This window comes from Scyliorhinus canicula, chromosome 7 (genome assembly GCF_902713615.1).
Source record: "Scyliorhinus canicula chromosome 7, sScyCan1.1, whole genome shotgun sequence".
Lineage (NCBI taxonomy): Eukaryota > Metazoa > Chordata > Chondrichthyes > Carcharhiniformes > Scyliorhinidae > Scyliorhinus > Scyliorhinus canicula.
The window spans coordinates 168267208-168339296 of NC_052152.1; the positions used below are offsets into that span (position 1 = coordinate 168267208).

Consider the following 72089-nt stretch of genomic DNA (forward strand, 5'->3'; position numbering starts at 1 on the left):
AACATGTAATTACAGCAATTATCCAGTGAACAAAAATGTGTATCACATTCATTCAAGTAGTCTGTTGTTCATTCCAATCAGGTGTGTAAAGGGAAACAGAATTAACAAAATAAAACTATGAAGACTGGGTGGCTGGGAGAACTATGAGTTCTGTGAACGCATTTGTATATTCATGAAGGCCTGCTTTCTCAGCCTTGCCCTTTGCCTGAGCTGTGATGATCCTCAGGCTAAATCACCATCAGTCAGCTCTTCCCCTCAAAAGAGAAAGCAGCCTATGGTCAGGTGGAACTATGGCAACTTTACCTTTTACTAGTGTATTCAACTTGCACAAATACTTACATTTGTGACACCCCTTCAATAATTCCTTTTGCTATTGTCTATATTCTGTTTTTTATATAGTGCCTTCCTACTTAGAAACAATGTGTAAGGGTACAGGTCAAGATGCTGACTCACAATGCCTATTTAGGGAGCGAGTGCAGATACAATGGGTTAAATGGGAATGGCTTCCTCACACTTCATAACACTTTTATGATTCTGTTGTACTTTTTCATATATTTTAAACCAACTTTTGCCTGAAAGCAGTTTCCATTGTTTCTTGTTTCTTGGTAATTTGAAATGTTTTTACTTGGTCCTCGGTGAAAACAACTGAATGCTTCCCAGTTCTGTCTTAATAAGTACAATAAGGAAAATACTGAGCAATTACAATCTCTCTAAGTTTATGTATATCAGTTTTTAATCCACTAATTCTCTGAGGTTAGAAAAAACTGAGTTTTTAAAATTGCACTGCTGCTCCACCAAGATCCAATTATCCTAATGTACTCAGATATTGAATCAGCTTCACAATGAAATATTCAGCCATGATATTTCTAGTCTTGTCACAGCTATAACAAAATCTACAATTAAAGCCTCAAGGATGGCGTTTTATGGTCTCCGCACATCTGTAACAAAAACCACTGACATGAAACTAAAATGTTCATTATTCTTTCAAATATGACCCGACAGCAGGACTTTTTTAATTCTTTCAATGGACGTGGGTGTCACAAGCTAGGCTAGTATGTATTGCCCATCCTGATTGCCCTTGCGAAGGTGGTGGTGAGCTGCCTTCCTGAACCGCTGCAGTCCATGTGGTGTACGTACACCCACAGTGCTCATAGGGAGGGAGTTCCAGGACCTTGACCCATCGACAGTGAGGGAATGGTGATATATTCCCAAGTCTTATGGGCCAGGGTTTAGAGAACCCCAAAGTGTATCATGCAGTTCACCTGACCCACAATTTCTAGTAGATTGTGGTATGGGGGGCACACGGCCCACCCTACAGGTGTGGTACAGCAGAAATAGGAAAGTATTTTTTAAAGCAAAACAATGTTTATCTATGAACTCAAGTTAACTTTTTTTAAACATACAGTGAACATCTTAGCAACCATCAATTCAAATACAACCCCCAAAGAATTCAAAACTAAATAATCCTCAATAACTTTCCAAACAACATCCAAAAGACAAAAGAAACATCTTTTAACAGAAGCACATCAGGATTACATTCACAAGTGAGAACATTTATAATTACAAATTCACCAAATGATCAGGAGATAGTCTTTTCATGGCAAAGAGATCAACAGTACACCTGCTTTGTCTGGCTTCAGCTCCAACACTGAAAACAAAATTAAAACACACCCTGAAGCAAACAGCCTAAAACTAAAGTAAAAAGCTGGCAGAGAGCCCAGCTCCACCCACACTCTGACATCACTGATAAACACCCATTTCTTAAAGGTACATTTCTTAAACACCCATTTATTCAAGATACTCTCACATGACACCTCCACCCAAGAAAAAATAAATAAACCATCATCTTCAAAATGGTTTCATTTTTTACCTTTTCACAATCCTTTAAGAAATGCACACAGTAAATATACTTTTTTGTTTCAAAAAACAGCACACACAAACAGGCATAATAATATAGTCCATTTTTTTCGTTCTTCTTCCTCCAACTGGAATCCTTCACAATTGACGGTCTCTTTGAACAAGAAGGTCTCTGCATGATCCATCCATTTCTCGATGCCTCGGCATTTCTCTTTAAAGTCAGATACTTCCGTTCAATCTGACCACAGAGTCCCTTGTAATTCTCCAACACAGGAGCATTGGTTATCACAGCTTTCAGGCTGTCAAATGCCTGTTGAAAGTCCGCTGTCCACTGAAATTTTTGATGTTTCTTCAGCAAGTCCATCAGTAGAGCAATCATGCTACAAGACATTTGCACAAATGTTCAATCAAATCCACTTATGCTGAGAAATTGCATTATTTCCCTTTGTAATGAGGGTATTGGAAACTCAATAACTGTTGTCTTCATACCCCGTGTGACCATTCGACCCGGTCCAATTGTATGGCCAAGGAAAGTGACTTGGGCTTTTCCAAATTCACTTTGGCTCGTTTTATCACCAAACCCGCCTCCTGAACCCGATATAATAACTCGATCAGATGTTTTAAATGTTCTTTCCATGTCTGGCTGAAAATTACCAGATCGTCGATGTATTTTGCACAATTGGGTAATCCTAAAATGACCTTGTTAGTTAACTGCTGAAATGTGACTGGGGCGTTTTTCATGCCAAATGGCATACCTTTGAATTGGTATATACCATCTGGAGTCACAAAAGCTGAAAACTCCTTTATCCTTTCAGATAAAGGTACCTGCCAGTAACCTTTAAGTAAATCCAGTTTGAAAATAAATGCTGATTGTCCCACTTTCTCAATGCAATCCTCCAAATGTGGGATAGGATAAGAGCCCATTCTTGTAACTGCATTAACCTTTCTATAGTCTACACACAACCATTGAGTACCGTCTGGTTTAGGTACCATCACTATGGGTGAGCTCCATTGGCTGCAACCCACTTCAATTATGCCATTTTTAAGCATACAATCTCTTTGTTAACCTGTGCCAATTTTAAAGGGTTAAGTCTATATGGATGTTGTTTGATTGGAACAGTATTTCCCATAGGGGCTGGTTTAGCTCACTAGGATAAATCGCTGGCTTTTAAAGCAGACCAAGCAGGCCAGCAGCACAGTTCGTTTCCCATACCAACCTCCCCGGACAGGCGCCGGAATGTGGCGATTAGGGGCTTTTCACAGTAACTTCATTGAAGCCTACTCATGACAATAAGCGATTTTCATTTTCATTTCATCCACATCATGTCTAGCCATTTTAGTACTTCCCAATTTATCTCTACAAACCTGCCTATGTGACATCAATAACTATTTCTGGTCAGTCCTTTTTTTTCCTCTGGAAGGTAACTCAACAATTTATCCCAATTTTTAAGAATATCCTTGTTTTCCAATTTAATATGAGGTATGTCAAACTCCAAGTCATCTGGAATTGATTCGTCACTTTGAGTTAGAATCATTAAAACCTCCTCTTTTTTCTCTCCTTCCCTTTCAAAGTACCTTTTAAGCATATTCACATGACACACTCGATGAGTCTTCCTTCTATCTGGATTTCTTTTTTAATCTGAGGCACACTCTCCTTATTATCTCCAATCAGATCATCTTTACCTTTACCACTTGAGTATTTCTCATGTCCCCAGTTTCTGTCCCTCACAGGCTGAAACTGATATCAGAAACCAAGATTATGAACTAATTCATAATCATCTGCCATTTCTGCTGCTAATCTCACAGTTTTAACTCTCTGCTCTTCCACCTGCGTTCTCACTACATCAGGAAGTGAATTTTTAAACTCCTCCAAAAGTATAATTTCTCTGTGAGCTTTATACATTTGGTCTATTTTTAAAGCCCTTATCCACCTATCAAAATTATTCTGTTTTATCTTTTCAAACTCCATGTATGTTTGACCAAATTCTTTCCTTAAATTTTTAAACCTTTGTCTGTAGGCTTTAGGCACTAGTTCATATGCACCTAAGATCGATCTTTTCACCTTCTCATATGTCCCAGATACCTCCTCCGATAGTGATGCAAACACTTCACTAGCCCTACCTGTCAGTTTTGTTTGAACAGTATTACCCACATGTCCTGTGGCCATTTTATTTGTTTCGCTACCTTCTCAAATGAAAAGAAAAAGGTTTCTACCTCCTTCTCATCAAAGCTTGGCACTGCATGGGCATATTTAAATAGATCCCCACCAAGCCTTCGACTTTGACGCTCTTTCTCATTATCCTCATCACTATCCTCCAACTGTACGTTTCCCTTTACATCCGCTAATTTTAACTGACTGTCATTTTTCATGGCCATTTTCTGAAGTTCAAACACTCTCTCTTTATCTTTTTCCCTGATCAGTATCCCCCTTTCTCTTTCTTTTTGTTCGCTCGGGCTATTCTTTCTTTTCTCCTTTCTTCTGTCTCCTTTTCTTTTTCCTCTCTATCTCTTCCGTATTCAAGCTGCTTTACTTCTTTCTCATGTTTCATTTGTTTAAGTTGTAACTGAAATTTTGCCATTTCCAATGAGTCAAACTCTAACTTGAGGACGAGCCCTCAATTTGTTATGGGCCAGGGTTTAGAGAATCCCAAAGTGTATGATGGAGTTTACCTGACCCACAACTTTTAATAGATTGTGGTATGGGGAGCACACGGCCCACTATACAGGTGTGGTGCAGCAGAAATCGAAATTTTTAAAGCAAAACAATGTTTATTCTATGAACTCAAGTTAACTTTGCTAAAACATACAGTGAATATCTAAGCCACCATTGGTTTAAATACAACCCCCAAAGAATACAACACTAAGTAATCTGTAATAACTTCCCAAACAACATCCAGAAGACAAAATAAACACCTTTTAACAGAAGCACATCAGGTTGACATTCACTACTGAGAACATTTATAATTCTGAATTCACCAAATGATCAAGAGATAGTCTTTTCATGGCAAAGAGATCAACAGTACACCTGCTTTGGCTGGCTTCAGCTCCAACACTGAGAACAAAACTAAAACACACCCTGCAGCAAACAGCCTAAAACTAAAGTAAAAACCTGACAGGCAGCCCAGCTCCACCCACACTCTGACATCACTAATAAATACCCATTTCTTGAAGGTACTCTCACATGACACAAGGCAGGCTCGTGAGTGACCTGAAGAGGAGGAGGTGGTGTTCCCATGCAGATGTTGCCCTTGTCCTTCTGGATGTTAGAGGTCACAGGTTTGGAAGGTGCTGTTGAAGGAGCCTTGGTGAATTGTTACAGAGCACCTTATAGATGGTACACAATGCTGCCGCGGTGCCTAGGTGGTAGAGGGAGTGAATGTTGAAGGTGGCAGATGGGGCAGCAATCAAAAAAGCTGTTTTTTCTTGGATGGTGGCAAATCTTGAGTTTTGTTGGAGCTGAAGTCATCCATGCAAGTGGACAATATTCCATCACAACCCCTGACTTGTGTATTGTAGATGCTTTGGGGAGTCCAGAAGTGACAACTGCATTTTCATGGATTGGGATCTTACTCCGCTCCCCCGCAACGTGTTTTACTGCCGGTGGGATAAGCCTGTCCCACCACTGTTAATGGAGTTTCAAATCGCATTTGTTTGCGCCCTTCAGCACCGGGGAGCCTGTGGCGGAATTTGCCATCGGCTGGTCTGGAAGATCCCACTGGCAGGAACAGCTGCAAAATCCCACCTTTGATGTCTTACAAACCTTTCAAAGTGGTTATTATTTAAATTAAGCAAGGGTGTTAACCCACAATCACCAACCATTAATCACGCAGGATGGATTCTTAGTAAAAGTGAAATGATGTAACATAATCTTTCCATGAATATTTTATTGAAAAATACAAACTAAAGAAACAAGTTTATTTCTGAAGTGTGCATCGAATTAGCATGGAACAGGTGGACAAAGTCCTTAGCTCACATATGTTCATGGAGTGGCGGGGGGGCAGTTAGTAAGAGACAGTGGAAGGGTGAAGGGGTGAGGGGATGTGTGGGAAGGTGGGTGGGTGTTGGTTGATAGTTCCCTCAGTTCATCTTCCTAAATTCATGACATTGTCCATTCAGCTGCTCGACCAAGCCAATTAATCTATGATACGTTACAAAATAATTTTGATATTCAGCCTGGTCATCACCAGTAAGACCCACTACCCTTATGAAGACCAGTAAACCTCTAAATGGTCAGGTTCCCATTGGCAAGCTGGATGTCACTGCAGTATAAGGAGAGGTCATTCTTATTCTAGAGTCACCCTGCCAATCATTTGACTTGGAAGGGTCAGAATGCTAGTTAACTCCCAAGGACCTTTACAGCCATTTTATTCAAATTGTAAGGGTGACATTGTTCTGGAGAGAAGCACAAAATAGCCTCAGCAGTCCAGTGGCGAAAATCAGGCACAGGATTAAATGGGCTATCAATTAACCATAATCTCATTTTCTCACTATTGGCACACCAATTTCATATCTTGTGAGCTGGCTTTTACCAGCATTGTGGGATCTGGCTGGGAGTCACCTAACTTGCACATCTTTGAACTGTGTGAGGAAACTGGAACACCCAGAAGAAACACACACAGACATGAGGAGAGTGTGCAAATTCCACACAGTCAGCCAAGGTTGGAATCGAACTCTGGTCCCCGGCGCTGTGAGGCAGCAGTGCTAGTCATTGTGCCATCATGCTGTATTATAGTAAGGAAAGGTAGGGTAGTGGAGTGCCCATCATCACCTCACTGTCTTTTCAGCATTTCATCAGTAGTGGGGAAGCTGAACCATAAGCCTATTGAGCCACTAAAATGAAAATTCAAGGGCCCTTCCTGCCACTGCTCCCGTGTTTTACCAACATAGGCAGACTAAAAGCCTTTATTACAAGGGATTTGAGTACAGGAGTAGAGATGTCTTCCTGCATTTCTATATAGCCTTAGTGAGACCACACCTGATAAATGTGGACCGTTTTGGTCGCTTTAGTTAAGGAAGGATATACTCGCCATAAAGAGAGTGCAGCAGAGGTTCACCAGACTAATGTCTGGGATTCTAGGATTGTCCTATGAGGAGAGAGTGAGGAGACTAGACCTATCTTTTCCAGAGTTTAGAAGAACGAGGTGATTTCATTGAAGTGTGCAAAAATCTTAAATGGGGTAGATGTAGAAAGGATGTTTCCCTTGCTTGGTGGGGAGATTGGCTCTAGAACCAGGGGGCATCGTCTTATTTTGGACTGCAATGAGGAGGAATTTCTTCAGCCAGAGAGTGGTGAATCTTGGGAATTCTCCAGCCCAAAGGGTTGTGGATGCTCTATCACTTGGTGGCATTTGTCACGCTCCCCCACAACCTGTTTCATGGTGGCGTGGGTGGCCTCTCATTGGCCGGAAGTGGGATCTTCTGGTCCTGCCGCTGACAACAGGGTTTCCCATTGTATGCAACCCCCCAACATCGGGATTCGCTGTCGATGGGACCGCTGAATCCGTCCAGTAGGAATAGCCAGAAAATTCCTGCTATTGGATATGTTTAACGCAAAAGTCAATGGATTTCTAGATACTGATGACATCAGGGATATGGGATAGTGTAGGAAGATAGCATTGAGGATCATCCATGAGGGGCATGGTAGCACAGTGGTTAGCACAGTTGCTTCACAGCTCCAGGGTCCCAGGTTCGATTTCCGGCTTGGGTCTCTGTCTGTGCAGAGTCTGCATGTTCTCCCTGTGTCTGCGGGGTTTCTTCCGTGTGCTCCGGTTTCCTCCCACAGTTCAAAGATATGCAGGTTAGGTGGATTGGCCATGCTGAATTGCGTTCAGTTTAGGTGGAGTTACTGGGTTACAGGGAAAGGGTGGAGGTGTCGGCTTAAGTGGGGTGCTCTTTCCAAGAGCCGATGCAGACGCGATAGGCCGAGTGGCCTCCTTCTGCACTGTAAATTCTATGATTTAATTCAATGCAGCGCAAACAACAATTAAAAAGATACTCAACTGAAAGCTAATAGGTGAGGAACTAAGGAGTGTAGTGGCAATGGACTTTAAGAAAGTACATTATATAAGGCCATAAGATATAGGAGCAGTAACTGGCCATTCAGCCCATGGAATCTGCTCCGCCATTCGATCATGGCTGATATGTTCCTCATCCCCATTCTTCTGCCTTCTCCCCACAACCCCAACCCCTTTATTAATCAAGAAATCTCCTTATTAATCATGAACATCAGATTTGTGCTTGAGGTGCTGTTACCTACAGGACTACAGACCAAGAGATGCCAGATTTTCTGATATCAATCAAAGATATGGGCATTGTATTTATCACTTTAATGGACAAATACTTAAGTGCAAGAACATTCACTGAACATTACATACAGCCTTATAACTTTACAATTCAATACATATACAACAACATATGGAATCATTTGATTTGTGCTATATATAAATAAAGGATCACAAATCTGTTACAGTGAAAATATTTGCGATTGCAATATCCATTAAATCATTATACTTTACAAAGAAACATATCTAATACTCCCAAAATATACTTAATTTCCGGTTTACACTGACAGCATGAATAATTACAGACATGACTCTGAAGCTTGTTAATTGGCATTCTAGTCTCAACCAAATTCACAAAACTACTTAAAAGCTGTAGGAATATTTTGTTGTATGCGTGTGATTCACTTGCATTTAAAACACAGTTGCATACTATGCACAGTGCTGACAAAAGAATGACAATAATTTATAACAAGTTCAATAAATTAACCTATAGTATGTTTACGTAATATTAACATTCACAGAAAGTGCATTGTGATGTTCTCTCAAAGTCTTAGTCCTAATAAATATGCAGAGCTGCAACGTATGCTTGAGGACATTTCTATATAAACAATAACAAATCACGCACATCAGCATAATTATTTTGAAAGACCCACAACAGAAAGTCATTTTGTGAATTACCAGGATTGGATTCAGAAGTCTGGGCACAATAGAAAAAGATAAATATTAAACCAATATATTTGTTCAATTTTGCATTTTTGTACTGCTGCATACTTTTATTTTTAATCTAAATAATGTAATGTTCTTGGCTTATGTTGAGCAAAAAGGGTAACAATTGAAAATTACTATGATTTATTAATCATTTAGTCACATGAACAAATGGCACTTTATTTTCTTCATGATTGTCATAAAGCTACCATAAATAAGGATCTAAAAAATGCTGTAAATGTTGCAGAAGTTATCTATTTATTTCACATCACCTAACTTGACATTACCAAGGGCAGCACGGTGGCCTAGTGGTTAGCACAACCGCCTCACGGCGCTGAGGTCCCAGGTTCGATCCAGGCTCTGGGTCACTGTCCGTGTGGAGTTTGCACATTCTCCCCGTGTCTGCGTGGGTTTCGCCCCCACAACCCAAAAATGTGCAGAGTAGGTGGATTGGCCACGCTAAATTGCCCCTTCATTGGAAAAAATAATTGGGTAATCTAAATTTTTTTTTAAAACTTGACATTACCCGATTCTAACATTTCTGCTGCCACTCAGGGAAGAAACATAGCAATATAATTATTGTGGTGTTATATTTTTTCCTGTTGGAGCAGTTGCTGCTCCCCTTAACAAATATTTAAAGTGGCAAAGCTTCAGGAGATTTCTGGAACTTTTCTTGAATTCATCCAATGACATGGTAATTCAACATGCTCTGTGAATAAGAAGCTGAATCTTTACACCAGAATGGCTAACATGACAGACGTGTTTCAGAGATTTGACTACTAACAGACTGTGTGAGGGTAAAGAGTGGTGGAAATGTAATTGATAGCTCAAGTGTAAACTCAAGTAATAAATCAAGTTTACTATTTTGCTACAAATTATCTTTTGCACTCATTCAGCTAATTGCTTTTAATATGACAGCTTTAATTTCCAGACATGAAATCAAAGTTTTTAACTTATAATTTAAAGCATGAGAAATTGAGTGACATAACTGTCCCATAAAACCTTCAAATATTTTATTTTAAAACTGTCAAGGAATTAACATTTCATTTGAGAGTATTTTATCACGCGTAAGCAATGGACATTAATAGATCATTTTTAAACCAAATGATTGCCAAATAGGTATTTAACTTTCTCTTACAAGTTTTATAAGATGATCATTACCGCTTCAGGCAACACTGAATGTGTTAGTATCACAACAGGTATTATCAAAATTTAACTTCTTGTTAGAAATTGGGTAGCCATTAATATCCTCTTGCTCTGTTAGATCATGATCAGGACTTTCATGTGACATATCTTTCATTACACTGTAGTAAACAGGCACATTATAGGCAGATGGTTTCTCTGCCCGTGTCTGTTTGCATTTGCAAAGTTTTTTGAAGGCAGCACGAAATTTCTGAGACATTAGGTTGTAAATGACAGGGTTGACGGCGCTATTCAAGTAAATGCTCATCCTGCAGAACAATAGAAACCAGGTGTTCAAGTAGGGCGTGTTCATGAAAGAGTTGACGACCACCAAGGTTCTGTAGGGCATCCAGAGCAGGGCAAAAAGGATGACCACCACTGCCAACATTTTAGTGACCTGGAGAACAATGCATAACAAACAGAATTAATGGATTCATTTTTAATTCTTCAACCTGTAAACTAATGTCCCTGAGGATTCTCTGATAAATCATCATCCCGAAAGAGACAGCTTCCTGCGGACAATAAACCTTTATTGATGAGAGAGGCACTTTTCCTCCATTCCAAGAAAAGAGGGAAACATAACTGGGGACTTACATACACACCAAACAATCCAAACCATGTTTATTCCAATCATTTGCATTCCTAATATGCATGCAGAACAAGAGAAATAATGACAGAATTTTAATTTGTTTAGGAAACTTTCAGGATGTTTCAAAGTGTTTCACTGTCACTGTTATTTTGTAGGTAAACGTGACATCAATTTGTGCAGAGATGACCCCACAGGTTGTAATGAGGCGAGTGACCAGTTAATGTTTTTGTCGTATTGGTTGATGGCAGAGTTTTGACCAGTGCACTGGGGATAACTCCTCTCTTTTATACAAAAATAGTACGATGATAATTTCTATGCCCAACCAACAGGCTAACAGAGCCTTAATTTATTGTCTGATATGGACGATAGTACCTCTAATAATGCAGTGGTTCCTCAGTGTGAATTTGGTTCTGTGCTCAGTTTATGGCGTGGGAATTCAATCCACAATCTTTTGACCCCTAGGCAATAACACTTTCAGTGAGCAAATCTGGCACTGAGGATCATAGACAGTCTGCTCGGGACCATATCCTGAATATCGTTAAATCATTTGGGAATGTGTGTGTAGCAGACGAGAGAAAAGACAACTGAGTCAGGATTATACTAAAACCATGTACAAGTCAGAAACATTGGCTATCCATGGTAACACACGGAAACATTGTTTCTTAATTGTTATTTACCATAGGGAAAATAAACAGATATTAATGTCTGGAATTAAGAGAGTAAAGTACAAATATCCGACGTTGAGTCAGTTATACTGCTGTAAGTTAAATGAAGCAGGAAATTATTTAGAAAGAAAATGTTTCCAAATCGCAAAACTATAAAATTAATGACTGGATAAAAACAAACAAATAGATCTATCTGAAACATCAATACCAGGAATGGTAATATTGCTCCATAAACAACAATCAAAGAAAGATAGAAAGAATTTGCTTTTATACAAAAATCTTTGACAACCTGAGAATGTCTCAAGGTGCATTACACTTTTGGTCTCGCCACTGTTGTAATTATAGGAATTGTGGCCGCCAATTTGCATACAGCAAGATTCAAAGCAAAGATACTATGACTAGATAATTAAATTTAGCAATATTGATTGAAGGATAAATTTTGGCCATGCCACTGAAAAGGAATCCTAAGCTTTTCTTCAAAATAATGCCACTGAATATTTTATGTACATCTGACTGGGCAAATGGGTCCTCATTTTAACATTTCATCTAAACGACAGCAGTTCCGACAGTGCAACATTGCCACACTGGTGTGTCAGCCTACAATTTGGTGCTCATGTCTCTGGAATGGGACAAATGTGCAGGCCTGAATTTCTGTATGGGTGGGGGCTTGACACCTGACATCCAGAGAATCGGCAGTGAACATATCCCTGTCGACTCCGACAGGCCGTTGCCATTTCACGTTCAAAGGAGCACTGATTGGCAGCAAGTGGGACTTGACCCCAACTTGGAAATAAGTACCGCCTTGGAGGGCTGTCAGTCAATCAGATGGGCCGACAGCTCTCCAGCCCATTCGGACTTAGTATTGCAGCGATCAGTAGAGGCAGTGCAGCGCCATGCCCAGAACTAATTGCAGGGAGCCGGTGGGAGGTAAGTGGCAGAGGTCTGGGGAGAGGAGTGTAGGGGCTTCGCTGGAGGGTCAGTGGGAGGCTAAGTGGATAACGGGGATAGGCTGAGGGGAGGGCGGTAGGGAGGTCTGGAAATTTGAGGGCATCGCAGGAGAAGGGGGCTTCCAATGAGATGCAACTCCCTGCCCCTCCCTCTGCCCCCCCAGGCTCAAAACCCACCAGGAGAGCATAAAATCCTGGCCACAATCGTTTGACCTAGAAGAAAGAGTAATACCCCTGCGTCAAGATTGGCACTCAAAGTAACTGGAACGTCTGTATCTGTGATCTACAGCAGATTCAGTAGTTCTGCAACAAATAAATAGCATAATATGACCAATGTCCAGTTTTTTCAGCATATCAATAGGTAATCTGACGTTATGATCTTTGGATACTTCAATCATAGGCTGCAACCCAGAGTCAGTCATCAGAGCACGAAGGATTAAGTGGGAAGAATAGGACACCTGAAAAAAAATCCATATTGTGTTTTTAAAACAACCAGGTAACTTTATGGTTATGGCTAACTTGAAGAAACTAAGATGATTTACATTTCCACTGACATGACGACAATGAAGGAATGAAAAAGTTTGATTCAACAACATGGCAGCAGGTTCTTCTATTGGACTTGATAGAATTCTCCGCAATTTTCCTGTATGTTTTATCGATGAATTGATACATGATGGTGTGCACTGGGTAGAAATTTGTCTTGGGTGAATGTAATCTCACCTTCAATGGCAAAGACAATTGGCTGCCGTTTAAAATAGGTTAACAGTTTGTTAGCTCCCACTTGACACTATTGTCAAAAATGAATTACCATACTGTCTTGTTACTGCAAACTCTTGCGCTACTAATCATTTTAAATGATCTACTACATTTAACTAATTGTGGTTTTAGATTGTGCAAACTTTTTAACTTAATTAAGCCCTAAAGGAAGGAAAATCTATTAATATACAATGATTTATAAATGATTTGTTAAATGTATCTGGATATAGAGTGCTTACCAAGCAAAGTTTTATAAAGGCTGTTTAAAACATAAAGCCTTTATGGAATACTTAAAAAGACTTCAGGCATCATCATATTAACCTAACATTAATATTTATCAAGTTATATGAAAGCTTGTTTTGTGATTTCACTGAAACATTTCATCTTTGCCAAAATTAAACACATGGGCTAAATTGAATAATGCCATGCTATTGATATTGTAGCATAAAATTACAGTGTATTACATAAAAGACTTGTATAAATGGCTAATACTATTTTCCTTTTGTGCATTTATAACAGACCGTGACAAATTACTGAAAAGCTTTGTCATTCCATTCTTTAAAATATTGAGATTGTTGAGATGCTCGCTTTTTACTTGAAGTAAATATGGACCAGAGAGATTTTTGAAAATGTTTATTTTCCTTGGATACTAATGATGGTAAAAATGAAACTCATAATTTCCTCTGTATGAATGAAAACAGCCCAATTTGTAAATACTTTTTTCTGTATTTGCTCGTATCAGGCCTCATCTTAGTGAACCTATGTCACTTTATTGCCTCAATATCTTTCCTGTAGCATGGAGCCCAGAATTGCCACTGGAATCCAATTAGGCTGAAAGGTTTTATATGGATTCACTATGACACCTTACCTTTTATATTCTATACCCCTTGTCATAAAAACCCAATATTCCAATTGTTTATTTTTTCACCTTATGCACATGAGATGCTGCTTCAAGGTTTTGTGAGCCTGAATCATCCATTCTCTCTACTGTTCCACACCTTCCAGTTTTCTACTTTTCAAAGTATAATTCATTTTTTAGGCAAGTGTAGCACCTGACATTTATCGGCATTGAATTTCATCAGCTATATATTTTGCCCATTCTACCAACTTAACAATATGCCATTGTAGCTTCCTTTGGTCCTCAATATTATTTACTGTGCCTTTAATTTACAGATCATGTGCAAATGCGTATAACAATCTCTCAAGCCCTTTTATCAATGATTTGAAGAGGGCCAAACTATCAGGGAGGCTCAGTTTGAGGAAATGATATATGTGATGTAATTTCACTGGGTAGTTATTTTAATGCAGTGTAATTTAGAAACAATTTAGTGTGATCAGGGAAAAGAACTTTTGCAGGGTATTGAGTGGAAAGTAGAATGTGACCAGGAAAAAATAAACAAGTATTGAACTAAAAAATACAACATTCACAATATTTTGATGAACACAGTTAGAGACACGCAATTTAATTAGACACAAATATATTTGCATCTTAGCACATTTGTTTTTGAAATACAGGAGCAGGCAATATGAGGTTTTATTTCATTTAACATTTCTTTTTCATTTGACATTAACTTTGTATGAAGTTTTGCTTGATGAGATATTTCCTTAAATCTTAACTTTAGTCAGAAAAAGCTTTGACATATATTTCAGATACATATTTTCAATGAATAATCTTTCCCATATTTAACAGAGTGAAATCTTGGGCGGGATTCTCCGACCCCCCCGGCCGGGTCGGAGAATCGCCGGGGGCCGGCGTCAATCCCGCTCCCACCGTGTCCCGGCGATTCTCCGGCCCGCGATGGGCTGAAGTCCCGCCGCTGTCGACCCTCTCCTCTGGCGTGGATCAAACTACCTACCTTACCGGCGGGTGCAGGCGGCGCGAGCGGGCTCCGGGGTCCTGGGGGGGCGCGGGGCGAGCTGGCCCCGGGGGGTGCCCCCACAGTGGCCTGGCCCGAGATCTGGGCCCACCAATCGGCGGGCAGGCCCGTGCCGTGGGGGCACTCTTTTCCTTCCGCCTTCGCCATGATCTTCACCGTGGTGGAAATGACCCCCTCCCCTGTGCATGCGCAGGGATGACGTCAGCAGCCACTGACGCTCCGGCGCATGCGCGTACTTATGCCAGCCGGCGAAGTCCTTTCGGCCCCAGCTGGTGTAGCACCAAAGGCTGTCCACACCAGACGGCGGAGTGCCAACCACTCCGGCGCGGGCCTAGCCCCTCAAGGTGAGGGCTTGGTCCCTAAATGTGCGGAGACTTCCGTGCCTTTGGGGCGGCCCGACGCCGGAGTGGTTCACGCAACTCCATCACGCCGGGGCCCCCGCCCTGCCGGGTAGGGGAGAATCCCGGCCCTTATCTCTGAAGGTGAACCCTCCAAAGTGAATATGTAAATTACAAACAATGGAGAGTTCCCAAATTTTGGTCTTACCTCTTTAAAACTGCATTGTAATCAGCAGAGGGTTAAACATATGCAATATTTTTAACGTAATGATTTTAATATTTCTGTGCTTTCAATTGACGGCATACAGGAGACTGTATTTAATGCTGCCCACCTTGACCGGAGGTAGTTTAGGATGTAAGGGGCACACTTAATCAGGTGAGAGGGTGCAGGCTGGGGATTCCACCACTTTTTCAATTCTACCCAATTAAGTCTGGGGCTGGGAAGGCTCATGAACCAACAGTTGAACCCTTTAAATGAGCAATAAATGCCCATTTAAGGGCCTCACCCCAACATTGCTGACAATTTGTTCAGTGCCTGATCAAGTTACCTAGCACCAGGAAGGCAGGGGCCCGTTGAAAAGCAGTCCCAGCCTTTACCTCCAAAGCCTCTCCCATGATCCCCACACGACCAGCCATCCTCACTTACCTTTGGCCTGGGGTCCCTCTCTGATGCTGAGCCTTTGGAGGGTGAATTAGGAGTTGCAGGTCCTGTTCCCGGTTGCGCTGATGGTAATGGAGCGTTGCCAGTCTCTGACAGGCAGCTCTCAGATAGTTTGGGGGTGAGGGTGTGGTGTTGTAGGGGCCCTGCAGTGTGTGAGGTGCTTGCTCCCAGGTGCATAATCCCAAGTAATGCCAAGGGTGCAATTTTTCCCAAATTGCAGATTTCTGGATCGGGCTAGAAAAGCTGTGAGAAACCTATTGGCTTTACAGATGCCTTTTCTCATCTGATTAAACAGCATTCTGCAATTTCAAAGTGCTGGTGAGTATCACACAGCCAGATTGGGGGGAGGGGGGTCTAAACAGGCCAGTAAGACCGGCATTCTGGAAGGGATCCCCGATCTCAAAGTTAGATTAAAGTCTCCCCTCTCCCCAGTGATATTGGGATCACCCCAAGGAGATTGAGACCCCTCCCCCAGGAGATCGGGACTCCGCGAAAGACAAGGGGAACCTCCCCCTCACTAGCACCGCCCAGTCCTACCCCCTCCACAGTCTCCACCCCCCCCCCCACCCTAATGCATGCAAACCCCCCCCTCTCAACATCCATCTCATCCCTCCCCACACATAAGGGGAACACCCAATGGGGCATCGTAGAGAGCCCACCCCTGTTAGTGCCAACATGGCTGGTCCAGGGGCACTGCCAGGATGCCAGGTTATGTACCTCACCAGGGTCCATGGCAAATGGATCTGCCAAATCCCATCCCTAATACTGGCTACTTAATGCTGCTGAGCATTCCATAATGGAGACAACGCAGTGTTCCTGTTGGTTCTCCCTCTAGCAGGCAACACCCCTATCACAAATATTAAATTCCTCCCTGTGACATTGATTCATGTCATACCAGATATTGGTGGAAGTTATACAATGAGGTAAGGTCTCAAACAAATCTGAACTCCACACAAATTGAGGCGGATAATTGGAAAGTTAGTTGTTGAAGTGTAGATTTTGTTGGTTCCATTACTACTTCTTGTTATTGACTATAAATTTGATGTTGTTTGGTGGTGAGTAATGTGTTGTGCATAGCTTCTTCAGTTCACATTGTCATTCATTGGAATCCATCTCACTTCCTCGCAAATGCCTGAGGCAGAACCAGACTGTTGATAACTTTGGTGTCATATTCAATCCAAAAATGAGCTTCTAACTAAATGCAGCACAGAACAGGCCCTTCGGCCCACGATGTTGTACCGAACTTTTGTCCTAGGTTAATCATATAATTTTGGACACTAAGGGCAATTTAAGGACTTCCTATCCATTCCATCACACCTGATCATTTCCTCCCACCTCTATTACATCACCTGACTATTTCAGCTCAGCTGTTTCTTAAACATTCATCTATACCTTTGTTACCTCTAGATTTGACTATCCATTGCAGTTCTGGCTGGCCTCTCACATCCCATCCTTCATGAACATGAGGTAATTCAAAGTTGTGATGCCCATATCCTTAATTGCACTACATTCTGCGCACCCAAAACCCCTGTGCTCGCTGGCCTACATTGGATCCCAGTAAAGGAACGCCTTGATCTTAAAATTCTCATCCATTTCCAAATCCCCCCGTGGCCTCACCTCTCCCTATCTGTGTAATTTCCTTCAGCTCAACAAAGAATGACAGCGCAGAAAAAACAGCAAAGCATAGGCGAAAGAGCGAGACTGAGAGCAGAGCCAGGAGATAAAAGAGTGCAAGAAATAGTGTGATGAGAGTGGAGCCAGGACAATAAAAGAGCGGAGGGCAGAGCTGGGAGCATAAAATAGCACGAGAAAGAGAGAGACTGAGCGGAGCCGGGAGGATAAAATAATGTGAGAAAGAGCAAGACTGAGAGCAGAATGCTAGTTTGTAGTTTGGAGCTCCTGAGATGACATCAGGATTCAAAAGTGATACAGGCCAGCTGATTGGGTGAGTACGGTCGGGGAAGTTTTTATTACTTTTGTCGCTTATAATTTGTAAGTTTTGTGGCCTATAGTTTGTAAGGGCTGTTATATTCTGTTGTAAAAAGAACCAGAGAAGAAGGTCCGAGAGTAACTGATATTATTTGATTTTAAGTATCTTCAAAAGTTTTAATTAAAGAGCTAAATCATGGCAGCAGAGCTCAAAGCCATGGTGTGCTCATCCTGCTCTATGTGGGAAGCCGGGGACATTTCCAGTACACAGGGCGAGCATGTGTGCAGTAAGTGTCTCTAGCAGCAGCTGCCTGGGTTTTGGAGCTGGAACAATGGCTGGGGACACTGCGGAGCACCTGCGAGTTGCAGAGTATAGTGGACAGTAAATATAGAGAGGTGGTCCCTGGCGGGCTAAGACACCAAAGGCAGGAAGTCAATGCGTCACCACAAGGCAGAGCAAAACAAAACAGGCAAGCAGTGCGGGAACCTACTGTAGCTATTCTCCTGCACAACAGATATTCCACTTTGGATACCATTGGGGGGAATGGCCTCTCTGGGGAAAGCAGCTTCTGCCAAATTTGTTACACTGGATATTCACTTCCCAAACCTGGTTACCCTGCAACCATGTCTCCGGTGGCTCTGCTACACATGTGAGGCGTAAGAAGTGTGGAAATTCAATGGTTATAGAGGACTCAATTGTAAGGGAAATAGTGAAGTGTTTCTATGGCCGGATGAGACTCCAGGATGATATAATAATAATCTTTATTTTCACAAGTAGGCTTATATTAACACTGCAATGAAGTTACCGTGAAAAGCCCCTAGTCGCCACATTCCGGCGCCTGTTAGGGTACACAGAGGGATAATTCAGAATGTCCAAATTACCCAACAGCAGGTCTTTCGGGAGTTGTGGGAGGAAACCGGAGCACCCAGAGGAAACCGATGCAGACACACGGAGAACATGCAGACTCCTCACAGACAGTGACCCAAGCCAGGAATCGAACCTGGGACTCTAGCGCTGTGAAGCAACAGTGCTAACCACTATGCTACTGTGCCACTCTATGTTGCTTCCCTAGTGCTAGGGTGAAGGATGTCTCTGAGCTGTTACATTCTGGAGGGGGAGGATGAACAGTCAGTAGCCGTGGTACACATTGGAACAAATGGCATAGGTTAAAAAAAAAGGGATGAGGTTCTAAAAGCAGAGAATAGAGAATTAGGAAGTAAGTTGAAAAGTAGTACCTCAAAGGTAGGGATCTCAGGATTAATACCAGTGTTAATCAGATTAGAAGATTAGAAATAGCAGGGTGTTTTCGCGTGAATACGAAGTTGAGAGATGGTGCGAGGGGGAGGGCTTCAGATTCCTGGGACAGGTTCTGGGAGAGCTGGGACGAGTGCAAATTGAACAGGTTACACCTGGGAAGGACCAGGACTGATGTCCTAGGAGGAGTCATTGCTAGAGTGATTGGGAGGGTTCAAACTAAAATAGCAGGGGAATGGGAACCTATTCAGGAATCAGAGGACGGGAAAACATGGACAAGGTCAAAAAACAGAAAGGGGAATAAGAAAAGTGATAGGCCAGAATCAAACAAGGCCTAAGAGAAAAATGATGGGAATGGGACAAGTAATGTTCCAAAGACAAGTCTTTGGGCTTTGTGCCTTATTGCGTGGAGCATTCACAGTCATGTAGATAAATTAATCGTGCAAATAGATGTAAACGGTTATGATATAGTTGGGACTACAGAGACATGGCTGCAGGGTGACCAGGGTTGGGAAGTGATTGTGGTGAATGTAACTCTGTAATTCACGCTGTGATATATATATGAGACCGTACGATTGTAAGCGTAGTTGCGTTGCCCGACCACGAGGGGGAGTAGCTCTGGGAATGCTTAGGAGTTTGTACAGGGCTCCACCCTTGGCTCCGCCCATGGCTCCTCCCTCTGGACTGCTGTACAAATATCGATGCCCAGAGCCAGCCGACCAGTTCATCGAGAGTTCAACGTGTAACAGGCTGGCTCTGTAGTAAGTAGATTAAAACCACTGTTCATATCTCAAAGCACGTGTCTAGTGAATTGATGGTCTCATCAATTTAATCTACTTAAGAAACAGTCAGGATCAATCATGGAATCAGCCCTCAAGCCTGAGCGACTGGAACTCGACCCACAGGATGCAGAGGCGAAATAAATTTTTTCTCATTGGCTCCGGTGTTTTAAAGCCTACCTGGCGGAAGCAAGCACAGCCGAAAAAACGGAGGAGCAGAAACTGAGCCTACTGCACGCGAGGGTGAGCCACAGAATCTCTACTCAACTAAACTGTGCCGGTTCGTATACTGAAGCCCTAGCGCTACTCGACAAAATGTATGTGAGGCCTGTTAATGAAGTCTATGCACAACACGTGTTCACTACTCGCCGCCAACGGCCTACGGAATCGCTCGCAGAATTCCTGAGAGAGCTTAAAACTTTATCTAGTGACTGTAATTACCAGGCGGTTACCGCGGCAGAACATAGAGAACTTGCTGTACACAATGCTTTTGTTGCGGGCCTTAGGTCAAATTACGTGCGCCAGCGACTGCTGGAAAAGGGGGCCTTAAATCTTGAAGCGACTGTTGAACTTGCTACCACTATGGAGGTCTCCTTCCGCAGCCTCACCTCGTTCCCCGCGGACCCCGCGACCCCGTAATGGGCCCCCGACCAGCGACTCCCCCAGGCCTGCGCCGCAAGGCCACCCAGCCACAATGCTGCCCCAGCCTGCCATTTTTGCGGCCAGAATCAGCACTCGCGGCAGCACTGCCCGGCCCGCAACGCGACCTGCAGCAGATGCGGGCGAAAAGGACACTATGCCAGAGTGTGTCTGGCGAAGAAAGCCCCAGCCTCTAACCCTCCCACAGCTCAAAGCACTCGTTCCACCCCAGCCTCTAACCCTCCCACGGCTCAAAGCACTCGTTCCCTGAATTCACAGGGCCGCAGGCCCCGAAATGCTGCAGCCTGTATGCCGACTCCGTCCCACCCGACATGTGCGACTCATGGGGGCGGCCATCTTGGCAATCCTCCTCCATGCGGCCGGCCATGTGCGACTCATGGGGGCAGCCATCTTGGCAATCCTCCTCCATGCGGCCGGCCATGTGCGATTCATGGGGACGGCCATCTTGGGATCCATCCCCTTCAAACTCTGAAACTCACCTCGACGACTACGAACTCAAAGGGCAGTCATCATGGGGCCACTCCAGCACAGCTGATCGAGCCGCCGACTACCCGCAACTCAGCGCAGTCACTCTGGAGCAATCGCGCCCGAAGCATCTGCGAAACTCGATGGCGATGGTCAAAATTAACGGGTACAGCATGCCGTGCCTTTTCGACCCCGGGAGCACTGAGAGCTTCGTACACCCAGATCTGGTAAGACGCTGTTCACTCCCCGTTTTCCCCGCGCGGCAAACTATCTCCCTCGCTTCGGGCTCCCACTCTGTCCAGATCCAAGGGCGCACCGCCGCGACGCTCACAATCCAAGGCGCTAGCTATGCCAAATTCCAGCATCCTGCCCGATCTCTGCGCCCCACTCTTATTGGGCCTAGATTTTCAGTGTAACCTCAAGAGTCTCACCCTTATTTTCGGCGGGCCCCTACCCCCACTCACTATCTGCAGCCTAGCCATGCTGCGAATCTCCCCCCCTCCTCTCTTTGCCAATCTCACCCAGGACTGTAAACCCGTAGCCACTCGCAGCAGGCGGTACAGCCTACAGGATAGGGTGTTCATCAGATCAGAGGTCCGAAGGCGTCTCAGTGAGGGGATTATAGAGGCCAGCAATAGTCCCTGGAGAGCTCAGGTGGTGGTCGTCAAGACCGGGGAAAAATTCCGCATGGTCGCAGACTATAGTCAGACCATTAATAGGTTTACGCTCCTCGACGCATACCCCCTCCCCAGGATTGCAGACATGGTAAATCAGATCGCCCAGTATCGGCTCTTTTCCACGGTGGATCTGAAGTCTGCATACCACCAGCTCCCAATCTGCCCAGAGGACCGCCACTACACGGCATTCGAGGCCGATGGCCGCCTCTTCCATTTCCTCCGGGTTCCCTTCGGCGTCACTAATAAGGTTTCGGTGTTCCAACGAGCAATGGACCGAATGGTGGACCAGTACGGGCTGCGGGCCACGTTCCCGTACTTGGATAACATTACCATCTGCGGCTATGACCAGCAGGACCACGACGCCAACCTCTACCGTTTTCTCCAGACGGCTCAGAAACTAAACCTCACCTATAACAAGGAGAAATGCGTTTTCCGCACGACCTCGGCTATGTTGTGGAAAACGGAGTCCTGGGTCCCGACCCGGACCGGATGCGGCCCCTCTTAGAACTCCCTCTCCCTCATTGTCCCAAGGCCCTCAAACGGTGCTTGAGATTCTTTTCGTATTACGCCCAGTGGGTCCCTCAATATGCGGACAAAGCCCGCCCACTCTTTAAGGCCACACTATTTCCCCTGTCAGCTGAGGCACGCCAGGCCTTCAACTGCATCAAGGAGGACATCGCTAAAGCGGTCATGCGGGCGGTGGATGAATCCACCCCCTTTCAGGTTGAGACCAACGTCTCAGAGGTAGCTCTTGCAGCCACTTTAAATCAGGCAGGGAGACCAGTCGCATTCTTCTCCCGAACCCTCTCTGCTTCGGAACTTCGACACTCGGCTGTCGAAAAAGAAGCACAAGCCACTGTGGAGGCTATTCGTCACTGGAGGCGCTACCTCGCAGGTAGGAGGTTCACCCTCATCACCGACCAAAGATCGGTTGCCTTCATGTTTGACAACTCGCAAAGGGGCAAAATTAAAAACGGTAACATTCTGCGGTGGAGGATCGAGCTTTCCGCCTATAGCTACAATATTAAGTATCGACCGGAGAAGCTCAATGAGCCCCCAGATGCCCTATCCCGCGGGACGTGCGCCAGCGCGCAGAACGACCGCCTGAAAGTCATCCACAACGACCTCTATCACCCGGGGGTCACCCGGCTCGCCCACTACATCAAAGCCCGAAATCTGCCTTTCTCCACTGAGGAGGTAAAAGCTGTCACCAGAGACTGCCCAATCTGCGCGGAGTGCAAACCGCACTTCTATAGACCAGACAGGGCCCATCTGGTCAAGGCTTCTAGGCCCTTTGAACACCTCACGATCGATTTCAAAGGGCCGCTCCCCTCAACTAATAGGAATGTTTACTTCCTAAACGTCATAGATGAGTTCTCCCGCTTCCCCTTTGCTATCCCGTGCCCCGATATGACCTCACATACAGTCATTAGGGCCCTGCATAGTATCTTCACCCTGTTTAGTTTCCCCAGCTACGTACACAGCGACCGGGGTTCGTCCTTCATGAGCGACGAGCTGCGTCAGTACCTGCTCGACAAGGGCATCGCCTCGAGCAGGACTACCAGCTACAACCCCAGGGGGAACGGGCAGGTGGAGAGGGAGAATGCGACGGTCTGGAAGACCGTCCTACTGACCCTCCAGTCCAGGAATCTCCCAGTCTCCCATTGGCGGGATGTCCTCCAGGACGCGCTCCACGCTATTAGGTCACTCTTATGCACCGCGACCAACCAGACCCCTCACGAGAGGCTCTTTATCTTTTCCAGGGGCACTACCACGGGGATCTCACTCCCGGAAAGGCTGAAGATATCGGGCCCTGTACTCCTGAGGAAGCACATCAGGACGCACAAAACTGACCCCCTTGTAGAGAAGGTGCGCCTGCTTCACGCAAACCCCCAGTACGCCTTTGTAGAGTTCCCTGACGGCCGTCAGGACACCGTATCCCTCCGGGACCTAGCACCCGCTGGATCCAGCATCCCCACTATCACTGCAGAGGCACCCCTCACTCTACACCCCACCCAGCTGCCCCCTCGCACTCCTGAGCCCACTAGCTCGCTACATTTGTTTTGCGCACCCGCACCGGCTAACCCCCAGCGTCCCTAGTCCCCAGTCGAACCAGACGGGTATGGAGCTGGGACAGAATCACCCCCGGAGTCCGCCATCGTACCCCAACCCACAACACCCATCCAGCCACCACAAGAGGCTGCAACCCCGGTGCTCCGCTGATCGCAGGCGGACGACTCGACCACCAGACAGACTCAATTTATGAACCACCACCCCCGCCGGACTTGATTTTTTTGTAGGGGGTGAATGTGGTGAATGTAACTCTGTATTCACACTGTGATATATATATGAGACCGTACAATTGTAAGCGCAGTTGCGTTGCCCGACCACTAGGGGGAGTAGCTCTGGGAATGCTTAGGAGTTTGTACAGGGCTCCACCCTTGGCTCCGCCCATGGCTCCTCCCCCTGGACTGCTGTATAAATATCGATACCCAGAGCCAGCCGACCAGTTCATCGAGAGTTCAACGTGTAACAGGCTAGCTCTGTAGTAAGTAGATTAAAACCACTGTTCATATCTCAAAGCACGTGTCTAGTGAATTGATGGTCTCATCAGTGATCATCCAGGGTATTCGGTATTTCGGAAGGACAGACAAAAAGGGAAAAGTGGTGCAGTTGCATTGCTGGTTAAAGAGGAAATTAACACAATAGTGAAGAAAGACATTAGCTCCGATGATGTGAAATCTGTATGGGTAGAGCTGAGAAACACGATGGGGAAGAAAATATTAGTGGGGGTTGTATATAGACCCCAAAACTGTAATGGTGATGTTGGGAATGGCAGTAAACAAGAAATTAGAGATGCATGCGATAATGGAACATCTGTAATTATGGGCATCTTTAATCTGCATATTGATTAGGCAAATCAAATTAGTAACAATACCATAGGGGGAGGAATTCCTGGACTGCATAAGGGTTGGTTTTACGGACCAATCAGTTAAGTAACCAGCTGGAGAACAGGACATCCTCGACTGGGTATTATGGAATGAGAACAGAATCATTGGCAATTTAGTTGTGCGAGGCCCCTTGGGGATGAGTGACCATAATTCTTCATCAATATGGAGAGTGATGTAGTTGATTCTGAGACTGAGGTCCTGAATCTAAATAAAGGAAACTACAATGGCATGAGGCGCGGGTTTGCTGTGATGGATTGGGGAATGTTACTTAATGGGATGACGGTGGCTGGGAATGGCAAATATTCAAAGAGCTCATGGTTGTTCATTCCTACCTGGTGCAAAAATAAAACAGGAAAGGTGGCAAAACCATATTCACAAGGGAAATATGGATTATATAAGATCCAAAGAAGAGGAAATCAAATTGGCCATAAAAAAGGCAGACCTGAGAACTGGGAGCAGTTTAAAATTCAGCAAAGGAGGACAAAGGGGTTGATTAAGAAGGGGAAAATAGAGTATGAGAGTAACCTTGTGGGGAACATCAAAATTGACTGTAAAAGCTTCTATAGGTATATGAAGAGAAAAGGACTGGCTACCACAGAAAGCAGTTGGGGCCAAAACATTACATGTTTTCAAGAAGGAGATAGATATAGTGCTTGGGGCTAAAGGAATCAAAGGATAAGGGTGGAAAATAGGAATAGGTTACTGAGTTGGATGAAGAATCATAATTATTACAAATGGCGGAGCAGGCTTGAAGGGCTGAATGGCCTACTCCTGCTCCCATTTTCTATGTTTCTATTTTAACTCTTTCTCCAACTTATCTGAGTTCGTCTCATTCTGATTTCTTAAACATCCCCGATTTAATTGCTCTATACTTAGTTGCCATGACTTCAGTTATTAAAGCTCTAAGCCAGGGGTCAGCAATCTTTTTCACCTAAAGATCCTTTCTAACAATTTGTGTAAAATAAATCTATTCGGAGGCACAAGGTGAGAATTTGGCATCGGTAAAGCAAATACATGGCAGATTGCCAAGTGTCCCTATAGAATATATGTTTTATCAATGTCAGCAGTTAAAATAGATCTAATTTTGAATTATAATTTTTTTTGGCATTGCGTGCATCTTTAACATTTTTTTTTCTGTATTTCCAATACATGCATGTTTAGTATGTATGCATCAATTTGCATATTAATTAATGGAAAAAAACAGCATATTTCCACTTTGAATTTTAAAAGTCAGAAATCCTATGATAAATTCTATGAAAATGTACTTATTAAACTGAAAAAATGCAGTGTAGATCTTGGGCGCAATTCTCCCAACGGGAGACTAAGTGCCGACGCCGGAGTGAAAACCGGAGTTTTTCACTCCGGCGTCGGAGGCCACTCCTCGCCCCCTATTCTCCCACCCCCAGGGGGCAAGGAGCGGCACCACGTCAATTTTGCGCGCCGGGCCTTGGCGCCCGCGTCAAAGCGGTGCCGCGTTAATGACGCGGCCGGCGGTGCTTAAATGACGTCACCCGCGCATGCGCGGTTGCCGTCCTCCCCACGGGCGCCCCACAAGACATGGAGGATTTATCTTGCGGGGCGGCGGAGGAAAAAGAGTGCGTTCTTTAGAGATGCCGGCCCACCGATTGGTGGGCACCGATCGTGGGCCAGACCCTCCTGAGCACCCCCCTGGTGCTCGATCCTCCCTCCCCCCCCCCCCCCCCCCCACAGGCTGCACATGCAGCGTTCGCGCGCTGTTCACGCCGGCAGCGACCAGGTGTGGTTGACGCTGGCATGAATCGGTCGGATTGGGAAGGCCGCTCGGCCCATCCCGGCCAGAGAATCGCCGCTCGACCGTTAGAAACGGCGAGCGGCGATTCTCCGAGCAGCCTGTCGTAAAACTCGGCACGCCATTTTAGGGGGGTAGGAGAATCCCGTGCGGGTCCCAGGGCGGCGTGGGGGTCGGAGAATCGCGCCCCTTGTAGCAAATAGATTTTTTTAACAATAATTTTATCAGCAAATTCGTCTTCAAAACAAATCTGAACTTAAAATGCATAGAATGAGGACAATGTTTTCAACAATTGAATCTCCTGATAAAAAAGATTCCAATGGCACATTCATAGAATAGAATTTACAGTGCAGAAGGAGGCCATTCAGCCCATCGAGTCTGCACCGGCTCTTGGAAAGAGCACCCCACCCAAGGTCAACACCTCCACCCTATCCCCATAACCCAGTAACCCCACCCAACACTAAGGGCAATTTATCATGGCCAATCCACCTAGCCTGCACATCTTTGGACTGTGGGAGGAAACCAGAGCACCCGGAGGAAACCCACGCACACACGGGGAGGATGTACAGACTCCGCACAGACAGTGACCCAAGCCAGAATCGAACCTGGGATCCTGGAGCTGTGGAGCCATTGTGCTATCCTCAATGTTACCATGCTTCCCTATGTGTGGGGGTTGGTTAAGTTCCAATTAATGTGCTTAGAGAGGGCTAAACCTGTTCCTCAAACAAAAGGCATTGGACAGGATTCTCCGTTGCCCAACATCGATATCGTAATCGGTTATTGGGCGGAGAATCCACTCCGATGCCCAAATCAGGGCCCCTCAGCCATGCTCCACCCCCTCCAAAATGGCGTCATCGTGTTGCACAACGCACGCCTTTGCAACAACGTTGCCGCTTCATCGGCAGGCCTTCCTGCGTTGCTCTGTAGGTATACCACTTGAATGGAGCACATGGATGTCATTTGTTGACATAATCATTTGAAATTATCAAGTGCAGCAGAATGATTCGTCTTTTGTATTCACAATAAAAGTGTGTCTCTCACTTTATGTTTTGCCTTTTTTTTTGGCTTTTCTCATGATAATTCAAACTAACTGGATAATGTTGGGAGCCCATGTGGGCTGATACAGAGCTATTGGGGGGTGGGGGGGGGGGCTTCAGGCACCACAGGTTGCCAATCTCTGTCCTAAGTTCTCAAAATACCTCTCTAAACCTTTGCACCGTCAGATCAAAAAGAGTCAGCATGGATTTGTGGAGGGTCGATTATGTCTGACTCATTCAAATTTTGAGGATGCCATGAACTTGGTGAATGGGGAGAGTCCATTGATGTTGTATAGGAGATAGGGTGGAAGTGAGGGCTTAAGTGGATCGGTGCAGACTCGATGGGCCGAATGGCCTCCTTCTGCACTGTATGTTCTATGTATATGTTATTATATTGAATATTATTATTATATTGTATATATTAATTTCCATTTGGTAGATAAAAGTTGGCAATTTATTAAGAGACAGGTGACAAAAGCAGGGGAAAAAGGCAACATTATTTGAGGGTTGGGATGTGACAAGCAGTGTTCCCCATGGATCTGTACTGGGCTCTCAGCTTTCCACCAAATACAGCAATGTCTCGGATGAAGAAATAGAGAGTTGTATCTCCAAGTTTGCATTTGACAATAAATTAAGAAAACAGTAAAGGTGGTAGAGGAGTTTTGGACAGACACGAGTGAGTGCGCAAATCTGTGGTCAATGAAATTCAGTGAAATAATCCATTTTGGATCTGTGGAAGAAATATTGAAATATATCCCTAATGCCAAGAATCTAAGAGCTGTGGAGAAGCAAAGGGATTTCAATGTTCAAATATACAAATCTCTAAAAGCTAGTGCACACTTACAAAACCGATGGATTAAGCTAATTGAACGTTGTTGTTTTTTCAGGGAGATGTGGGGGGGAAGGGAGACATGCAAAAACCAACATGGTTTATCTATCAGAAAATATAACTCACCATTCAGAGGATGTGGCAGACTCGGGCAGCAGGGTAGCATGGTGGTTAGCATAAATGCTTCACAGCTCCAGGGTCCCAGGTTCGATTCCCGGCTGGGTCACTGTCTGTGTGGAGTCTGCACGTCCTCCCCCTGTGTGCGTGGGTTTCCTCCGGGTGCTCCGGTTTCCTCCCACAGTCCAAAGATGTGCGGGTTAGGTGGATTGGCCATGCTAAATTGCCCGTAGTGTCCTAATAAAAGTAAGGTACGGGGTGGTTGTTGGGTTACGGGTGTAGGGTGGATACGTGGGTTTGAGTAGGGCGATCATGGCTCGGCACAACATTGAGGGCCGAAGGGCCTGTTCTGTGCTGTACTGTTCTATGAACTGTTCTATTCTATGAACTTAAATTCCAATTTTAAATCAAAATCTAGTTAATAACAGGTGAAGAAAACTTGAAATACTGAATCAAAAATAATGGGAAAATATTTTCTTGTTCCTTGCTTTTCTTTCTGGGTCACCAGTCCATGGGTAGTGCGTGACCTTCAATATCTTGGCCAAGTAATCATTGTTCATGTGTGAACATTGACATTCTTTGCTTGCAGAGGGCATCACACTCTTATCTGATACTCATATGTGACTCCCAACAATAGTCACCAGACGCCAATCAGGAGGAGGGCACAACGACTTCTAGGCTCACTCACCAGTGGATGTTAAGGCCAACTATAAACTTGCTTTACTGCCTGAAATAGAATAACTTAGCACAGATCTCAGATCAAATGTGAAATCTTCCTGATCTTTATGGCTCAGCTACCCAATAAATGCTATAGACAACCAAGAATACCTGGTATTTCTAAGGATAAATTGAATTTTCAGGTGGCATTAAAGACATAAATAAAACAAAAGACCAAATGAATTACTGTAAGTGAAACTGCATTGAAAAATGTCCGGCTTTTATAGCAATGAAACCAAGTTGCGTGCATGGTAATTTACCAAGTAATGTTGAAGCATTCTGTGTCCAATATAAATCTTACAGTATGTCCCTAAATATTTATCATTTGCTGATGTTCTTGTGACAACTTTCTATTTCCTATTATTTGCTCCAGGAATCCTGTTACTTGGATACTACAACATAGTACATGCTTTTTGTTACTGTAAAATGTTTGGTTGCATAGAAATGGGTAGTATAATACTGAGTGAGCGGTATCAAAATGCAGGAGGAGTACATCATTTCAACTCAATATTTCGAGAGGCTTCATATCACCACCTGCTGTAACCTTCAGGAATTCTGTTCTCTGGCATTTTAAATTACAAAACATAAACTTGCATTGTGTAGAAACAAGGTACTTGTTTATTTAATGCTATTCAAGAGGGGTGTGCCTTTGTGATCTTGAGCACTGTGTACTTTCAAATGTGGAACAATAATAATAATATTCTAATAATAATAAGCATTATTGTCACAAGTGGGTTTACATTAACACTGCAATGAAGTTACTGTGAAAAGCCCCTAGTCACCACATTCCGGCGCCTGTTCGGGTACACAGAGGGATAATTCAGAATGTCCAAATTACCTAACAGCACGTCTATTTTGGGACTTGTGGGAGGAAACCGGAGCACCAGGAGGAAACCCACGCAGAAACTGGAAGAACGTGCAGACTTCACACAGACAGTGACCCAAGCCGGGAATCAAACCTAGGACTCTGGAGCTGTGCAACAATAGTGCTACCCACTGGGCTACGGTGCTGCCACAATATTGCAAAAATGAATGTTTGATCGAAAAAGAATTGCACAAGAGTCGGCAAAAAAATAAATCAAATGGTGACTACCATGTTGAACTATTAATTTTAGCATTAATGCAATTTTATTGCAGGAAACAATCCTGCCTTGCTGTCGAAAATAAAAACAGACGTGTGCTGGAAATTAGGTCTGCTCCTCGAACTGAAACGCTAACTCTTATTCCTCTCTGCACAGATGCAGACCGATCTACTGAGAATTCGCAGCATCTTTACTTCAGATTTCCAGTATTTTGCTTCTGCCCTGATTTCCGGGACTGCTCTAGTTGGTTTATCAAGGTGTGCAGCTAGCTCCCCGCAAGGTGCGGAAGTGCTGTTTATTCAAACACACCCCTGTCACCCAGTGAGAAGCACCAGAATTGTCAAAGGCTGTACCTTTCCCAGATCTCTGGGCAAGATGAACATGCATAATGTATGGAGTCTGGCACCGAGCAATGAAAGACGATGAAAGAAGCGGGTCCAGTGACGGAAGATGGCAATTCATGGACGGTTTTTACCTGCTTTCGTGAGGACTGCGCGCCTTTGTTGCGGCGACAGGGCATCTTGGAGGCGCTGGCACGCCCCTTGTGAATGGAGTTGTTGGCCATGTCCTGCGGTGTGCTGGGAATCGGATTCAGGAACAGTATCCGAGCAATGAGCCCATACAGAACTGTGGCCAAGAATAAAGGGATCACGTAGAATATAGTGAAGTCCAGGAAGTAGATGGGCAAGTAATGGTTCCTGGACACTTTGTAGTCACAAACTACCTGAATGCCATTGGCGTGTTGGATCTGCTTGATGTCCAGCAAAAAGAACCACATGACGCAGTACACAGAGGTGAAGGCCCAGACAAAGGCGATGATTTTCTTGGCTCTGGACACGGTGCAGATGAACTGAGCTTTGATGGGGTGGCAAATGGCGATGTAGCGCTCGATGGTAAAGGCGGTGATGGAGCAGGAGGACGCGTTGATGCCCAGGTATTGAAGGTAAGTGATGAAAAGGCAGCCCACGTACCCATAGACCCATGAGGCGACCACGCTCTCTGTGATGTTGGGCAGGCCAGCCGCCAGGAGGACGATCAGGTCGGCAATAGCCAGGCTCACCAGGTAGCAGTTGGTGGGCGTCCTCATGTGTCTGGTCTTCAGCACCACCAGCACGACCATGACGTTTCCAGCTATCCCCACCCCACAGATCAACAGCACCAAGAGGATAGTCACTACCTGATACTCCAGAGGATTCTGAGGCATCCTCCTCACCTCCTCAGTACTGTTCAGCGAATTGTTGAATAACTCAACCACACTTGTTATGTTCTCCATGTTCACCGCCTTGCTCTTGCCTGCCGTTCCTTAGGTTTGGGGTTTCATTGCGCCACTGATCCCTACGTTTAAAATAAAAATAAACAGCAACAGCCCAACTTAACGGAGAACGTTAGACAATTTCAAACAACTTTTCAGCAGAATAGGAAAGATAAAAGCCTGAGCTGAAAGTTTCTTTTTTTAATCTCTCCCTAACGGAGGTTGACGAACTGGCTTATTTGTGACTGACGCTTCCCTTTTGCACTGGTTTATTCGCCGCAATGTTCCCAAACAAGTGACCCCTGAGACCATTTGGAAGGACAGCGTGTTGGAACTAAGAGGCTGGATTACAATGTTGGGGCTCCTCATTGCGGAAATGTCGACTGACATCCCGACACTTTTGAACTTATGTAATGTTTTAAATGATACTTGAAAATTGGGCATCTGATGTGCTAAGTGTCATTTTACCAAGATGGACATTTTAAATTTAATTAACCCGTTCACCAATTCCTAACCCAGTTCCACTTGAGAATGAGACACCGTCGGTTCAAGTTACCCTCTTACAAGCCATTTGCTCAAATCTTTCCTATTTTCAAAATAGGGAGCACTGCTGTATACATCTTCCTGCTTTTAATCTAGACCCCCCCCCCCCCCCCCCCCATGGGGATAAAATAAGTCGAGAAATGTTGTTCAATTCTGATTATTTCCCCAGTTTGAAATTTCCCCGTGTGTGAAGACCAGCGCATTGCACACTACTGGTGGACTAATGATCAGTAACCTGTCAAAGGATTTACTAAGTTGTACCTTAAACTATTTTAAATGTCTTGTTAACCGTGAAAGGAAACAGGCAAAATAGTGATTTCCACTGAAAGTGTCACTTACTTCGCGAGGAGCCAATATTCATCCGCTGTCTGGACTCAGTTACCTTGCTAGCCAAGAGTGGTTTGCGATGGCCGGGTTGAACTAAAGTGACAAGAGGCTGTCATCCCTCCTTAGCTACCGTCTGAATGCCGTCTGGAGAGTGCCGAGCTGCCCAAAGAGCAACTGCAATGACTGAGGAGCGGAGGCGATTGCAACTTCCAGGTCCTAAAGCCTCCCGAAATCACAAATCCCCACAAGACATCATTGCAATAGGCAAAAACCTCCCTTGCCACGAAGGAGGCCGACTGAGCTTTGCCCATTGGATTCCGCGAAGGATTGAACACATTTTAAGTTTGTTAGAGCTCAGTTGGAAATTGTTGATCATGTCCATAGTTCTTTTTATTACATGGGAATACAAGAATACAATAAAAGCTAAAGCTAAAAGATCTAAGCAGCTGAGCACTTGAGGTACTGAGGGAGGCAGTTTCAAATTGGCCCAGACCTTCTGGATCGCCACAGATCTGACGTACCAACAACTCCCCGCCCCCCCCCCCCCCCCCACCCCGCGCCCCTCTTCACCCCTCAAGAAGCGCTTCAAGACAGTGAACAAGACGTTCAGACAGAACTGTCTTTGTGAGAGTTGCCAGGGAAGTTTGACCTTCCCCTACTCTCTGGGACCATCCAACACGGATTTCGATTCAGTGTTAAAAAATGGTGAAAAAAATTAAGATAAATAAATGAAATCGGGATAAAATAAAAAGGTGGAAATGCAAATTAGCATACCAGTGTGAAAAGCAAATGTTTACCTTTGTGACTAGGAGAGAGCAATGGGGTAATGAAGAGGCAACTTCAAAGTGGAGAAATAAGGGAATTGGCACTTCTATGCTAAAAAACCAGGTCCACAGGATGGGTAACATCAAAGAGAAATCATGATATATCCATAGCATTGTAATTGGAGACAGGGACAAAGTAGACGCAGCTACCGCCCCAGCCACACACAGTTGCAGAAAACAATCTCCCCAAAAAAAAAATTATTGCCAGAAGGGCGGCAGGTTAAAGTCAAATACTCAAACCAGGATGATTACACCTTCACTGAAACTAAAGATGGTTTTCCCGTATGTGGATAAATAACCGGCACACGGTAATTATCTGCTGGATTTAGCTCATAGAGTTATATGATATTGGATGTTGTTTGGGAACAAAGGGCATCTCAGAGTTCAGGAAATATAGGTAGTTGGGAACATAGGGGTAACTTCATGTAATACTGCGTGTGTATAGTTATCTGAGTTGTTGTAGTGTACTGTTGTAGTGTATTATAGTCCTTCTTGTCATGTGTTTTACTTTTAAGTTAATAAATATATTTTACTAATTGATCACAAAACGATTAGACTATTCCTTCCTGGTTTGCATGTCTTTTCTAACATTATACCAAATTGAAAACATACACCACTAAGAACTAGCATTCCAAGTTACCCTTCTAGGTTTTGAGATACCCTAACATTTAACATCAGCGGGTTTTGTAACATTGGAGACTTTGGACAGTTCTCACTTATTTACCTGGATAGTTATCCACGAAATGTTGCAAATAAAAATCCTAGCCTAACTCTAGGCTCTCTTGATAACTGCTGAAGCCCCCAAATCAACCCCAATGCTACCCCAATCTCCCAGCTCTCCCAACGATCTGCCCTGACTAGCTGCCACCATCCAACTAGCAACACCCTCCCAAACCCCAACTATCTGTTGACCACCTTTTTCTGTTTCTTTCATGGGACGTGGGTGCAATTGTCTTGGCCGGTACTTTTATTGTCTATCTCTAATTGCCCTTATGAATGTGGTGTTGAGCTGCCTTTTTGAGCTTCTGCAACCCATGTGGTGTAGGTACACCCACAGTGTTATTAGGGAGGGCGTTCCAGGATTTTAACCCAGTGACAGTGAAGGAACAGCGATATATTTCAAAGGCAGGATGTGCGTGGCTTAAAGGGGAACTTGCAGTTGGTGATGTTCCCATGCATCTTCTACCCCTCTCCTTCTACTCTAACTCCTGGCCCTCCCAACAACCCATCGAGCCCAAAACTCCCTAGACCAGCTGTTGCTAGTGCGACAAAGAAAGACGTGAGCATGGGATTGCCTCGCCAAAGATGGGCAATGACATTGGTCTAAAAAGATGGGGCATTTTCAAGTATCGTATTGCAATAGGAAAAATGGAAAGAACACTCAAAAAGAGAAAGTTTTATACTGATTAGAAACCATGAAGTAGAAGATTCACAAGGCAGTGAGGTATTCTTCTTAGGAGAGATTAAAGGATTTTGCAGAAATTATTGAAGTGAAGAGATCGTGGCAGAAGGCGTAAAGACACACTTTAATTGGAGATACTGGAGCAGAGGTTTTGATTATTTCAGATGTTGAACCATGTTTAAATCAGAGAATTCTTCAACCATCCTGCAAAAGGCTACATGGACTGGAAGACTGAGGTGAAGGTTCTGAGAGAACTAACAGCTACTTAAATGCACAGAGAGAAAGTAATTACTGAAGTACAGTCCGTAATTCTATATCAAAGTTGTTCACTTCAAGTAGAAAGGCATGTATGGAATTGAATCTAATTCCCAGTATAAAAGAAATAAAGAATAGTGAAGGTCATTCAGGAGACTTCAGAGCAGAATTCCCGAAGCTGTTTTAAGGATTGGATTGGAAAGGCTGAAAACAGCATTTCGTATTATACGAAGCCCAGAAGTGAAATCAATATCATATAACATCTAGAAAAGTTGCACACCCTTTACTTCCGAAGGAAAAGTGAGAGATCAACTCAATGGTAAGACGAGGAGTAATTTCACTCAGAAAAGCACCAACAAGTTGGTGTTCAGGGATGGTATCTGAAGCTAAATGGTTCTATTTGAGTATGTGTTGATCTCATCCAACTTAATAATGCTGTGGAAAGAGATGTCCATCCAATGTTATCAGTAAATGAGAGTTTAGCAAAATTAGGGAAGAGCTCAATATTCTCTAAAATAGGCGCTAGCAACGGATTTTGACAAATAACACGGAAAGAGGAGCCCAAGCTTCTCACAACATTCATATCACCTTTAGGAAGATTCCATTTTAACAGGTCACCCTTTGGAATGACATCAGCACCAGAGATCTTTCAAAGAACAATGTCAAATGTTTTACTGTGATGAATGCAAGAAATGATCATATTTTATATTTTTTTGCAGCAATGTTATTAAAACCTGGGTTAAGACGCATATGGGGAGCATGACTGCTAGAGCAGTTATGAAGGTGTTGTAAAAGTGAGGTGATCATTAATTTGCAGAAGAAGTGTTCTGCTAATAGATCTTGAGAACCATTTATTTGTTAACAGATAGCTAGCTAATGGAATATTGTGTAGGTTTGAAGGGCTCCTGGGGTGTCGATAATTTATGAGGGGTATTGTTTTTGGTCCTGGCTAAACAGGTCAAGGGATATCTTGTAAGAAGAGACAAAATAATGCCTTATGTTTTGGGTCCAGATGATGTAGTTAATGGGAAGAGCCAGTTCTATCTGAAGAGTCAGTAGGTCCTAGAACTCTAATCTGAACAGAGGTATTTTAATGTGGTCCTGAAAGTTTGTCTTTCCAGATCTGAACATTCTGCTCAGAGAAAAGCAAGTAAAACACTGGTTGTTAACTTTATTCATAAGTAGTATTTAATATATATTGGTTGCTTAATTGGAATACAGTGGCAAATTTAGGAAGTAGGCTAATGTTTCTTCTTTTACTTAAGAACCGTTTTAACTGTTAACTACAAAGCTATTTGTTTGTTGGTAATATGGTTAATTCTGTGATTAGATTAAAGTTTGTTTTAACGTAAAAGCTATCGACTGGTCAGTATAATTGCTCCTGTGATGCAGTAACATTTCCTCACAGTTTCACAAATTTAAAATAGTTGGGCTCTCATTCAGGATCTTAACATTACATGGTTTTTTTGCCAAATGGATGATGTGTTCACACATTGGTCCATTCATTAAATTACATGAGAGTGAGAGCACTGCTGAAAAAACTCCTTCTTCTATTAGGCAGTACCTTGGATTTGAGGATGAAATGCTTCCACACTAAAATGAGCTTGTATGTGACTGAGGAGTCCAATGTGCAACCTCCAGTTTCTGTCAGAGGCGGGGTAGATGGTGGGTGGGGTATTGAGGTTGCCACATGCTTCTTTCACTGTCAACGCTTGGCTTCAGCTCACCCTTAGTGATGAAACTCAAGATGTTCAGCTTCTTCCCAGGTGCTTTTCCTTCACTTTGAGCGGTCTTGGGCCAGAGGTTCCCAGCTGTTGTACTTTTCAAGAAGGATTTGATGGTGTCCTTGAAGCATTTCCTTTGCCCTCCTGGGGCTTACTTGCCATGTCAAAGCTCCAAGTAGATTGCTTGTTTTGGGAGTCTTATGTCAGGCATGTGGACAATGAAAAGAATACAAGAGACAGGATTAATACTCAACAGTAAGTGTGCGTTTTCACAGCCAACAATCAGGTTTTATGGTCACATAGTGAGGGCATATAAAGGTGAAGACCAGAGTCATTCAATAATTTCCAGCTCCAAGAAATATTACAAATTTACGAAGGTTCTTAGGTGGCAAAATTTCAAAAACAAAATCTATCGGAGCTCAAAGAGCCACTATGCCACTTGTTATAACAGGATAATTAATGGTGACGGGAAGAGGCACATTAGAAATCATTCCAAAAAAATCAAGGAGAGGTTCATGTCATCAGAGATATTAACACATTATGTTCTGGGATCATCTTCAATTATCGTGGCAGATGCATCTTCTACTGGGGTTAGAGACTGCACTTTTTCAGGTACAAAGAAGTGGAAAATGCAGACCAGTCGATTATGCAATAATGATCTTGGACCAGACCCCAACCTTTGCTGGGATATCAGACAGAAACTTCAATATTTTACTTTAGTTGTAAGACTATGAGGAATGGACACTTCAGGAGTGGCTTCACACACAAATAGAGATATGAGGCAGGATTCTCTGTCGGCCGACTCTAGAATTGGGAAACACGATTGGGTGGAGAATGAAGAGTGACGCGAAAACTATGCCCGGCACTGGGTGCCCAACAGAATGCCATGCGCCAGTGCTTCGGCAGCAGTGCCAGTGCATTCTACCCCACACAGACAGTGAACACCATTGGCATAATAGGTAGGGCAGCATGGTAGCACAAGTGGATAGCACTGTGGCTTCTCAGTGCCATGGTCCCAGGTTCGATTCTCTGCTGGGTCACTGTCTGTGCGGAGTCTGCACGTTCTCCCTGTGTCTGCGTGGGTTTCCTCCGAGTGCTCCGGTTTCCTCCCACAGTACAAAGACATGCAGGTTAGGTGGATTGGCCATGATAAATTGCCCTTTGTGACCAAAAAGGTTTGGAAGGGTTATTGGGTTATGGGGACAGGGTAGAAGTGAAGGCTTAAGTGGGTCGGTGCAGACCTGATGGGCTGAATGGCCTCCTTCTGCACTGTATGTTCTATAATGTTGGTGCGCCTGTACCAGTATTCTCCAGGTCCTCCGCGATGCTGTGCCTCTGCCAGGAAGAATTACCGACAGTGATTTTTACTTGTGATTTCAAAAATCGGGAAGCAGGCGCAGTAGCTGCTGAGGGAGGGAGAGGGAGTCTCACAATAGTGTGCTGACAGTTGAGCCGCTGGCATAATAGGTAGGGCAGCATGGTAGCACAAGTGAGTGTGTGTGGGGAGTGGGGAGTGGGGAGTGGACAGCTAATATGAAGCTGCAACTTATCAGCCTCTTGAGTACCAATCCCGACCCTGGCGAATCCAACACCATTTTTCATTGGAATCATTTGTGTTCCACGTGGCACCAGTGCTAGTCCATTAATGGTGATGGAATTGTTCCTGGATCAGCACAAACTTTGCTGTCATAAAAGTCAACCTCCATTTTTACACTGGAATCGGGAGCGGCGCTGTTTTCCGATGCCCCGCCCCCTCAAAAACAGCGTACTCCTGGAGTGCGCCGCACGAGGTCGGGACAGCCTCAGGAAGTCACCTGAGGCCCCCCCCGCTGCTCTGCCCCCGATGGCCCAAGTCCCCAACGGCGAGGGGCACATGTCCTCTCAGCTTTCGCGGACCTCGCATGGCGACTGCGGACTGTGTCCAGCACCGCCATAGTAGGGGAGGGAGACGTTCCACTGGCAGGGGGGGGGGCTTCGGCTGGGCCTGGTGGACTGGTGAGGGGTGGTCCGGGGCAGGTGACGGGGTGCGGTTTTTGGCAGGCCAGATCTGCGCGTGGCCGGCGCCATGTTGTACGGCACGGGGATTTTCACAGTAACTTCATTGTAAGCCTACTTGTGACAAAAAAAATTATTATTATTATATGGTACACTTTCAAGAGTAACAGCAGACGCATTATCATGCATTGAAACAGAGAATCCAGAAAGATAATGGTGAAACCAAAGAGAAAATGCTGGAAAATCTCAACAGGTCTGGCAGCGCCTGTAGGGAGAGAAAAGAGCTAACGCGTCGAGTCCAGATGACCTTTGTCAAAGGGTCTTTATTGAGATAATGGTGAATTTGTGGAAGAATTCAAGGAGTTTACTATAATCACAGTCCATATATTACTGGCAACTACACAAAGATTGAATAAATTCAGAGAGGCTCAGAATTCAGAAACTACTTGTAAGGAGAACAGAATTTTGTATTAGAGAATGGTCAACGTATGTACCATGTAATCCTTGAGACTTAGATTGAGACTAGTGTTGCCAACTGTGATTAAATTAAATATACCCTGGAGATTTCATCACATGACTTGCCATTGGTCGGCCATTAAGTCCATCCCTATGATGCACTGCCTTCTACCAATTGGAAAGCAAAAGGACTCTTAACCAATTGGATCATGCTTGACTGTCAGGTGAACAGAATTTTCCTCCCCTTTTCAATATATTTATATCTGGTGAAAAATAAATGTTCAAAGAAAATGACAAAAAAAAATTTAATGTCCCTATAAATTTTCTCTGGGGTTTCACACAGCAGTGTCCCGGAGAGTGATCTTCAATTTCCAGAGACTCCAGACCAATCCTGGAGAATTGGCAATCATATTGAGACTGTATTTTGAGCAGCAAACATATCTGACAGTGATTGATGTTTTGCTGGTCTACGATGATTGAATAATAATTCCAAGGGTATTGAAACTTGAGATCTTGCACTGCCTACTTCAAGTTATTACCAACTGCCATGCCAGAGCATGGTATTCAGTTTGAATGTATTGGAAAACGCTATGCCCTAATGTGGGCAGCATGGTGGCGCAGTGGTTAGCACTGTTGCCTCACAGCACCTGGGACCTGGGTTAAATTCCGGTCTCGGGTGACTGTGTGGAGTTTGCACATTCTCCGCGTGACTGCATGGGATTCCTCCAGGTGCTCCTGTTTCCTCCCACAGTCAGTTTAGGTGGAGTGGCCATGCTAAATTGCTCCTTAGTGTCCAAAAAGCTAGGTGGGGTGACTGAGTTATGGGGGTAGAGTGGAGCTTAAGTAAGGTGCTCTTCCTAAGGGCCATTGTAGACCCGATGGAATGAATGGCTACCTTCTGCCCTGTAAATCTTATGATTCTATGATCACAAGTTCAATTCACAGACAGGAATCTAAAGAACAACTGATGCCATCGTCTTTTCCTTCAAAACCATTGTAATGCCCAGGAATTGATTTGAACATAAAGAGAAAGTGTTCGTGATAGTGATAGATTATTACCCGAGGTGGATTGGAGTGAAACAGTTCCATGGTCACACCAGCATGCAACAGTATAATTAAAGAAATGTCGCCATCCGTATTCCGTAAATGCCGTATTCCTCATATTGTGATATCAAATAATAGTCCACAATTCACAAACATAGCATTTGAAATATTTCGAGAACCATTTGGATTTGTTCACACAGCAAGTTCACTGACGTTTCCACAGGCTAGTGGAATTACAGAGTTAGAGCAGTCGAAACTGTAACGGTATTATTGAAAAAAAATGAGGATTTTCAGTCAGTAGGCTTGAGTTATGGTTCCTCACGCTTGCAGAATGGATTTGCTCCAAGTAACTTACTCATGGAAAGGAGGTTTCCCACACCGACTTAGAGAAAGTACGGAAAAGAGAAGCAACTTACTGAAGAAAACAGTTGAAACACTTTGATAGTCATTGCAGAATGAAAGCATGATCGGATTTTCAACTGGGAGAACCGATTTGGATCAGAAATTAATCGAGATATGGAGGAATAGTGGGGGAATCACCACGGCCAGGATATTACATTGTCCAGCTGAAACTCAGCACAGTAAGAAGAAACAGAAGAGCTCTGATTGCAACTGAGCAGCAGAGTGAGAAACAGAGACCAGAGAGTTCACAATCATTGCAAACGAAAGAAAACACCAAAGCAGGTCATCCGGAACAATCTGCTGCTCAATAGCATCCAGAAGTAATGTGAGAGGGTCTTAATCCTACAAATGAGAGGAAAAGTAGGTATGGTAGGCCCGTTAAGGGAACAGAATGCATATCAGTGAAAGAGAACGTGAAGGAGAGAGAAGGGAGAACAAGAGAACCTGGAGAGAGAAAGAAAAATTACATTTGTCACGTGAGAGCATCTTTAAGAAATGGGTGTATAAGAAATGTACCTTTAAGAAATGGGTGTTTATCAGTGATGTCAGAGTGTGGGTGGAGCTGGGCTGTCTGTCAGCTTTTTACTTTCATTTTAGGCTGTTTGCTGCAGGGTGTATTTTAGTTTCGTTTTCAGAGTTGGATAGATGCAATCACAACCAGAAGGGGTATTAGTCTCTCTCTCTCTGTAATCTAAAAACTGTAAATCAATCCATTGGTGATTTAAAAGTAAAAACTGCTGTCAGTAGTGACTTTAACCTGATGTGCTTCTGTTAAAAGTTATTTTTTAAGTCTTATGGATGTTAAAAGGACAGTTTAAGGATGACTTAGTGTTGTATTCTTTGGGGGTTGTATTTGAATTGATGGTTGCTAAGATGTTCACTGTATGTTTTAGAAAGGTTAACTTGAGTTCATAGAATAAACATTGTTTTGTTTTAAAAAATACTTTTTCATTTCTGCTGTACCACACCTGTCGAGTGGGCAATGTGCTCCTCACAATCTATTAAATGTTGTGGGTCAGGTGAACTCCATAATACACTTTGGGGTTCTCTAAACCCTGGCCCATAACACACTTGTCGAAGAGAACAAAAAGAAATACAGATTTTGGGCCGTAACTTCCAATGGAATAGCTATTGAGTCGAATTGCCACACTGCTCCTTGTTTCTAATGTTAAAATGAGGCCGCTCCTACTTCACTCAATTATCTGATACAGGCCAGGCAAGGTCACTCCAGTGCAACAGGTTCCCCAGGTCTACAGTTGAGGGCAGCTCAGTCAAAACTAAGCAAGCCATGCCCTCTTTTTATGCCAACAGTTGTCGTAATCCAGGTACGTTAAAAGGTCCAGCCTCTTTGACAAGCCAGGGAGATGGTAAGTGGGATTTGGTGGAGGGGTCAAGTCGGGTCGGGCTTTGGTGGGTCAGGTTGTGCCTGGATGGCATTGGGTTGCATTGAGCATGAAGAATAGGGGAGGAGTTGTCAGATTGAGTTGGTCCTGGCCGAGGAGTTAGCTTGGGCTTGGGGCGTCAGGTTGAGCATCAGGCGGGATGTTGGATCAGATTTGCCGGATCTGTTCGGGGGCATCAGGTCCAGTCCTGCAATGGTGGGGGAGAAAGATTCGGTCTGGCCAGGCTTGGGGCAGTGGAAAGGATTGTTTCAGGCCTAGTTGGGGGAGGGGGTTTATGTGTCGGGGTAGGGTTGGGTGAGGCTTGAGGGGAGGGGTGGGAGGTGTCGGGTTAGGCTGGCTAGGTGGAAGTGTGGCTCGGTGGGGAGATTTGCTCGGGTCAAGGGGAGGAGTCCCTTGGGAAGTAGAAAGGGGAGGTGGGAGGGAAAGGGGCTGTCCATTTGGGGCTGATTTGTTGATGTGTTGAGGGAGTCCTGTGGCAGGTTGTGGTGATAGTTGTCAAGAGGTTCTGGATGGGTGTGGATAGTTCCGAGGGATTCAGGGAGGTAGTAGGGGCTGGCAGGTGTGTCATGGGAAGCTGGGGCCCTATGGGTGTTCTGGGTGGGTCAGTGCTATAGTTACTCAGAAGCAAAAGTGGTTTTAATCATTCTAACGTTTTTGGTAACCATTTTTGCAAGACTGTCAGAACCATCTGAAGTTTGTGATTTCTAACACATTATCGGATGGTTTCCATGTGAGGGGCAATTAGCCTGCAATTCCGATCTGGGAACCTCTGGAGGTCAAGGGGCATGGCCATTCGGGGTAGGGGGGGGGGGGGGGGGGGGTTCACAAGAGCAACTTTGGATTATCCCCCTACACAGCTCTGGAGCTCTGATGTGACAGACCAAAATGGTCTGAATGATTAAGAGACCAAAGCGTTGGGTTTCAAAGAACATTACAGAATATTGAAGTCAGAACAGAGACTTGGGGGAGATGTTGTCCAATGGAGTTGTCAGAAATTCCATGTTGAATCATTTTAATAGTTTTATTTATGTTCAATTATCAAGGAATCAAAGTGTATAACCAATTCACTTAATTTTTTCATTATGATCTGTCTCTCGCTCTTAGATGCATTCCTACTTGACAAATGATATGTCCAAATTTTCCCTGCCTTAGGCTAAAATAGGGTACACTTTATGGTTTAACCACAGGACAAATGTTGAAGAGAATCACTGGAACATTTTATGGCTTGATTAGAGGATATATATATGAGAAGTCTCTTGTAGTTTACTTGTGAAAGCAAATGCTGCATAAATGCTACAGAGATTAGGGTTAGGAAAGGGTTTGACATTTATGAGGTATTCCTCTCAAAATTCTGTTGTGTGAACTATTATAGAAACTGATAATACAAACCACAATAATGCAAAAAATCTGTTGTAAACTTTGAAGAAAAACACCTATTTCTCCTTGCGACACTCAGTTAAAAAGTTCATATAATTTGAAATATATAGAACTGTAGTTTGAGACAAAAAGTTATTTTACTTCACACAACAGGGGCAGAATTCTCCGACCCCCTGGGGGGGTCTGAGAATCACGCGGGGCCGGTGTCTATCCCGCCCCGCCGTGTCCCAAATTCTCCCCCCCCCCGAGATTCAGCGGGGGCGGGAATTGCGCCGCGCCAGTCGGCGGGCCCCCCGTGTCGGTCGGCGGGCCACCTGCAGTGATTCTCCAGCCCGCGATGGGCTGAAGTTCCGCCACTGACAGGCATTTCCCGCTGCCGTGGTTTAAACCACCTCTGGTACTGGCGGGATTGGCTGCCCGGGCGGGCTCCGGGGTCCTGTGGGGGGGGGGGGGGGGGCACGGGGCGATCTGACCCCGGGGGTGCCCCCACGGTGGCCTGGCCCGCGATCGGGGCCCACACCAGTGGTTCACGCCACTCCGGAGTGGTTCACGCCACTCCGACACGCCGGGACCCCCCCGCCCCACTGGGTAGGGGAGAATCCCGGCCCAGAAAACTGTGGTTTGAGAGCTAACATAATTCCCCAAGCTGATTAACAACCTATCTCTGCAGGCTGAAAAACATATTAACTCTCCAGGCAAACCACTATGGATTAGCCCAGACATTCCTCCATCAATTTCACCAGCTGGCTGCTAAACCCATCCAGACCCTGCAGAACAGAATCCTTTTAAAACAAACACATTCTAACCACAGACTTTGAGCCCTTAAATTGCCCGCTAGATTTATAATCTAATTTTCCTAACATCTTCCAATCATCACACCAATCAGAACTAAAGGATACTATTGACCATGAATTGAGTTAGTTGCCGGTAAGGGTTAATAGCAAACAACGTTCAGTGGCTAGATGCTCAAATTAACATAAAATAAGAAGAAAGAAGATAGACTTCAGTCAACCAAACAAGAGACAGCGCCACAGTCAAGAAGTTGAAAGCCAGTGTCGCAGAATGAACAGATTGTTTCACTGCCTTGCTAAAAATTGTAATTTTGCACTTATTACAATTAAATTGATGAGTACTTTGAAACTTGAGATAACATACTCATACACAGGTTGGTCTGTAGCTAGTCAGGAACTGCAGTTTCTTTTAAGATAACGTTTACAACTCATTCTGACAATTGTATTTGACTTCAGTATTACAATTGCAATTAAAGTGAAGCCCAGGTCTTATAGACTTTGTCAGACTAAGCCCTTCTAAGGACTAACTGTAACAGTCTGTGATGACAAGAAACCAGGTGTAAAGTCTTCTTACAACCATAAATACTTTATAATAAAGTTAGAGTTTTTTGGCAGCTTGCAGTTTATGAGAATTTAATGAAACAACCCCAACCCAGCAGCACGATAACATTACTTGCAGATGATATTGCATTAGGAGAGACAGTAAATTGTGCAGATGGGTGCTGAAAGTTATAAATGGGCAGAAATAGGGTAAGAAAGCAGGCAAAAAATGGAGCAGATGAGTTCAATTTAGAAAAGTGTAAGGTAATCCACTTTGCGTCCACGAAAGATAAATTGGAATGCTTTCATTATGGCAAAAGACTAGAAACAGTGAGGGAGTAAAGAGATTTGAATGTCCAGGTTCATAAATCACTAAAAACAAGTTCACAGAAAAGAGGCTCATGGAACATTGGCGCATATCTCAAGAAGGTTAGGAACAAAGAGAAGTAGAATTAGCAATAAGAACATAAAATCACAAATGTTCTGAAAAAGAAATGACAAAATGTTATCATCTTATTTTCCTTCAAAATTCCTTGTTCCTTCATTCTCCACACACATCGAGGCACAGTGTTGATGGCACTGGATACTTCAAAAATTATGACAACATTCCAGTAGTACTGAATACCTGTGCTCCAGAATTGCCCACTCCTAGCCAAATTGCTTCAGTACATCTACAACACTGGCATCTATTCGGCAATGTGGAAAATTTCTCAGGTGTGTTGTGAACACAAAATGCAGGGCAAATGCAGTCCACCTATTAACACACCATCAGCCTGCTCTCGATCATTAACAAAGTGATGGGAACGGTAGCCAACAGTGCAACCACACAGCACTTACTCAGCAATAACCTGCACACCGATGCTCAGTTTGGGTTCCACCAGGGCCACTCAGCTCTTGAGCTCAAAACAGCCTTGGTCCAAACATGGAGAAAAGACATGAACTCCAGTAGTAAGGTGAGAGTGACTGCACTTGGCATCAAGGCAGCATTTGACCAAATGTAGCATCAAGGGGCCCCAACAAAACTAAAGTCAATGGGAATTTTTATGGGCCAGGGTTTAGAGAACCCCAAAGTGTATCATAGAGTTCACCTGACCCACAACTTTTAATAAATTGTGGTATGGGCAGCACACGGCCCACTCAACAGGTGTGGTACATCAGAAATGGAAAAGTATTTTTTAAAGCAAAACAATGTTTATTCTATGAACTCAAGTTAACCGTTTAAAACATACAGTGAACATCTTAGCAACCATCAATTCAAATACAACCCCCAAAGAGTACAACACAAATAATCCTTAATAAATTCCCAAACAGCATTTAGAAGACAAAAGATCCTTTTACACAACAATCAGCCATCCCTAATTGCAAACAGTACGAATGGAATTCCTTTATCCCAATCCTCTGGATAATCATGACAATAAGCCCTCAACATTGTCTTTAATGGCTGATGCCACCTTTCTAATGCTCCCTGCAGTTCTGGATGGTATGCAGTTGATTTAAATTGCTTTATTCCTGAGCTATCCATGACTTCTTTGAATAACCTTGAGGTAAAATTTGATCCTTGATCCGATTGTATTTCTGTGGGTAGTCCATATCTAGTAAAGCAGTTATGTAACTCCTCCACACATAATTTTTAGCTGTAATATTGCGTACTGGAATGGCCTCTGGAAACTTAGTAGACACGTCTATTATAGTCAAAAGATATTGATTCCCACTTTTTGTTTTAGGAAGCAGTTCTACACAATCAATTAGGACCCATGTAAAAGGTTTCTCAAATGCTGGAATGGGTATTAAGGGCGCTAGTTTTATCACAGCTTGAGGTTTCCCAATCACTTGACACACGTGACATGATTGACAAATTTTCACTCCATCTTTATGTAGTCCAGACCAATAAAAATGTTTCTGGATTTTAGCTTGAGTTTTCCTGATTCCCAAATGACCTCCCACTGGTACCTCATGTGCAACTCTCAATGACTCCTTTCTATGCACTACCGGCAATACTACTTGATGAACTTCTGCCCACTTTCCATCCGCCTGCATATGTAAAGGTCTCCATTTTCTCATCAAGACATCACTTTTACGGTAATAACACTCTGGTATACACTCAGTTTCCTCTTCCCTATATGCTTTCTGATACATCCATTTTATTTATATATCTTTTTGTTGTAACTCCACCAATATTCCTGAACTAAAAATATCTGCCTCATCTCCATCTGTTCTTGTTCTTTTTCAACCATCTGATCAAAAATCGTTTCTGATAATTGCACTTCAACTTCATCTTCACTCTTTGATTTCTCCTCTTGGCTTAACCTGTGATTTTGTGACCTTGTTACTACACAATCCATAAAAATCCCAGGATATTCGTCCTTCAACACTTCAGTTATCTGATTTTCCACTGGCTTATCCACCACATTAGGCACCACTTCCACCTGCGATCCAGCTATATCATTACCCAAGATAAATTGTATTCATGGACAAGATAGTTTCACTATTACTCCTACTACCACTTGAAATGAAATTAAAATGGCTTATTGTCACAAGTAGGCTTCAATGAAGTTACTATGAAAAGCCCCTAGTCACCACATTCTGGTGCCTGTTCGGGGAGGCCGGTATGTGAATTGAACCCACACTGCTGGTCTGCCATGGTCTGCTTTAAAAGCCAGCTATTTAGCCCTGTGCTAAACCAGCCCCTATTCACCACTCTTCACCACTATTCACTGGACTTTCCAACCTTACTTTACATAATGGAACACTACTCTTCTCACCCTGAATTCCACATATTACCACCTTTTCTGGCAATATTCTTCCAAAACTACGTAACTCCTCATCTCTTACCATTAAAGACTGACTAGCTCCCGTATCTCAGAAAATTGTGACTTCTTTACCTGCTCCTCCTGATACACATGAGGAAACTTTACCCACACAAGTAAATTCTTTGAAGAGATCTGGCAACTTCTTATCAATCACCTCTTGAGCAGGCTGTACAATCTTTTGTACCTCCTTTGCTTCACTTGGGCTTTCCTTTACCACTTCAACAAACCCCACTGTATTATCATGTTTTACCACATCAGCCTTCCCAGTGCTTTTCTTCAAATACCAACACTGTTACTTTACATGGCCTAGTTATTACAGTGAAAACATTTGAAACTATTCATTTCTTTTCCACCCTCCTGGATTTCTTTTTTAATCTGAGGCACACTCTCCTTAATTATCTCCAATCAGATCATCTTTACCTTTACCACTTGAGTATTTCTCATGTCCCCAGTTTCTGTCCCTCACAGGCTGAAACTGATGTCACAAACCAAGATTATGAAAATAATATGATATGATAATTCACAATCATCTGCCATGTCTTCTGCTAATCTCGCAGTTTTAGTCCTCTGGTCTTCAACATGAGTTCTCACTACATCAGGAAGTGAATTTTTAAACTCCTCCAAAAGTATAATTTCTCTGGAACCTTTATATATTTGGTCTATTTTCAAAGCCCTTATCGACCTATCAAAATTACTCTGATCTTTTCAAACTCCATGTATGTTTGACCAAATTCTTTCCTTAAATTTCTAAACCTTTGTCTGTAGGCTTCAGGCAATAGTTCATATGCACCTCAGATCGATTTTTTCACCTTCTCATACATCCGAGATACCTCCTCTGGCAGTGATGCAAACACTTTACTAGCCCTACCTACCAGCTTTGTTTGAATCAGTAATACCCACATGTCCTGTGGCCATTTCATTTGTTTAGCCACCTTTTCAAATGAAATGAAAAAGGCTTGTACCTCCTTCTCATCAAACCTTGGCAATGCTTGGACATATTTAAATAGATACCCACCAAGGCTTCGACTTTGACGCTCATTCTCACTATCCTAATCACTATCCTTAAACTGTACATTTCCCTTTACATCTGCCAATTCTAACTGACTGTCTTGTTCCATGGCCATTTTCTGAAGTTCAAACTCCCTTGCTTCATCTTTTTCCCTGATCTGTATCTCCTTTTCTCTTTCTTTTTGTTCTTCTAGCGTTATTCTTTCTTTTCTCCTTTCTCCTCTCACCTTTTCTTTTTCCTCTCTCTCTCTCTTTCGGATTCCATCTGCTTTAATTCTTTCTTTTGTTCCATTTGTTTAATTTGTAACTGATTTTTTGCCATTTCCAATGAGTCAAACTGTATCTCAGGCAACTTTAAATGCTTAGCCACCACCATAATTACCTAAGCTTTTCGCATTTTGGCAGGTAATGTCAACTGCAATGTTTTTGCCAAATCTAACATTCTGCTTTTAGTCTCTGCCCATAAGGTACTGCGTGTGACAGTCTCCACCCCCAAAACTTCAGAGCCTCTGAAAGAGCCATTGTCCACAACACACTCCCCACTTAAACTGAAATAGCACACCTGAAAAGCAACCATAATATGCTCACCCCTCACTGTCTTTAAGTTCACTAAGCCAATCCAATAGATAGACTTTTATCCTGGACGAGTCCCCAATTTCTTATGGGCCAGGGTTTAGAGAATCCCAAAGTGTATCATGGAGTTCACTTGACCCACAACTTTTGATACATTATGGTATGGGGTGCACATGACCCACTCTACAGGTGTGGTACAGCAGAAATCGAAAAGTATTTTTTAAAGCAAAACAATGTTTATTCTATGAACTCTAGTTAACCTTTTTAAAACATACAGTGAACATCTTAGCAACAGTCAATTCAAATAAACTCCCAAAGAATACAACACTAAATAATCCTTAATAAATTCCCAAACACAACATTTAGAAGATAAAAGACCCTTTTTACACAACAATCAGGTTTAAATTCACTACTGAGAGCAGTTACCACATTGATATCAGCAAATGAACATTCATAAGCGTGCCGAGATCCATACACATCCTGCTGTGATTTCAGCTGCTCCAAAACTAAAATGAAACCAAACCCACCCTGCAGCAAAAAGCCTAAAGCGAAATTAAAAAGCTGACAGACAGCCCAGCTCCACCCACTCTCTGACATCCCTTGGATATCATGAAAGAGACACCTTGAAACAGAAGCTGCTTCTCAACAGTGAGAGACTGGGGAAGGTTTCCAGAAACAGCTATCGGACTGCTGTATTAAAAACAAGCTGCCAAGAGCCAACGCTTGCAGGACTTTAAAAAGTGACAACAGAAGCCTTCACTCACTGCCAAGACTGGTTCTGCGTGCTGAGTCCAACTACAAATGTAAGCTCTGGTTTCTCCACCACAGAAGCCATTGCAGCTGATAAACCAAACTGCTTCATTCTGGAAAGAAGGATTTCAAGCAACAGGCCCACAGAATTAAGCAACAGAATTAAACTAATTCAGCAGGGGGATGGGAAACTAAATTGTAGACCCAGTGTACAGGATGTTGAGAGTAGTGAGGTCAGGGATAGGGTTAAAAGTTCGAAAGAGGGCACCGGCAAGCAGGACGCTGGTTTGAAGTGTGTCTACTTCAACGCCAGGAGCATCCGGAATAAGGTGGGTCAGCTTGCAGCATGGGTTGGTACCTGGGATCTCGATGTTGTGGCGATTTCGGAGACATGGGTAGAGCAGGGACAGGAATGGTTGTTGCAGGTTCCAGGATTTAGATGTTTCTGTAAGAACAGAGAAGATGGAAAAGAGGGGGGTGTGGCATTGTTAATCAAGGAAAGTATTACGGCGGTAGAAAGGACGCTTGAGGACTCGTCTACTGAGGCAGTATGGGCCGAGGTTAGGAACAGTAGAGGAGAGGTCACCCTGTTGGGAGTTGTCTATAGACCTCCGAATAGTTCCAGAGATGTAGAGGAAAGGATTGCAAAGATGATTCTTGACAGGAGCGAGAGTAACAGGGTAGTTGTTATGGGGGACTTTAACTTTCCAAATATTGACTGGAAATACTATAGTTCGAGTACTATAGATGGGTCAGTTTTTGTGCAGTGTGTGCAGGAGGGTTTTCTGACACAGTATGTAGACAGGCCAACAAGGGGCGAGGCCACATTGGATTTGGTACTGGGTAATGAACCCGGCCAGGTGTTAGATTTAGATGTACGTGAGCACTTTGGTGATAGTGATCACAACTCGGTTATGTTTACTTTAGCAATGGGCAGGGATAGGTATATACCGCAAGGCAAGAATTATAGCTGGGGGAAAGGCAATTATGATGCTATTCGGCAAGATTTAGGAGGTATAGGATGGGGAAGGAAACTGCAGGGGATGGGTACAATCGAAATGTGGAGCTTTTTCAAGGAACAGCTACTGCGTGTCCTTGATAAGTATGTACCTGTCAGACAGGGAGGAAATTGTCGAGCAAGGGAGCCGTGGTTTACTAAGGAAGTTGAAGCACTTGTCAAGAGGAAGAAGAAGGCTTATGTTAGGATGAGACATTAAGGCTCAGTTAGGGCACTTGAGAGTTACAAGTTAGCCAGGAAGGACCTAAAGGGAGAGTTAAGAAGAGCGAGGAGAGGACACGAAAAGTCGTTGGCGGATAGGATCAAGGAAAACCCTAAGGCTTTCTATAGGTATATCAGGAACAAAAGAATGACTCGAGTAAGATTAGGGCCAATCAAGGATAGTAGTGGAAAGTTGTGTGTGGAATCAGAGGAGATAGGGGAAGCATTAAATTGATATTTTTCGTCAGTGTTTACACTGGAGAAAGACAATGTTGTCGAGGAGAACACTCAGGTTCAGTCGACCAGGCTAGATGGAATTGAGGTTCAAAAGGAGGAGGTGTTAGCAATTTTAGAAAATGTCAAAATAGACAAGTCCCCTGGGCCAGATGGGATTTATCCTAGGATTCTCTGGGAAGCCAGGGAGGAGATCGCTGAGCCTTTGTCCTTGATCTTTATGTCGTCTTTGTCGACAGGAATAGTGCCGGAAGACTGGAGGATAGCAAATGTTGTCCCCTTGTTCAAGAAGGGGAGTAGAGACAACCCTGGTAATTATAGACCTGTGAGCCTTACTTCGGTTGTGGGTAAAATGTTGGAAAAGGTTATAAGAGATAGGGTTTATAATCATCTTGAAAAGAACAAGTTGATTAGCGATACTCAACACGGTTTTGTGAAGGGTAGGTCATGCCTCACAAACCTTATTGAGTTTTTTGAGAAGGTGACCAAACAGGTGGATCAGGGTAAAGCTGTTGATGTGGTGTATATGGATTTCAGTAAGGCGTTTGATAAGGTTCCCCACGGTAGGCTATTGCAGAAAATAAGGAAGTATGGAATTGAAGGTGATTTAGCGGTTTGGATCAGTAATTGGCTAGCTGAAAGAAGACAGAGGGTGGTGGTTGATGGCAAATGTTCATCCTGGAGTTCAGTTACTAGTGGTGTACCGCAAGGATCTGTTTTGGGGCCACTGCTGTTTGTAATTTTTATAAATGACCTGGAAGAGGGTGTAGAAGGATGGGTTAGTAAATTTGCAGATGACACGAAGGTCGGTGGAGTTGTGGATAGTGCTGAAGGATGTTATAGGATACAGAGGGACATAGATAAACTGCAGAGCTGGGCTGAGAGGTGGCAGATGGAGTTTAATGCGGAAAAGTGTGAGGTGGTTCACTTTGGAAGGAGTAACAGGAATGCAGAGTACTGGGCTAATGGCAAGATTCTTGGTAGTGTAGATGAACAGAGAGATCTCGGCATCCAGGTACATAAATCCCTGAAAGTTGCCACCCAGGTTAATAGGGCTGTTAAGAAGGCATATGGTGTGCTAGCCTTTATAAGCAGGGGGATTGAGTTTCGGAACCACAAGGTCATGCTGCAGCTGTACATAACTCTGGTGCGCCCACACCTGGAGTACTGCGTGCAGTTCTGGTCACCACATTATAGGAAGGATGTGGAAGCTTTGGAAAGGGTTCAGAGGAGATTTACTAGGATGTTGCCTGGTATGGAGGGAAGGTCTTACGAGGAAAGGCTCAGGGAATTGAGGTTGTTTTCGTTAGAGAGGAGAAGGCTGAGAGGTGACTTAATAGAGACATATAAGATAGTCAGAGGGTTAGATAGGGTGGACAGTGAGAGTCTTTTTCCTCGGATGGTGATGACCAACACGAGGGGACATAGCTTTAAATTGAGGGGTGAGAGATATAGGACAGATGTCAGAGGCAGTTTCTTTACTCAGAGAGTAGTAGGGGTGTGGAACGCCTTGCCTGCAACAGTAGTAGACTCGCCAACTTTAAGGGCATTTAAGTGGTCGCTGGATAGACATATGGATGAAAATGGAATAGTGTATGTCAGATAGGCTTCAGATGGTTTCACAGGTCGGCGCAACATCGAGGGCCGAAGGGCCCGTACTGCGCTGTAGTGTTCTATGTTCTAGTGTTATCTCACAGAGACTGATTTGAAGCTTCATCTTTAAGTACATTTTTTTCCTTTATCTGCATTTGAACCTTTGTATCCATAGTTAATAACTTTATCACTTTTACTTGAGTAAATTTTTGCAGTAGTTTTGTAATAAATTAGCATTTATTTTGTTTTAGACTAAAGCTTTTTAAATTGAATCGCTCATGAATTAAAAGGGAGTATATACACAAAGACAAATTCTTAGCTCACGGAACACTTTAATGAAATGTCTTTTACATGGTTGTGACAATAGCAAAATTAATGGCATGCAGAGCGCAAAAGTGAAGCAAATATCAGCATGAACGTTTGTGTGTAGCACTGAGTGGTTTCACACAAAGGACCATATGAGTGGGTATTTAGAGATGTTTCAATGTTATTCATTGAAGTGAATGTAATCTTTCTAACATAAAAACAGCATTTGCAGTATCTCTTGCATTAGAATTGCTATCATTATTAGAAATACAGTGACCTTGTGATCAATTATTCCTGAAGCTAATGTGAACGAAGCCTCATTCATACATTCTTACATTCTCTATCAAATTGATAGCTTTGCTAATAGTTGGGTTGTTGATTCACATACCAGTTTCAATCATGAAGAGGAGAACAACACTTTGGGCGGAATTCTCCGCTCCCCACGTGGCATGGGAGAATCGTGGGAGGGCCTCCCGACATTTATTACGCCCCCCCCTGGCGCCCCCGCGATTCTCTACCCCCACTCTCGGAAAAATCGCCGCTCAACGTTTTTCACAGTGAACGGTGATTCTCCGAGCCCGATGGGCCGAGCGGCCGGCCCTTCACGCCCGTTTCACCACAGCAGCAACCACACCTGGTCGCTGCATTCGTGAAACGGGCGCTGGATTCCCGTTTGGGGCATCCAGGGGCCCGATTGGGATGGGAGCACCGCGACTGTTCTCCGGAGGGGACAGGCCCGCGATCAGTGCCCACCGATCGTCGGGCCTGCGTCCAAAACGGACGCACTCTTTCCCCTCCACCGCCCGGCAAGATCTAGCCGCCACGTCTTGCCGGGCGACGGTGGAGAAAAACGGCACCACGGGTTCACGTCGTCTGTGCGCTGAAGTCATCCGCGAAGCGCCGTTCGGGCGTCATTTCCGGCGGCTGAGGTCGTAGCCGGGAACGACGGCGGCCTGCTCCTAGCCCCCCGGGTGGGGGTGAATTAGGTGCGGGGAGCGGGCCCCGAGGCCGTCGTGAACCTCGGCCCAGTTCACGACGGCCTCCACGATTTTGGCCACCAGCGGAGAATTCCGCCCCTTGAGACACAAAAAAGTCAAGTGGCAGAATTCTCCATTCCTCACGGGCGCAATTCTCCCAAAAACTTTCGAAGTTAATTTGTGGCGGGTTTTTCAGGGAGTTTCCCGCCAGCTCTGCCAGTGAGTTCTCTACCGCTATTCAATGACACATGTCACTTTTTTCACCCTGGGGCGTTTTCTCACCAGCTTAGCCCATACTTAGGGCGCAATTCTCCGGCCTCACTGTGCTCTCGCTCAAGTGAAACACGGCCGTTGAATTGCGGGAGAGGCACAAATCGAGATCCATGCCACGCGCCAAACAGTTTGTGATACAACCTGCCCGCTCCCATGGGCGAAATCGGGAAATCGATAAACCAATTGTCACCACTTAAGCCTAGTTTCCATACAATTAACGGGAACTACCCCATAATCCTACAGCTTCCTGTCATTCAGCAACCTCCCCAGCAAGTACTCATGCTGGCACCGATTAGTACTCCTTTTGAAAAACGTGAACCTGACAGAATGGGACCGAGGAGGTGAGGAGCGAACTTTGCTCACAGGCAAAGAGTCTGGGGGCGCTGGGCTTACCACCCCAGAGCTCAGTGCCACCGCTGTACACCAGGCCTGGGCGAGATTGGCAGGGGCTGTCAATGCCATGAGCAACACCGTCCAGACCAGCCAGCAGTGCCTTAAGAAACTACATGACATCCTCAGAGTAGGCAGCACTCTGCCCCTGACACCAACCCCTGTCCCACCCGATACCACCCCCCCTCCCCCCACCTGAAGGGTGTCCGAATCCCCATCCTGCACCACATGCCAGCACCTACACTGGCCACCATGGCCAGGTGCCCTGGCCCCTGAAGCCACCAGCTGCCCACCCCTCTGGGCTTCATGTGTCTGACTGTCTAACGCTGTGCATTTCCTGTTTCCCCTCAACACCAGGTAAAGATCGCTCATAACCACTGCGAGCGGGAAGAGACTGGAGGGGCACCACCAGACCTGCAGCCCATCACCCCGGCAGAGTAGCAGACTGTGACACTATGGGAAATGTTCAGAATACAAAGGATTAAAGTCATATCATAATTAACCACTAGATGGAGCTAGATGCAGAACTATATAAGGCACTGACTCACTGGCTTCTGGAAGAAGATTGGAGAAGACAGGAGAAGAGAGCATAGGAGTAGTGAGAGAGATCTGAGTACAGTTAAAGGTAGAGTGCAGAGACTAGTGTTAGTTGAGTGTAGATTATAGATGACTAGATTATTGTTTACTATAGGAGTAAGTGGCTGAGCTTTAATTAAGTAGTGTAAATAAATATTAGCTTTGTTAATGAACTGAGCTTCTGTGGTCTTTGTGAACACTACAACACCCATCCTGAGAACAAGAATCACAAAGAACACCACACAGGCCTTACACATGGTCGGCTGGCCCGAGGAAAGGGCCGTTGTCAGGGTGGAGATCGGCGTTGGGTGAGGAAGTGAGGTTCTGCTGAGTTGCAGTTCCCGTGACATGTATGTCAAACCCCCCCCAACACCAGCCTCACACCGACCCCACCGACCACCACCACGACTACCCCTACTCCCCCTCCCCAGTCCACAGTCTAATCATGCGCCTTGTCTTGTGTCTTGCAGGACCTGCTGGTGATGGGACAGGCTCTTCTGATACAGCCTGAGCCCAGGTACAGCCTGAGCCCCAGGTGCCAACCAGTGACAAGGACATCGACACTGACGCGAGCCATAGACTCGAGACCAGGAAACCCAGGAGCCCCAGCACAAGGATAACACGGATTTCCCATCACAGCTGAGTCCAACACCCTCCAACTTCCCAGAGACATACAACTCGGTTGGGCAATTGAGTGAAGAGGCTCCTGGGACACTATCTGGTGCACACACACGCTTCGGTACAGCAGGTGGAGATAGGAATACCCGAGTGGGCGGACGGTCAGAGGGCACGCTGAGCCAGCAACTAGCTGCCTTCCAGATAGGTTTTATGTTTCTAGAATGGATAGTCCCATCAATCACAGAGATGCAGTTACAGAGCCAGGGAATGGAAGAGGGGTTGGATGTGAGCATCCAACATCTGCAGGGAAAGGTGGAAGAGGTTCAACTACATGCAGGAAGAGGGGCTGGTGCCCGCCATGTATGCCACTCAGGCCAAGACCGCAGACACCATGTCTGCGGTGGAGGCTTTAGGGGCAAGGGTTTCAGCTATGGATCACAATGTCCAATGCCTGGGCAATCTGTGCAGGTGGTGGCCAAGGCCCATGCCAGGCCTGCCCTCACATCGGCAACCGTGTGCCAGAGCCACCTGGACATTGCAGCGGCGCTACTGAGCATGGCCCAGTCACAGCGGGCCATGGCTGAGAGCGTCGCCGGCATTGTCCAGGCACTGGCCGACATGGCACAGACACAGAAGGAGCTGGCCCAGTCCCAGAGGGAGATGGCGCAGTCACTGGCTGATGTGACACAGACCCAGAAGGTGGTGGCACAGTCGCAGCTTGATGTGGTGTAGCCCCAGATGGAGGTGGTCCACTCCCTGTGCTCCATGGCTGCAAGCATGCAGACACATGCTGATATAGCAGCAGACCTCCAGGACTGGCAAGCGCCAGGTGGTGGGGGAGACTCAGGGGATAGCTTTGCTCACACTCCGACTCATGGGGTAGCTCAGGGACCATCGGGCACTCCGAGGGAGTAGGTGGTGGGGCCAGTGCCGGTGACTCAGACAGCGGAGATGCCAGAACACCGCAGCACCACGGACACATCTCTCCTGTCCCTGGCACATCTGGTAGACAGCAGGAAGAGCAGGGTGGCACCACGTCACCTGGGACATCCAGGCCCGGTCACCTCAGAAGATGCCTGCCAAATGGGACCCAGATCACAGGGCAGGAATTCATAGCAGGCTGTCTCCATTCCTGATGCCCCATCTCTGGGGATCCACCTGGGCATTATATTAGGGTCTGCAAGGCCAGAAAAGTAAACACCAGTTAAGTTGGCACGGCTGAAGTTCATAGTTTAGTGATAGGGGCGAGGGTACGTTTTGTCTACATGTTTTCAAATTAATTACCCGTGCACAATGCTACAACCTGTTTGGTTGGGTGTGAGGGGTGGTCTGGTCTGGGTTAGCCGCAGAGGAGGCACGGGGGTGATGCAATGGGCGGATGTAGGGGATTTACATGGGCCGGGGACAGTGGTTCAGCCAGCGCTCACCGTTCCGGTGTCCCACCCACATCCCACCATCCCCACCTCCGCCATCCCAGGGATTCGACGGGACCGTGTGAAGGGCTGGCTGGCTTGCATGCAGGGATCACCCAGGTGGAAAGCGCTACTGTGGGCAGGAGTCAGACATTGTCAAAAGATGCTGAGCACAAGTTCATCGCAGAGTGGGTCATCGCCATCTTCCATCCCATGGACCAGACCCGCTGTTATGCCAACCAAGAGCACAGACGGCGTAGTGTGGCAGATATGTATCACTGAGCGGGTTGCAGGCAAGTGTGTGGTCGGCCAGGGGTGTGATTGTGGGGCCGGGATGAATTGTCCTTGCCCTTGGCCAGTCCCCCACAGTCAGTTAACCTGGAAGTGATCAGAATGTCTCGTGCACATTGGCTCTGGCGCGCACATTGTGCGGCCTCCCATGCCTGCCTGGGCCCCATGTCCTGCCCACCCTCCCACGCATCCTCCTGATTGGACGAGTTCTGGAGTTCATTCTACTCCTCCAGCTCGCGCCCCTCTGCTGTGCGATGTTGTGAAAGGCACAGCAGGCCACCATGATGCGAGCAACCTGCCCAGCGCCATATTGGAGGGCCCCTCCAGGGTAGTCCAGGCACCTGAACCGCATCTCCAGGATGCCACAGCACTGTTCAGTCATGCTCCTGGTCGCTACCTTTGCACCTTCTCCTCCTCGGCTTGTTGGTCGGCGGGCTCTCCACCTTAGCAGCTGCCTCCTGTTCTTCTGAGGCATGCTCCGCTGATGCAGCTTCCTCCTCCTCAAGCAGCTCCAGCTCATACAGCTGCAGTGCATCCCCCAGTGCTGCAGCAACTAGAAGGACAGCTAGCATTTCTGGTTGAATTCCAATATCCATTGTCTGCAGGGGGCCAAATGCCAACATGTTAGCATGGTGCGTACGCCCATGTCCAACCAGGCCCACCGTGCTACACTGACCCCAGTTGGCACTGGGGTTCTGCCCCCACATGCCCATCCCCTCCCCTACCCCTGCACGCCTGGCCCCATCGGTGCCCGCCACCATGTGGGCCAACTGCCCTAGTGCCCATCCCTGCTGCGTGGGGTACCTTTGGCTAGCGCTGCCCTGTACGTTCCACGGTCCCTGTCTGGCATCCCCCTGTAGGGACTACTGTGGCCATTGCCCTTTGGTGGGCCGTGTAATGCCCTGCCCGTGGGTGGTAGCGGGTTGTAGGGTTGTATGGCGGAGGGCACAGAGGTGGTGGGCTGGGAGCACCCAAATGCCCAGTGTCACTGCAGAATCAAGGCCACGGTGAGTGATCAGTGTGGTGTGCAGCAAGCTGGCTGCCTTGCAGGCTGCGGCAATGGAGGTCTGGGCTTGGGTACCGCCCCAGTACCCCCCCCCCCCCCCCACTAGCCAGCCCGGCCAGTGTAAAACCCGGCAGGCCATGGTCACACCTCTCTGTGTCCTACCTCCTCTCTCTCCCTCATCAGCCACTGCATCTATTTCTTGATTTTTAAAAGCACAAGTGAACTTCGTCATAGGGAATCCCTGCCCCAGAACCCCCCCCCCACCCCCAACCGCCGTGGAAGCGGACAATCTCAGAGGCCCCAGAGAATATCGGGTCAGTGCTGCTAATGATATACCAACGGCGATTAATGTATCTGCTGAATGGATGCATTGACACCGCTGTCGAGGCAGTGGAGAATTATGGTCTGGCGTGAAACCGGCGCCCACCATGATTTTGGCATCAGAACCGATTCTCCACCCAAACCCATTTCCCAATTCCAGGGGCAGCCGACGGAGAATCCTGCTCTCAAGTTCTTTTTTACAGCACCTCAGGAAAGCTCATTAAATTTTCAAAAAGACAAAATCCAAGATTCTATATGAACATGTGAGAACCAATGAATTCTAACGAGCTTCTAATTAATTCAGGTCTTTAGGTGAACAAACTAATGCTAACAAGACAGAAACACCGGTGTGACATTATTGTGCTCGTCCCTGGTTCCTCTTCCCACTTCAGAATTTACATTCCCAAACTTCTCTGGCTCTATAATCTTCAGTTCAAGCTAAAATACTAGCTGTAAAATTTCACAATCCCTGAAGTAGGTGCAGGGTTCACAACATGTGATTAACTCCCACCTGTCACTTCCCATGCAGGCAGCACACATATCGTACTGTCTCCTACAAATGATTGTCATGTACAGCCAGTGCTATGTGTGCTGCTGAGGGCCTGTCTGCCTAAACAGTGGCTGAAAATCCATGACAGGCTCGAACTTATTAAGCACTATTTAAAGTCAGCCTGTATCTCTTAAAGGGGAAGTGAATTCTAGTTCGAGCAGGACGTCATTCTGCAATAGTTTCTGACCTGAGAAAAACACAAGAATGGCATAAGAGGGCAGCAAGTGGCTCCAAGAATTTCCAGCGTTGCCCTGGAGACCAGCTTCAAGAGATGGAGTGGAAGAGAAATATCATCTATGACAAAGGAACCAGGCAACCTTCCAGCAAATTCTCAAAAGGCAGTTGGACCAGAGAGCCACAGTGGCCAATCCATATGTCTTAGCCCTAATGATTTGGATGAAGTGCGGCGAAAGGTTTAATGATCATACACGAGTGGTCAAGGTCAGTGAATGCATGGAATGAATGGAAGATTATTGTGATAGTTGGAGGCAAATCACCTCAGCCATAGGACATCACTGCAGGAGTTCCTCAGGGCAATATCCACATTCAACAGTTTCATCAATGACATTTCTTCCATCATGAGGTCAGAAACCAGGATATTTGGGCTGATAAGTGGTAAGTAACATTCATGCCACACAAGCATCGGGAAATGACCATTTTCAATAACAAAGAGTCTAAGCACGCCCTCTGATATTCAATAGCATTTTTATCACCTCCAGAACATCTCCTGGGCGTGGTGATTGTGTATCAGTGTAGATGCAATACAACTGAGCAAACACTAGAGGGAGCACGGGAGAGCTATAAATACAGAGGGACAGGAAGTGAGGACACTTCACAGAAGGGGGACTTGGCAGCAGGACAGGCAGGCAGCATTTGAGGTAGCTGTAAGTTAAGCTCTGAAGACAGAACAAATTCACAATAAAGCATCGTCTTCAACTTTGAGACTACGAGCTTTATTAAGACACAAGGAACGACACACTGGGGGCCGGACTGAATTTTACACAAGGTTTGGATTTGGATTTGTTTATTGTCACGTGTACCAAGGTTGTTGGTAAATATGGAATTTGGGTCGTGTTTACAGATATCATAGTTGAATGAGTCAAGCCTAATCAGCCCGGCCAGGAAAGGGTTTTGTAAGTTGCTTTCTGCCATCTGTGCCCCCTGCTCTTCATCCACTTCCTCCTCAGTATGATAACATTTAACCCAAAGGCAATACAGTAAGGAAAATGTAAGGGTAATTGAATTTAAGAATGTTTGAAAAGGACGTTTAAGAGTTTGCATTCATAAAATCCCAACAGTGCAGAAGGAGGCCATTCTACCCGCATTTACTCTGACCCTACAAATGACCACTCATGTCCACCCTGCTCTATCCCCATAACTATCCTGCACATCCCTGGACACTAAGGGACAATTTAGCCTGGCCAATCCACCTAACCTGTGTCGTGTTATTCACCCTTGGGTAACACGGACTGCAACTGGATGCAGTTAGACTGGAAAGCAGACACCAAACTTGGACATTGGTTCAATACGATTTATTGAACTTCTGTAACAATGCACACAGCTTGCTGTGGGTTGACCCTCTACTACTATAAGTGTGCTAGCTCTAACTAACTAGACCGGACTACGTATCTGATCCACGTATAGAGGTGCTAAATGATATATACACCCTGACTGTCACTACAGTTGTCATCAGTGGAAATAGGCGGAGTACTGATGCCTCGTGTGTTTTATAGTAGGAAGCCCCCCCTCTAGTGTTCTGTCTGGTGATTGGTTGTGTTCTATCCTGTGTGTTGATTGGCTAACCTGGGTGTCTGTTATTGCCTGTCTTTACCTCATTATGTGCATGAGTGCATATTATGACAACCTGCACATCGTTAGACTGTGGGAGGAGATCGGAACATACGGAGAAAACCCATGCAGACACTGGGAGAATGTACAACTCCACACGGACTGTGACTCAAGGCTGGAATTGAACCCGGGCCCCTGGCACTGTGTGGCAGCTGTGCTAACCACTGAATCACCATGCTGAATTTATTGGCATTTTGTTGGATCTAAAGAAGTGACACTTGATCTGGAAGGAAGTTAACATATGAAAATCATGTAGCTGGCAGACACAAAGGAGAGCTGGAGATTGAAGTGCAGTATTGTATGCAGTTTTGGTCTCCTTCTCTGAGGAAGGATGTTCTTGCTCTCGAGGGAGTGCAGCGAAGGTTTACTAGGCTGTTTCAAGGGATGACGGGACTGTCATATGAGGGGAGATTGACTAGGTTGGGATTGTTCTCACTAGAGTTCAGAAGAATGAGGGGGGATCTCTTAGAGACTCATAAAATTCTAACAGGACTAAACAGGGTAGATGCAGGGAAGATGTTACCAATGATAGGTATGTCCAGAACCAGGGGTCACAGTCTGAGGATTCAGGGTAAACTATTTCGGACAGAGATAAAGAGATATTCCTTCACACAAAGAGTGGTGAGCCTTGGTGCTAAAACTTTGAATATATTCAAGAGGCGGCCGGATATGGCACTTGGGGAGAATGGGATCAAAGGCTATGGGGAGAAAGCAGGATTAGGCTATTGAGTTGGATGATCAGCCATGATTGTGATGAATTGCGGAGCAGGCTCAAAGGGCCAAAAGGCCTCCTCCTGCTCCTATCTTCTATGTATCTATGTCTCTATGAAGGCGACCCGCAGGCAATGCATGGATGTTGGAGGCACTGTACACGTGGGCTAAAAAGATATAAAATCTGGAAGGCCGTGTGAATATCTTAGATAAGCTGAAGAGCAGGGCGGCACAGTGGCAGATAGGTTAGCACTGCTGCCTCATGACACTGGGGACCCTGGTTTGATCCTGGTCACTCCTGGTCACTGTCCATGTGGAGTTTGTACATTCTTCCCATGTCTGCATGGGTCTCATCCCCACCACCTAAAAAGATGTGCAGTGTTAAGTGGATTGGCCATGCTAAATTGCCCCTTAATTGGAAAAAAATAGAATTGATACTCTAAACTTATTTTTTTTAAAGATATGCTAAAAAGCTGAGTGTTTTACCGGAAATGGCAAACCGTGAACTGGGATATTATTGGTTGGTCAGTTGAAAAGTCATGTTCGACAGAGCTTCATTGAAATGTGTGTCGATGTTGCTAATCAAACCAGTGAAATTTGGAGCTGAAAGTTATTGTCAGATGGGACTTCAGAGCGACACTGTGTGACTTAATAATAATAATTGCTTATTGTCACAAGTAGGTTTCAATGAAGTTACTGTGAAAAGCTACTAGTCGCCACATTCCGGCACCTGTTCGGGGAAGCTGGTACGGGAATTGAACCCGCGCTGCTGGCCTTGTTCTGCATTATGAGCCAGCTATTTAGCCCACTGTGCTAAACCAGCCCCTAGAAATTAATATTGTGGAACTGTGTAGCTACATAACACTGTAAATACTGAAGTGGAAGCTTGTGGTGTGCAAGATGTATCTGTTATATTGACTACTTCAAGTTAAATGTATCTTTTAATTTAATGTACAATTTGTCCATTAATTCATGTTTAAATTGTATTAATTCTCATTCATGTCAAAGTAAAAGTTACAAAAAGTGAAAACATTTTGATAATTTCATCATGGGAGGGGGGCATCAATTGGTTAATGTGGTTATTTTGGTTTACAATTTCCCCAATAGGGATTGTAACATTCGCTACTTTCCAGATGGTGGCAGAAGTTTGCCCCCACCGGTCTAGGCCAGTCCCACGGACCTTGTTTGGTTCTCTGCTGTGCTTATTCATCCTGTACCTTGTGGTCATACCACACTATACTTGATTGACTTCCCCTTCGGCCACACTTTGGAGATCAGTGGCGCCCTTTTTGCATACTCCATCATCTATCTTGATTGCTTTTATCAACATAATGGTAGTTTCAGCAAGGAGCTTCTTCCGGATGTTGAAATTATAGGTTCCACAAACTAAATAGACATAGACATAGAACAGTACAGCACAGAACAGGCCCTTCAGCCCTCGATGTTGTGCCGAGCAATGATCACCCCACTCAAACCCACGTATCCACCCTATACCCGTAACACAACAACCACCACCCACCCCCCCCCAACCTTACTTTTTTAGGACACTACGGGCAATTTATCATGGCCAATCCACCTAACCCACACATCTTTGGACTGTGGGAGGAAACCGGAGCACCCGGAGGAAACCCACGCACACACGGGGAGGACGTGCAGACTCCATACAGACAGTGACCCAGCCGGGAATCGAACCTGGGATCCTGGAGCTGTGAGGCATTTATGCTAACCACCATACTACCGTGCTGCCCACTAATGTGGTAAAACATGTCGCCAAGCACGGTCCTGAACTTAGAATGCTCAACAAGCTGGCGAAGCCTAGCTATGAAGGCTGCGATTGACACTTCAGGGTGGCTGACATTGGAATTAATTGTATACCATGGGAGGTAGATCAAGGGCCTGGAGTTAAAATGTTCCTTGACCAACTTGACTAACTGGTCAACGTTCTTTGAGTTGGGTGCCTCCATGGATGTGAGGTTCTTTATCAAATTACAGGTTTGGGGCCCACAAGCTATCAGAATTATCACCTTCTGCTTTTCTTCCTCCCCCCCCCCCCCCTCCCCCCCACCCCCCTCGAATCTCGGAGTATTTCAGGCTCATGGATGAGGACAACATCAAAATAGACGGCCACTCTGGATAACCCCCGCAGAACATTCTCCATCACTCATTTGAAAATTGTGCATGTCAAGGAAACTCTTAATGACAGCCTGGTATACCTGGTATACTCATCCTGTGAGTGTTTACGGTGATGAATCGCCAGAAGGCCAAGTCCAAGAACAATTGCAGTTAAGCATGACTCATGTTGAGCTTTGTAAAGGTCCCGTTGATGCTGAACTTGGCATAGAGGGCCTCGATCCGGGGCACCGAGTAACGATCAAAGCAGAAGACACGGTTCACCGTCATCTTATTGTCATCACACAGGCACACAGAACCATCAGGTTTCAGTATGGGCACCAATGGAGCAGTCCCGTCAGTGAACAGCATGGAGCAGAAATACCCAGTCACTCCAAATGGTCCAACGTGACATCCACTTTCTGTTGTAGGAGTATGCGACTGGTCAAGCTCAAAAATAGCAAGGCGTCGCTGGTGGGTCCACGTTGATCCTGGACATCGCTCCTAAGATTGTTCCTAAGTCTTGCTCAAAGACCTCAGTGAATATTTCCAGAACCTTCTGGGGCAATTCGAGCAAATACTGCAGACTCTCTTCGAGTCTAGTTTCAGGTGTCGCAGTCACTCACGGCCTAACAAACTTGGTCCTCCACCGCAAATCACCACAACGGCAGACATATCGATTGTTGGCCGTACATTACTCGAACCAAAGAAGTGCCTGCAATGGCCAGTGATTCGCCCATGTATATGGCCAGCCTGGCATCGGTATCGCGGAGGGTCAATGTTTGGAGCCAGTGCGGATTCTTTTAAATGTGCGGCGGCTAATGGAGATCGCCACTCCATATCGAGTTCCATATTGATGGAGTGTCCATTCACCCATAGCATCACTGGATTGAGGCCACCTGTGGCGCGGTTATGCAGTGCAGCTGTTGATAGGAGTCCTCCATGTTTTGTTACAACATGCAACGCAACAAGAACGACAAAAGCAACAAGAAGCATCACAAGAACAACAAGCACTTGTGGTAGGTAACATGTGCTACTCAATTCTTGGCTAATGATGTGGTCTTCTGAATCTCAATGAAGAAGATTCAAACTTATCCAGTAATAACAAAAGGTTTATTGAGTAACTACAACAATAATTGCATGAGTTCTTTACTTTAACTTTGATACTAGTGATAATGTTAACAAGATCTAACTACAGTAACTATACGTAACTCCACTAGCCATCTGAACTAGTCTGCTATTGCCCTGGTCACAGTGCACCCAAAGGAGAGAGAGAGACTCAATGTGGTTGCCTTTTATACTCCTGTTGGTCCGGACCTCTAGAGATCATGTGGTGCTACTGATTACACATTAACACCTTGTGTACATGCATATAAAGAGATCACTACATCTCCCTTTGTTTTGTGTTACATATTTTCTGTATGTTGTAAAGAAAATTGAACAAACATAATGGATGCCATTTGCAAATGTATAACATGAAATCAATGAATTAATCTGTCAAATGTTAATGCATTTAGTTTCTTAGTTTTTTTTCACTTGCGTCAAACAGGGAGACAAATGATGTTATGTACAAGTTGTGATGATCTTGATTATATATTATAATGTATAAATACATTAATATTTATGAGTCCTTTCATAATAAAAAAAATTTAAAATTGTGAGTGCATACTTTATGAATTTATTTGATTGAGTTGCTTTCTTCTTCTGTAGTTGAAGTGGTGATGTTGATGTTGTTATTTGTGAACATCGTCAGTGTTCCTGTAAGTCATCAATAAGGCCTTTGAATGGTCGAATCACTTTGTAGTATTGATTCTGTTTTTCATCTTTCGCGAAAGCTGGTTTGCTTGTTTGTTCTGGAACAGATGTGAATTTGTGAGATTCTTTGTCATGTCATGGCATGTTTGTAGTCTTGTAATTGTTTCGCAGTGTTCTGTAGCATTGTCCTTCATGTTCAGAATTTTACCATGTTGTGCAGGTCGTTGTTTCATTGTTGTTGTTTCTGTCGTTTCTGTTTTTGTTGTTTTTGTTGTCGTGCTTGTTATTGATTTTGTTATTTCTGTCTTGGTTGTGTTCATTGGCATTCTTGTTGTTGTTGTTCTTGTTGTTGTTGATTCTGTTTTTGTTGTTTTCGCTTTTGTTCTTGTTGTATTTCTTGTTGTGCTTGTTGTTTCTGTTTTTGTTGTTTTCATTACTGTTCTTGTCATTTTTCTTTTGCTTGTTGTTCCTGTGATGCTTCTTGTTGCTTTTGTCGTTCTTGTTGCGCTGCATGTTGTTTTTGTTGTTGCTGTTGTAGTTCTTGTTTCTGCTGTGCTTCTTGCGGGTTTTGTTGTTCTTGTTGCACTCAATGAGTCTTCCGTGTGGATGATTTGAGTCATTGTCGCAGTTATTGGTGTCAGTGTCCTTTGTGGTATCTGTTACATTGAGCGTTTCTTCTTGAGAATTGTGAGCATGATCTGATGTTGCCTTGATGTTGGTGACATCAGTCATTTGTAGTAGATTTGATTCCTCTTCTTTGCTTCCTTGGTACTCCTCTTCTTGAGTCATTTCTGGTTCACTTGAATCAGCATTGATTTGTGGGTGCTCCCTTGTTGGATTCATTTCAGGTTTACTTGAATCATGATTGATTTCTTGGTACTCCTCTTTTGGAGTCATTTCAGGTTCATTTGAATCATCTGTGATCTCTTTGTGCTCCTCTTCTGGAGTTATTTCTGGATCATTTGAATCACCTTTGGTTTCTTGGTGCTCCCCTTCTGGAGTCAAAATCTTCACAATTTCATTTTGTTGTAGGTGATGGTGCTCCTCTTCTGGAGTCAAAGTCTTCAAGATTTCAATTGACGTGGTCTCTCTGGACGCATGGGTAGCCCTCGTCCGATTGTTGAGTGCTTCTGTACAGACGAGCTTAGATCTGTCAGTCTCACTGTGATCCTGCACATCCTATATGTCGATTGTGATCACATTGTCACTATTCTTACATACAGCGGGAAGACATTCAGTGTCTTTTTGTTGGTTGAATGAGCTGGGTAGACTTTCATAGTCTTCTGGTAGTTCAAATATGCTGGGCAGACTTTCATAGTCTTTTTGTTGTTCATGTGAGCTTGGTAGAATTTCATAGTCTGCTGCTGGTTGCTCAGATAAGGTGGATAGACCTTCATAGTCTTGTTCATGCTTGGCATTCACTATGGAGTGTTTGCTTCCATTTTTGAGTCTGTCACCGAGCTTTCTGTGGAGGCTTGCGTTGCTCTCTGTGGAGGCTTGCGTCGCTCTCCCTGTGGAGTCTTTCATTGCTCTCTCTGTGGAGTCTGTCATTGATCTCTCTGTGGAGTCGTTCATCGCTCTCTCTGTGGAGTCTTTCATTGCTCTCTCTGTGGAGTTGTTCATCGCTCTCTCTGTGGAGTCTTTCATCACTCTCTCTGTGCAGTCTTTCATCACTCTCTCTGTGGAGTCTTTCATCACTCTGTGGAGTCTTTCATCGCTCTCTCTGTGGAGTCTATCATTGCTCTCTCCGTGGAGTCGTGCAGTGTTCTCGCTGTTGAGTTGATCTGTGCTCTCTCAACGGAGTCGTTCTGTACTCTCAATGTGGCGTAGTCTTCTTCTTGGATATTTGACAGGTTGCTGTCATCCAATGTATCGACGATCTGCCATGGCATCATGGTATTGGATTCATCTACCATGATTAGAGTCATGTTGAGCTTTGCAACCGTGTTGCTGATCCTGTGATCAGCATATCTGAATAACTCAGCCATGTCTGAGTAGTATTGTGTGTATTGTTCGATAGACAAATCATCTCTTTTTGTTTCGGATTTGTTATCGTTCTCTTCATGTTCAATGAACAAATCATCTTCTTTGGTTTTGGATTTGTCATTGTGCTCTTCACTTTGGGTGGTGCAGACTGCTTGTTCCAGTTATGAAAGTTGTGAAACTTATTTTCAACTGCTGGTGTAAGTTCGGACATTGTTCTGTCTTTTGAGGTAAGAAAGTTGGGTTTTGCAGCTTTAAATTTCTTTTTGTTTATTTTTGTGCATTTCCCTTTTAAGTGGGCATGGTCCAGATCCTCTGACATCATGACGCTCGTGATGTCATGCGTATGAATCGAATATGCATGCGCAATTCGAGTTTCCTTTATTGTGCGCGCTTTTCGCAACTGTGCATGCGTGGCTTCTCACGCATGCGCGCAAGTGTAGTTTGCCGTTTTCCTTCTTTTTGAGAAGTGCGCATGTGCATACTGGCCGGAATGCTCTCGCTCAAGATGGCTGCCAATCAAAAGGTACTGTTGCATCGAGTGAGATCCTGCCTCTGCCTCGTGGTGAATGTTCGTGCCATTTTTACCGATTTTGTTTTCTAGATAATGATTCTGTGTTTGTAGAGACTCAAAGTATTGATTTTGTTTTTGTTCATAAGCAAGGCATTTTTGTATAGCGATTTCTGGAGTTAGATACTTATTTTGTGACAGTTCTTCCCTCAAATTTTTATCAGATAGTCCAGAAATTAATTGATTCATTATCACAGTGTCTCTGTAATCAGCATAATCACAGCCTTGTGGTATTAACTTTAGATTTGTAGTAAAATCAGTGATGGGATCTCTGTTTCTCTGGTATTTATGAGAAGAGTTAAATCTTTTCGGCATCTCACCAGACTGACTTTTACAGTGTTCATCAAATTTTTGAGTATTACTTCTCATTTGGTGTTCTCTTCACCTTCTAAGTAATTCAAGCAATTATAGATTTCTCTAGCTGCATGCCCACCTATTGAGAGTAGTAGTGCTATTTTCATTGCATCAGAGGCCGTGCTTAAATCATTAGCTGCGATAAATATTTGGAATATTTATTCAAACCTTTTCCGGTCATAACTTAAATTACCGGTTGTTTCCAGCTGCCCTACAGCTCCAAAGAGTACGATCGATTCAGTTGGTCGTCGAGGATCCATTTGCTGCGAAGTCTTCCACAGTCGAATGTCCAGAGAGATCCCATTCTTCAGGCCTTGGAAGACCCGGGCAGTGCTTGGTTTAGCGTCCTAGGCTTAGGACCACCATCCCCTGGAGTTCCTGTTCCCCAAGTTCAGAGCTCCCACTGGAGATGGCAATTGCGACCACCCACTGCAGAGTGAGGTGAATTTCCATCAAAGGTTTTCTCTGTGTTGTTGCATTGCGGATGCCACAGACAAAACCGTCTCACAGGGATTCATGCAAGGTAGTCCCGAATTCGCAAATTTCAGGCAGTTTCCGTAATGGTGGCAAAAAGTCGCTTTTGGACTCTCCTTGAGCCTGGGTGGCCATATGAAAGCGGAACCTGTGGACAATAATCGGGGGTTTTGGATTAAGGCACTCCCCAACCAGGGCTATTAATGCAGGTCCACCAACGGCCGTCATTAAGACCACGGTTTGAGATTTGTTACCGGCAATCGTATATGTCCTGAAAACAATACTGCATTTGCTCAATATACTGAGCGCAATCATCGATCTCACATCGCACAACTCCATCTTCCCAATGTGGGGCATGTCGGTTGGCTGAAGAGAGGTCTCCTGAGGCCTAGACAAAGTGGTTCGGGTTTGCAATATGAGGTGCCGAAGGCAGCTCCACTTCAATCTAGTCGCCTGTGTAGAATACAACAAAGTGACCACATGGGAACTCACAGTCGAATATAAAACTGACACTGGTTTATTTCTCATACAAAAAATATCTCCACTTCCTGAAGGGTCCTCCTCCCTGACCTGCACCCAGGTTGGGCATTATGTACTGTAAGCCTTCCATATTATAGGGGCTGCCCCGCCCCGTTCGTCTGGGAAATTCATATTCTGAGGTGGTCATGAGGGAATGGATGGTGTGCACCCAATGACCTCTGATTGGGTCATAACATTTACCCTGCCGTAAAAAGTCAATATTAGATTTTTGTAGGTTTGGTGTGCACTTGGGCACATTGCCCTTAATTTTGCATTTAATACATAATTCACTATCAGTGGTAGAAAATCAGAATATATCAAGTTCCTCTGAGTAGACCAATCACTGAGCTGTTGAGTTAAAATGTGATTGTTATTTTCTTAATGATAAATTAATTATGTGGAACAGAGGGGAGTTGTTTCTCTGGTTTTTATTATTCTTCATCGAAAGCACATTTGCAAGAATCCCTAGCAGTCTGTTGAAGTGTGAGGAAGACTGCGTAGCAAGCCTTGTTTACAGTTGAAAGGTTGCAGAGCTGTTAGTGCAGAGAATTACAGGAAATGATACAGAGTGTTGTTTTGCTTACAAAAATATGAGTTTAAACAAAGGTATCAACAAGAAAACAATTATTTCAAAATGATGTCATTGTCTAATAAAAGTTACTGTATGGTATTTTATTTGTACCGAGCTGCAACAAGTGACATCCGTGGCATCTCACAATTTGCAGTTCAAGGCTGTCTCAGAGCTTCATGGCTTCTCAATGCTAAGATTAACTGATATTCCACTTCCGTGACAGATAGAGTGACGCAAGATGAGAGAGCATTTGGCTATACCTGAATTCCAGGCTTCCCCATTACCCAAGATGCCACTGATTGTACTCACATGGGCTTGCATGCTCTCCATCACCATGTCAATCGCAGGGTATCCACTCCTGGTTTATAATAGACAGCATAACATGCACGTTGCTCAGTTTTCTGGCAGAAACCAGATGCATGCATCCTTTGCTGGTCCTCTGTGTTGCCTTTGTTCTAACCAAACTATCAGTGTACAGGCCAGCTATAAGTGATACCTCCTTTAGACTTGGTTCATGGCTCCTGACAGGAACCCAGATGCAGTTGCAGAGCTGGTTTACAACAAAAAGACACACTGCAACCAGAAATATAATCAAACAGACAATACTCGAACAACATTCGCAGCACGGTAGCATGGTGGTTAGCATAAATGCTTCACAGCTCCAGGGTCCCAGGTTCGATTCCCGGCTGGGTCACTGTCTGTGCGGAGTCTGCACGTCCTCCCCGTGTGTGCGTGGGTTTCCTCCGGGTGCTCCGGTTTCCTCCCACAGTCCAAAGATGTGCGAGTTAGGTGGATTGGCCATGCTAAATTGCCCGTAGTGTCCTAAAAAGTAAGGTTAAGGGGGGGGGGGGGGTTGTTGGGTTACGGGTATAGGGTGGATACGTGGGTTTGAGTAGGGTGATCATTGCTCGGCACAACATCGAGGGCCGAAGGGCCTGTTCTGTGCTGTACTGTTCTATTCTATAAATTACCACTACCTGGGCTATTTGGCAGCAGTTTCGTAGCTCAGACTTGAGCAAGTATCCAGGTTTGTCGTCATCTCCTGAAAGCTCCATAACTTTTCCACTTTTAGAGACCAGGCTTTACCACCATTTGTGTAGCAAGAAATGTAGAAGGAGCATTAGCACAAAGAAGGAGGGGCCTGAGGAGAAAGAAAGGCTGGAGCAGTATCGATCACCAGTGAAGCTGGCCACCAGGTCTCTCAGAGAGCAATTCATCAAAGAGAACGGCACCAAAATCATCCCTCCCATCTCCAGCAAACCAGCTGTTTCCACAATCCTTATCAGTACCCTTCTTATTCCCATCATCTGATTGTATTCCATCAATCCAGCCATATGAGACTTGCCTGCTCTTCACTACAAATATAAAAAACAATTTCAAATCAAAGAGATCAAACTGTAGCGTAAAGGGTTAACATCAGCAACACCAATTTATCTGCTGGTTTAACTATAATGTGATGTCACATGACTAAGAAACTGAGATCTGGTGGAAAGCAGAGGTACAACCTTGTGGGTACTGAGATGTACGTAGATTTGTAAATAAACAAGAATGTTTTTTTAAAAACAAATAGCAGTCTATAGTAGTATTCTTAGGTAACTGGCAAAGCTGAGAGAAACCCCATCTGGACCCTGAACTCAAGGTGGATGGCCTCAAGCAGATTTGGGCCTTGAGGACCCAAATCCAAAGTGCAGCATCTCAAAATGGACTAAAGCAGTCTGGTTTGTCTGGCTATGTGGCACTAACAGTAATGCTGCAAAGAGAGCAGCAGTATCTCAGGCATGCTGCGATCTTCAGTGTGGATCTCATGTACTTCTCGCATGAAGCCAAG

At 44.8% G+C, this 72089-nt stretch overlaps 1 protein-coding gene across 1 annotated transcript; it reads right to left on the reverse strand.

The window, feature by feature from the left end:
- Positions 1 to 9246: 9246 nt before the first annotated feature.
- On the reverse strand, positions 9247 to 32397 carry LOC119969522 (thyrotropin-releasing hormone receptor-like). The gene is made up of 3 exons (XM_038803227.1): positions 32259 to 32397; positions 30600 to 31459; positions 9247 to 10422 (listed from the first exon to the last, which is right to left on the reverse strand). Exons 2-3 carry the CDS (start codon positions 31395 to 31397, stop codon positions 10009 to 10011), a joined length of 1212 nt encoding a protein of 403 aa, XP_038659155.1. The 5' UTR covers positions 31398 to 31459; positions 32259 to 32397; the 3' UTR covers positions 9247 to 10008.
- Positions 32398 to 72089: the final 39692 nt, after the last annotated feature.

What these genes read in the sequence shown, in the direction of transcription:
- LOC119969522 (XM_038803227.1), bottom strand. Translation starts at nt 31,397, where the DNA reads ATGGAGAACATAACAAGTGTGGTTGAGTTATTCAACAATTCGCTGAAC. An exon ending in CGCAGTCCTCACGAAAGCAG is followed by an intron (nt 10,423 to 30,599) that starts GTAAAAACCGTC and finishes ATTGTTCTCCAG; the next exon opens with GTCACTAAAATGTTGGCAGT.